Source organism: Mercenaria mercenaria, chromosome 12 (assembly GCF_021730395.1).
Source record: "Mercenaria mercenaria strain notata chromosome 12, MADL_Memer_1, whole genome shotgun sequence".
Classification (NCBI taxonomy): Eukaryota; Metazoa; Mollusca; class Bivalvia; order Venerida; family Veneridae; genus Mercenaria; species Mercenaria mercenaria.
Window position 1 is genome coordinate 20,537,674 of NC_069372.1, and position 70,505 is coordinate 20,608,178.

The 70,505-nt window shown below is 36.2% G+C and overlaps 1 protein-coding gene across 2 annotated transcripts; it reads left to right on the forward strand.

Annotated features, from left to right (window-relative positions):
- Nucleotides 1-385: 385 nt before the first annotated feature.
- On the forward strand, nucleotides 386-44,144 carry LOC123534085 (centlein-like). 2 transcript variants are annotated; one of them, XM_053519375.1, is made up of 21 exons: nucleotides 386-470; nucleotides 3,189-3,239; nucleotides 3,613-3,809; nucleotides 5,797-5,863; nucleotides 6,663-6,779; nucleotides 7,647-9,163; nucleotides 9,710-9,848; nucleotides 11,153-11,296; nucleotides 11,744-11,887; nucleotides 14,430-14,522; nucleotides 15,515-15,649; nucleotides 16,293-16,386; nucleotides 17,397-17,544; nucleotides 17,969-18,031; nucleotides 18,823-19,018; nucleotides 21,710-21,750; nucleotides 22,370-22,538; nucleotides 30,599-31,218; nucleotides 31,869-32,049; nucleotides 32,263-32,448; nucleotides 37,619-44,144. In XM_053519375.1, exons 2-21 carry the CDS (start codon nucleotides 3,192-3,194, stop codon nucleotides 37,916-37,918), a joined length of 4,599 nt encoding a protein of 1,532 aa, XP_053375350.1. In that variant the 5' UTR covers nucleotides 386-470; nucleotides 3,189-3,191; the 3' UTR covers nucleotides 37,919-44,144. The 2 variants fall into 2 exon arrangements, with proteins under 2 accessions (XP_053375350.1, XP_053375351.1); XM_053519376.1 differs by having other exon boundaries at nucleotides 409-436.
- The last annotated feature ends 26,361 nt before the right edge of the window (nucleotides 44,145-70,505 follow it).

Consider the following 70,505-nt stretch of genomic DNA (forward strand, 5'->3'; position numbering starts at 1 on the left):
AATGTGTGAAAGGCAAGCCAACTTTTTACGTTTTGTAACCTTTTTTCCAACAAGTTAGACATGACAGTAGCTCTATATAATTCCCAGCTGAGGAAAACTCTAACCAAAGTTAGAGAGAGCAAAAGTTACGTTTTTTCTTTTAGGTTTGTGATTTTATCATTTTACGTGTGTATTCTTAATGAATGCTTTTTATTCAGTAAAGATTTTTTTCGTGTATATAGCCCTTTTTCTCACTTTAAATAATGTGGACAGGCGTAGGAACAAATAATTCGATAATTTCCAAAAAAAACAACATATGGCAGGCTCTTTCCGATCATGTTAGGATCTTTCCGCGGAAAGAGCCTTTTCCGGTATCTAGTCCGGAGTAACAACCAGTCTAATGTCAGTGCTCTAAATCTGACCAATGAAATGCGTCTAAATACGCTCCTTGTTTAAAGTATGGAAACCTGAAATTTTCAAGAAATTTCCCTGTACGCATTATTTAATGCAAATTACAGCATGTCATTATTGTCCTATGTAAAATCGATTGCTTTCTTTATCTGTTTAAATGATTCTCTAGTATGTTGCTTTGCAGTTGTATTTCCTGCACCGTACTTCGTACCAATAATTTTCGTACTTGTTATTTTTATAAAATGTAATCAGTGAGAATCGTTTGATAAAAAAAGAGTTTAATCCCCACGTGTACATCATAAGTGATGTAGAATTGGAAAAGATATAAATTAAGGAGAGTTGCCAGTGTTTAGGCCATAAATTATTTGGCTCCAATACATTTTGCATATCTGTTAGTCGAATTCAGCTGTTCAGAACTGATTCTGAGATATTTTCATGATAGGGCAGAATCCCTCTCTTTATGTCAACACCAGGTTTTTCTGTGGTGAAAATAGATTTAGGTAAAACAGGCAGTAGATCTATACTTAAATGATGAAAACTTAAAAAACATTTAGCATCATAAACACTATTTTTCATTCAATAAATTATGGCTACCTCACTGTATTTATATGTTTTCCATTACACTCAGTACAGCTGACTGTGCTGTGGGTCATTATCCATCACGTGACATGAAAGCTGAGTAAACTTCAGGGTGTGCATTGTTTATTTAGGAAGTGTCTAGCCGACGTAGCTGTCCGGTAATCGGACACCTAGCCTGCAGTAGCCATACAGTAAAGATTTCCTAATGAATAAGTACTGATACCTGTTATTTACTAAAGGTATCGATACTTGTATGCAAACAAAATTTTGTGTGAATTCACTAAAGATTTACTTTTAATTGTCTCGAATAAATCGCTGCATTATTCACAGTGTTTGAACTTAGCTTTTTTTCCCACTAGCAATTTTTTACCAGTGCCATTATTTTCCACTAGCAAAATGGTGGGTTCCATTAGAAATTATTTATTGTTTATGTGCTAAATTTATTAAGTTGTTTTCTTGTACAAAAGATTAATATTCAGCTCCGTATTTTACTTTTTCACGGTTCAAACTGGCAGAGACTTTCTGGTTTCAGAAAAACGAATTAAAATACTCCATGATTCCTTGGACTTTTTCGCTGGACTCGGAAGTTTTAGGTTCTTTCAGGTCACTGCCTTTGGTATAGCTAGCATTTTCGGTCTCCGCGGGCCTTTTTTCACCTAAAGAAACCTTCTCCATTTTCGCAGCTGCGAATCACCAACTAAAACGAAAACAGTTATCGTCTAGACGCTAAATTATACTTAGATATCCGATAATTACATTTGTGTATAGCGACAAGCGTCTACAAGCAGTCACGTGATTATCGGTAAAATAGCTACCCGGCAAAGGAGTTTTTAAAAAGCAATGGATTCATCGATTTTCGAACTTGATCACAAAAATATTCGAGTGCCATGATTTCCTACTCGCATTTTTATGCCCCCGAAGGGAGGCATATAGTTTTTGAACCGTCTGTCAGTCTGTCCGCAATTTTTGTGTCCGGTCCATATCTTTGTCATCCATGGATGGATTTTCAAATATCTTGGCATGAATGTGTACCACAGTAAGACGACGTGTCACGCGCAAGACCCAGGTCCGTAGCTCAAAGGTCAAGGTCACACTTAGACGTTAAAGGTCATTTTTCATGATAGTGCATTCGTGTCCGATCCATATCTTTGTCATCCATGGATGGATTTTCAAATAACTTGGCATGAATGTGTACCACAGTAAGACGACATGTCGTGCGCAAGACCCAGGTCCGTAGCTCAAAGGTCAAGGTCACACTTAGACGTTAAAGGTCATTTTTCATGATAGTGCAATCGTGTCCGGTCCATATCTTTGTCATCCGTGGATGGATTTTCAAATAACTTGGCATGAATGTGTACCACAGTAAGACGACATGTCGCGTGCAAGACCCAGGTCCGTAGCTCATAGGTCAAGGTCACAGACATTAAAGGTCATATTTCATGATAGTGCATTGATGGGCGTGTCCGGTCCATATCTTTGTCATTCATGCATGGATTTTAAAATTATTGGGCATGAATGTGTACCACAGTAAGACGACGTGTCGCGTCCAAGACCCAGGTCCGTAGGTCAAAGGTCCTAAACTCTAACATCGGCCATAACTATTCATTCAAAGTGCCATCGGGGGCATGTGTCATCCTATGGAGACAGCTCTTGTTTTATTCTTACTCGAATTTTGCAAGTTAACGACTGCTAAATTCGATCCCTGTATTCAGCCGAATGTGGGCATTTTCTCAAACAGTTCAGGGGCTCAGCCCAAAATCTAGGGGCCATGGACTACTGGGCCTCTACTAATTTATATCCCTGGAAGGCATTTTACATCAATAAATAGATTGTTTTGTGATTTCCAGGGAAATAAAATGCTTTAAAAACGGGCTGGGCACATCATCAGATCGGGGTAAATTACATCTTTAGGGGTAATATACCCTGATTTGGGTAAAATAAGAACAAAATAAAGTAAAAACTATATAAAGCAAGCCAGAGTTGTTAACTTTAATTTTTGAAATGTAATCAAACAAGTTTTGATTTTCTATTCTGAAAGTAGGGAAAAGCCCATATGGATTTCCCAAATGGCTTCTGGCGATAGTTCTAATTTATTTTCATTAGAGGTTTCCATCGGCATCTGTGTACATAAACACAAAATTTTAAAACATAATATTTTGATTCTGAAAACATAGTATTTTGATTCTGTAATGATGTTAGATATTTTGCTTTCTTTTCAGAATATGGAGAAATTGAGCGTAAAGGAGAATTTGCCACAGCATGGAGATAATGTAAGGCTGTTGTAGATGAGAATTTCAGTTACGTTTGTGAAGTGTTACATTTACAATGTAGATAGTTGCCATATTTTAATCATTTGATTTTACAGTGCTCAGCTATTCATCATAAAACTTTTGATCAGAAATAATTGTTACTGGCCTTTAAAGAATTAGAACTTTATACTAGACATACATCTAACTACCTTTTGCTTCTCTACACTTCTTCTACGTCACAGATTCTTTTTGGAAGTACTTAGATAAACTTTAATTATTTGATACGTATGTACTCTCAAAATCAATAACAAAAAAAATCAATTTAACAGCATGTCGATTAAAAAAAAACTCTTTGCTTTTTGTTGGAGGATTTTTACCAGTGATATTATTTCAGGACGCTGTGAAGTTACTAAAATTGTCCACCACTACACCAAGAGAGCACCTTAAGTCCTTTAACATGAGCACATCAACTCCCAGACAGCCCCTGATGGACATCAAGCAGGTGGCAAGACCTGCTGATACTGCTTTAAGCAGCTTACCAATAAAATCAAATACACCAATAGGCACTCCAAGACCTTCAAAGTCTCAAAGGTATACATTCATTTAGCATATACTGTAAAATCAGTTAATTTCGTGGGCATGAAATTTCGTGGTTTTGGTCAAAACGGCAATTTCGTGGGGATATGAATTCATGGATTTCAACTTTTGAACATAAAATGAATGGGAATTTTTCTTCTTTGTTGGGATTAAATTTCATGGATTGACTCAACCACGAAATCCATGAAAATTAGTCCCCCACGAATATTAATGATTTCACAGTAGCATTTTTAGTTGGATTATATGAAGTATATGGAGAGCCTGTCCTACTACTCCCTGCGTAGACATCTTTGTCCACACTTTGGTTAAAATTTGATGCTTTTTCACTTTATCTCTGTTATTACTTGATGGACTTGCGTTAAAGTTATTCTTCATCGTCATGCACATCATATGACACAAAGTCAATAACTCTTGCACCTACTTTTCATGAATTATGCTCCCTTTTACTTAGATTTTTATGATAATTTTGATGCATTCTTATGACTTTTAGCCGTAACAGAAATTAAGGAGCATAGCATTTTATTACGTAAAAATCACAATGCCTGTGGGGAGATTCGAACATGGGTAGTTCAGGTGCTAGTCCAATGCTCTAACCTGAGCCAAAGAGTCAACTCCCTGATGCAGTTGTAAGAGAGTGTCTTTAAACGTACAGGCTATGTGTAAGCTACCGTAACACTTCCCCTCTTCAAAGAAGACATCATTTATGATGACGTACAAGCCATTTTGGCATGGAAAGTGCCATTTTCGGCACAAGATTAAGTCCTTTTCAGGCCGACACAGTCTGGCCCCCATCTTACAACTGTTAGCCATAACAAATCAATGAGCATAGCATTTTATGATGAAAAATTCCAACTACCTGTGGCGGGATTCAAATTCAGTGGTTAAGAGCACTGGACTAGCACCCAAGTGACCCAGATGTAGTTGGGATTTTCGTTAAAAAATGCTATGCTATAAATCAAAAGAGCATGTTCTCAATATATTTATTACAGAAGGGTTTATTTCAAAGATTCTTTCAAACTTAAAATCATAGTTCTACATTTTCTTCAATATCGTATGACACAAGGGTCATAACTCTTGCATCAACACTTTTGCTTAGAATTTCTGGTTAATTTTATAGGACTTTCACTACATCTTTATTATTATTTAGTGCATTTTAATTAGGACTGGGACGATTACTCGGTTAATTGGATCCGATTCGTTTACTAGGTGAAACGGGTTTCAATTTTGCAAAACCGCTAATCGCTCTCAAACAAAACACACGAATCATACTTTATCTTTTATACATTTCTTTGACCACCACATAGACCAGCAGTATATTTCCACTAAAACATATCAGCATAATCAATAGTATCTGATTTGCCTGTTGTGATATATTTAAAAATAAAATACACCAAAATATGACTTATTAATTATCACACTGTTTGCAAATGATAAAGTCCATAAGTTCCTAATGAAGTCAGCTGTTGGAAGTACCTTGATACGGTCGTCTGGAAAGAAAACAGCATTTTCAATATGGCGGCCAATTAACCGGTTCGATTCGATTTCATACATATGATTAACCGGTTTCAAAATTTTGAAATCTTCCCAGCCCTAATTTTAATTCAAATTTAACATAGTTCTTTCACACCATTACCCGCATGATAAGACACAAAGGCTATAACTCGTGCATCAATTTTTCATGAATCATGACCCCCATCATTGAACAATTTAGTGATAGCTCCAGCTTCCTCAGATGTGCCATATTTCACTATCAAGCATCAGATTAGTCAAATGCGCTGTCTCCTGTGACAACTCTTGTTTATTCCCTTTGCATGTCAATTAAGGGTTTAAATATAAGCTTGCATACTCAAGAAATGCACATGAAAAAACTTATTTGAACTGAAAATTTTAGGTCAAATTATCCGCAATTTTTACACAAAAAAAGTCTAAATATTGAAACAAATAGAATAAACAAAGCAATTTTTTTGTCTTCTTTATCCAGAAAAATGAAGCCATCTGCCTTACTGAACAATACAGATAAAGAGAACTTGAAGGCACAGAACAGTAAGGTAAGTACATGCTGTTAAAGCACATATGAGCCGTGCCATGAGAAAACCAACATAGTGGGTTTGCGACCAGCATGGATCCAGACCAGCCTGCGCATCTGCCCAGTCTGGTCAGGATCCATGCTGTTCGCTTTCAAAGCCTACTGCAATCAGAGAAACCATTAGTGAACAGCATGGATTCTGACCAGACTGTGCGGATGTGCAGGCTGGTCTGGATCCATGCTGGTCGCAAACCCACTATGTTGGTTTTCTCATGGCACGGCTCAATTATAAAATTTTCACTGGGTCAGATTTTCGCGGATTTGAGCATGTTAGCTAGGTTAAATATTTGCAAAATTGTAAAATTGGTATCCTGTTTGAATTTGAATAATACTAATGGTGAATGTTTACGCGAGGATTAATTTTTTGTGATATAACGAAATTTAAACCCTCAGAAAAATTTCTGCTTTTACAGTAGTCCTGTAAAATTTAATTCTTCACTAAAGTCTTGTAGATCTACTGGTAATTCTGCCTTCTCCTTAGATGCTGCATTGTACTTACTTAGAATTGTAGCTTAAAAAATTCTTGAAATTCAATAATTACAGTAGTTTGTATTTAGATCTGACAGCTATGGGTTGTCTGTTTTTGTCAAGAACTAATTTTTCATTTGTCCATATAATCATATAGTAAAATATGCAGAATTTACACTTTTCCATATGAGCTCAGAGACATACTAGGTTAGTCAGACAATTGATTTTGCCGCTTCTGGTCATGAAAACATCTAATTTGTATAGTTGACAGAAATTTTTGCTTTATCATTTAGATGAGGAACACAGACACTATCTTGATGACACGTAGAATGGATGAGATATTCGAAGAAAATGTGGAAGAGTTCGTGACAAAAGTTCTTGATCAGTGTGTACAAGATCTTAAAGAAGAGGTAAACTAAAACATAAGTTAAAAGTCTTTTTAGAGTTGTTTCTCATCCACACATTAATTTATCACATATAAGTTTGGTATGTAGCTTTCTGGTATCATCCAGCTTCAAATGACAATCGAAATGTTTTGTTCAAGGAAGTATTTTCTGTGTGCAATTTTCTGGCCTGTTTACATAGCCATGTGCTTGTTATAGCTACATTACTCTGGTATAAGAATGTCTCAAATAAGCATAAGAAGGAATTTAATTGCACGGAAATTGATGGTTCATGTCATTATCAGTTATTGGTCTGCACTGGTCGCAAAGGCAGAATTACTTGCCACTAGCAGGCTAAGGGTTAATTTAAGCGTTTTACCTACAGAATTTCAAATTGATTGGTTTAAAGTAGCAAGAAAAGTGAGTTTGACTCTTTGGTTATGTTAATCAGGCAAGTTGAGGCAACTAGATAAAACCAGATGGTTAAGGGTCATTAAATAGGAAAAAGCCCTACACTATGTATGTATGTATATACCCTTAAGGTTGACACTGTGACTCAAAATGTATTTTTTTCCTTCAAAGTGAAAATCAACAAACAACATTTGTTACAAAATACTGTGACACCATGTAAGATCAGATTTTGTGGCTTCAGAAAATATGACTGTTTTAGGGGTTCACCAATTCATGGGTTTTGAACCAGGTTAAAATAAATGCTTTTTCTTACGGATTTGAATTCACAAGATGTGAATCAAAATTTAAATTTGTTCTGTTTTTTCTTCAGATAAAAGTAAAACATAATTGAATAGCACACTGTAAAATTTGTAAATTCAGAAAATGCATTGATCAGTTTACTATCATCCAGTTTAGTATTACATCCCTAATTTGTATTTCAAGGAAAATGGCGCTTCAAACACAAAAGAATATGTAAAACAGTGTACTTTAAAAGAACCTCAACAAAATTCAAATGCTGGTTTGGAAAAGTCTGATCCACAGAGTATGTCTTTCACTGAACAACTTGAAGACGACACTTCAGACAAGAATGAAGAGCTAGAACCATCATCAGTTGAAGCTGTTTGTACAGTGGAGAGACATCAGTTAGTGTCACAGTTTGGAGATTTGTCTGTGAATGAGGACAGTTTGCTTGGTGACTCTCACTACAGTGACTGTAGCTTTACCGAGTCAACAAAGTCCGAGGAGGAACTGCTTGCTAGTTATGTACAATCTCCAAATTTGAGTAATGGGTCTGAAGGTGCCAGAAATGACAAAACGGATGAATTAAGTGAAGTAGAAGATCGCGAATCAAGGGAAATAGGACAGAAATACCAGACCCCGCGTCCAACATTTCTTGAGAAAGTAGCAGTCATGCAAAGAGTGAGGAATGCCACTTCTAGTCTTGCTAGCTGGGTGTTTCCAAAAGAAACAATGGAGCACCACATACAGAAAATACCGGCAGACGAAAAAGTTAAATTAGTGCATGATGTGGCATGCTCACCAATGCCTCAGAATCAGAAATTTTCATCTTTGATTAATAAGTTTGAAGATGATCATAATTTGGGTACATCAGTTGATGCAGATGCAGAGCCTAGCACAGGTTTTTCTGTGGACAGACTTGAAGTACACAGTCATGGTGATCATTTACACTTAAACACTTCAGCTTCTCTTTCAGAAGATGCTCTTGATAATGAAAACAATGAAAGTAAAGTAGAAAGTCAAGCTTCTGAAGGGAGACTCGAAGAGAAGGAAACTGTTAATGAAGTCACTGTAGATATTGAACTGGGTTTACCTAAAGAGGTTAGCTCATCTTTTGAATCTACTGTTTCAACACCACTGAAAGAGGAATTATTTAGAGATTTTTCTACCAATACTGATATGTTACCCTTAGAAGGGTATGCAGCCATGAGCTCAATTGCTTGTTCTCCAATAAGTATACCAGTCTGTGACTTTTCAGTTCAGAATGAGGTAGAAACCCAGTCTGTTTTGTGTTCACCAATCAGATTTGAGAATCATGATGTGTCTATCCAGAATGAGGCTGAAATGCACTCGATGAACTGTTCCCCTATACGTTTTCAAGGAAATGATGTTTCCATACAAAATGAGGCAGAAATGTGTTCAGTGATGTGTTCACCAATGCCGATACAAGTCCATGATGTGTCAGTTCAAAATCTGCTTGATACCCGTTCTACTATGTGTTCACCAATGGTTCCCTGCCCATCAGAAGATAAGAGTGTGCTGGTTACCGGTCCAGAGGTAACAGACATGGGAATTATGACAGACGAGAAAGAATCAAAAGAAATCGGAGTTCATGTTCAACCAGACATGAAAACAGTATGTACAGAGATGGAAGAAAACCCAATGACAAACACCTCAACATGTATGACACCTCTTAAATTAGACAAGAAGCAAGGGCGAAAGTAAGTGTAGCTTCATACTTGTTGGAGGTAAATATTTTAAAAAATTGAATAAAGAATTGAAGAATAACAACTTCAGGATAATATCTGATATTATATAGTGATATACATTATCATACAATTATTATAGTCAATTCTATGGACATAATTGTTTTTGTAAATGGACTAGTGTTTATTTAAAAAAAATCTATGGCACTGACTGAAATTTGATAGCTTTACTTGAATATAATTTTCAATTGGAAATCAGTGTGTTCATTGAAAAAGAAGTGAAAAAAGCAATGTATATGATTTCTGAACGAGACATTTTGTTTAGTGGACAAACGGCAGATTTTGATGGAAATTATTTAAAATTATTATGTCTAACAGGAAAAAGTTCATTGCATGTGATTTTAGTGAATTAAAATGTTACATCTAGAAATATATCAAGCAGTTTCACAGTGAGTGAAAAATATCAAATATCAAATATTGCATGGCCTCAAATAAAATGTAGTCAGCTTTTTCTTTACTGTGTCCTTTAAAACAGATTTCGTATTTTTGGTTATATACTAGGTTGACTGCAGAGGATGTTCGGAAACAGCACCCTAGAGTCCTAGCTAATGAATTGGAGACTCTACGCCTACAGAACTCCAGACTGGAAACTCAGAATCAACAATTAGAGAAAGACAGGAAAAAACTGGTTGCTCAGGAGGTGAATAAATATTTCCTTTAAGTGTTTGTTGTGTTTAACCCTTATGCTGAACACAACTAATTCTGCCTTTGCGACCAGTGCAGATCATGATCAGATTGCACAGATGTGCAGGCTGATCATGATCTGCACTGTTTGCCATTCAGTCAGTATCTTTTTGTAAGCACCCCTTTTAACAGTAAATGGTACTGTCCAAATTAAAAGATGGACAAGTTCATTATAGAAGTTTAGCAGGGTAAGGGTTAACCACTTATAGCTCACTTGGGCAAATTTTATTTTGTTGGGTTTAACATCGCACCGACACACGATAGGTCATATGGCGACTTTCCAGCTTTAATGGTGGAGGAAGGAAAACCCCAGGTGTCCCTCCGTGCATTATTTCATCACGAGCGGGCACCTGGGTAGAACCACCGATGTTCCGTAAGCCAGCTGGATGGCTTCCTCATATGAAGAATTCAATGCCCGGAGTGAGGCTCGATCCCACATCGATGAGGGGCAAGTGATTTGAAGTCAGCGACCTTAACCACTCGGCCACGGAGGCAAAAGGTTTCAGGCGGTCAAGGAGTCTTATTATGTTCGGGACAAAAATAAATCACATGATGATGAAGCAAAGGGTTCTTATTGAATGAAATAATTTTTCTTGCACACCAGACTGGCGTTTCTGGGGATTTTACCCATGCCGGCAAAACCCATCTGGCACCCCCCATGCCAGATGACTCTCGTGCTGGTAATGCATGCATTGATTATATATGGTTTATGTAGATTTTCTAAAATACGAAAAAATCAGGTACCTTGATTTTTTCTCTCCGTTCCTTACAGTATATTTCTCGATTCAAAATGCGTTATTTTACAGTAAGAACCTACCGTTATGCTACAAACGATAAAACTAAAGTGGAACTTTGTTATTGTGCGTCACTGAAATGTCATGACGTCACTTCTGCTTACTGACGTTAATTTCCCGTGCTTTGTGTAAATACTCTACTATAAGAAAGAGTGCTACAAAGAAAGTATTTCTATTTGCTTTGTGTATTATATCATTTGTTAACTACGGCATGCAAGAAAAATAATCTGTCAGAATAAAAAGATATGTATACGATATGCAAGAAAAAATATCAGTCGTGTTTACAAATCGGATGAAAAATATCCGTCCCTCAGCCACCTGCGCATGGGCGGTAATGAGGATGTGCAGATGCCCTCGGGACGGATATTTCTATCCGTTTTGTAAACACATGACAGATATAATATTAGTCTGTATGTGCAAATTCCTAAAAAGAATTACAAAACTGTATTTCATGTTTATATTTTAGGAATTGCAAGGAAAGCTTGAAGAAACAAGGGCAACTCTTCAGGAAGCAGAAACCAGATACAGTACAGACATGGAGGAATGGAAAACTAAATATAATACTCTAGAGACTGAAATCTCTGTCCTTAAACTAGAACATGATAACAAGGTAAGTGTCAGGGTAGTATTACAGCCTACTGGATTAAACTGTTTGCTTAACAATCATATTATTTTCTTTATTGAACTTAATTGAGATCACCACCCTTGGAAAAGTTTGTAAACGTTATGACACAGTCATGAGCAAGAAATCCTTGTGAAGTTAGTAGAAGATGCAGAATGACTAATATGAATGTAAAACTTTGTTCCTTAGTTCTGATCTTAATACACTAAAGAGACCTGCAGGCTGCCATTTGCAAAACCCATAGGTTGCTGGTTTGAACCACCACTGAGGTCATTGCTGCTTTTTCTCAATATGCCAGTAGTAGTTTCTCAAGGAAAATGACTAGTCTGATATAACAATTTTAAGTTTCTCCTTAACATGTGATGATGTGTAATTAAGTGATTCTTAGAAAAAAAGCAAATTTTTGATTACCAGTATGTCTGTTTTGATGTACAGATAAGCCAGGTGAGAGCGGAGTATGAGAGCAATGACTACAGGGAACATTTCTACGCCTCACAGAAACTTGTACAAGAACTACAGGCAGAGATAGACCAGTACTCGGCTCTAGTAGACGATATTGAAAGGGCCCAGGAGCTACAGGTAATTAAATGTACAGAGCCCGCCCGCTAAGTTCAGTAATAAGAGCACAGATCGCAGACTCGTGAGTTTGATCCTTTGGCATGGTGTATGTTCTCTGTAACAATTTGATAAAAGGCATTGTGTCTGAAATCATTCATCCTCCACCTCTGATTCATGTTGTGAAGTTGGAAGTTACCTGCGGAGAACAGGTTTGCACTGGTACAGAAATCTGAAACACTGGTTAGGTTAACTGCTCGCTGTTACATGGAAAACAACGTTAAACCCAAAACAGTCAAATTTACAGTGAAACATATCTTGCTGAAGCATTGATAGCTCGAACATGCGTAGATTGTGCCGCTTTCTTTCTATTGTCTGCATTTTTAGCTTGACTATACGAAGTATGGAGAGCTGTTCCACTTGACACAGCATCGGCGGCCTTCCGCGTCCGCACATTGGTTAAAGTTTTGATGCACTTTCTCTTTATCTCTGTAATTACTTGATGGATTTGTTTCAAACTTAAAATGCTAATTCCTGTTCATCACCCACATCATATGGCACTAGGGTCATAACTCTCACACAAATAATTCATTAATTATCCCCCCTTTTTACTTAGAAGTTAAGGTTAAAATTTTGATGCACTCTCACTATCTCAAATATTACTAAATGACTTTGATTCAAACTTGAAGTAGTTGTTCCACATCATCACCAACATCGTATGACACAAGGTGCACCAATATTTTATGAATTATGCCCCCTTTTTGCATAGAATGATACTTATATAGTGTTTTGATACACTTTATCTTTACCTCTCTTATTACTTAATATTTTTGACACAGACTCAAGCTATTGTGCAGCATCTTCATCCACCATTGGAGTCATTAAACACTCCAGTGACAGCTCCAGTTTCAAAAGTCTACACTAGGAGAAACAATCCCCATAACTCTGTTTGAATGTTGAAGTTTTTGATACAGTCAAATATCTCTGTTACTATCAAAGCTTTTGACTTGAAACTTGAAATATTTATTTACTATCACAGTCTTCACCAGGAGAAACAATCCCCATAACTCTGATTTGAATTTTGACAGATTTATGCCCCTTTTAAACTTGGAATTTTTCGGTTAAAAGTTTTGATAAAGCCAAAATATCTCTTTCGTTACTATCAAAGCTTTTGACTTGAAACTTGAAATAGTTATTTACTATCGAAGTCTAAACCAGTAGAAACAATCCCCATAACTTAGATTTCAGGCTTTCAGGTGGCCCTAAAATTCCTAAAAAAATCCTAATCTTTTTAGACCTCCCTAAAATTCCTAAAAAAAAAACACTCAAAAAGGGCCAGATTCCTAAAAAAGTCCTTATTTTTTCAAATTGTCCCTAATTTTTTGTAAAGTTGCACCCAGCCGTATATTTTCTCAAAATTTAGGCCCAAAAATGCACCAGAGGCCACCATTCCATAACTTTATTTCAAAATTTTCCAGGGTGAAAACCCCTGATCCCCTGCAAATGAGGTGAATACTCCTCCAGTACCTCAAAATTTAGGTAAAAAAATGCATCAGAGACCACCATTTCATATCTTTATTTAAAAAATTTTCACATGGAGAGTCCTCTTACCCCCCACCCCTAAATTTACAGGGATACCACACACCAAAATTTAGACCAAAAAATGTACTACAATCCAGCATTTCAATCCTGTATTTCAAAATTGTCCAGGAGGGGGGGGGGGGGATAGGTGAGGCAGCCCCCTGACCTCCCTAAAATTAGGGGACAGTGAGTACACCCTCCTATACCTCAAAATTTAGAACAAAAAATACACCAGTGCCCACCATTTCATACCTGTATATCATAACTTCCAGGGGAGAGCCCTCTGACCCGCTAAATTGAGAAGAGTACCCCTCCAGTACTTTAACATTTAGACCAGAAAATACACCAGTGGTCAGCATTTCATACCTGTATATAAAAAACTTTCAGGTGGAGACCCCACTGTTCCCAACACAGACAGAGGCCCCTCTCCCATACCAACCCCCTCTGGGTGCTATGCACCTTGTCATGACAATTTGGGTCTGGTGATGAGGAAAAGCAACACTATTATGGTCAAAGGGCGGGCTCAACATGTTGCCCGTGGGCATCTAGCCCTAATGTAGCCCTTATTTTACGCAAAAATAGCCCTAATTTTTTGCCAAGTAGTGCTTGAAGGCCTGAGATTTGAATTTTGACAGAGTTATGCCCCTTTTTAACTTAGAAATGTTTGGTTAAAGTTTTATATAACCTCCAATATCTCTGTTACTATCAAAGCTATTGACTTGAAACTTAAAATAGTTATTTACTATCAAAAGCTATCATAAGAAACAATCCCCATAACTCTGATTAGAATTTTGACAGATTTATGCCCCTTTTACTGGCAAAGCTCTAATTCAGAGTCAAGCACTGAGAACAGTCGAGCGTGCTGTCTTACGGACAGCTCTTGTTTAAATTTCCTTGTCTGTTTAAACTTACCTCTGATTCAAGTATTGCCTATGTTTGTATATCTGTATTAAAACTGTAAATGAACTTGTGTATTTATTGACAGGGTCAGTTAGAAAGTGCTGTATCAGATGGCTTCAATAAAATCCGCAGTAAAGCTGAATGGATCAGGACACAACAAAGAGACTTCCAGATCAAGGTACAGTTTAAACTGGAAAATATTAACTAGTGTATTATAATGCAGGGAATAGTGTGTCCATTGCTGCAACTCTGACATGTTGGACACAGTTATTAAACTCATTACTATATGTATATAAAGAACTGAATTACATTGACATGTATAAATAATCTTTAAAGACAATACAGATTTCATATATTAGTGGCTGTTGCCTCCATACCCCATGCTTTTGGACATGTACGCAGTGTGTTGTAATGTAAGTACACATTCTACTTTCTCATGATAAAGTATAGAGTACCTTGTATGTTTTGTTATAGTTTGACAAGTGATTAAACAAGTTTCCTTATGATCTACTGTATAATCATTTAATTTCATCACATGGGCATGAAATTTCGTGGTTTTGGTCAAAACAGCAATTTCATGGGGATATGAAATCGTGGATTTTAACTTTTGAACATAAAATGAATGGGAATTTTATTTCTTTGTCGGGATTAAATTCTGTGGATTGACTCAACCACGAAATCCATGAAAATTAGTCCCCCACGAATATTAATGATTTCACAGTATACTCTTCATGAACTAAAAAGACTAGAATGAAATTACTTTGCAACCTCACTAGAGCTTACACCACTGCAAAGACAGAAATATGTTTCCGTTACAGAGATTGTTTTTCTGCTGGAGGGATTAAATTGAGCCGTGCCATGAGAAAACCAACATAGTGGGTTTGCGACCAGCCAGGATCCATGCTGTTCGCTTTCAAAGCCTATTAGAATTACAGAAACTGTTAGCGAACAGCATGGATCCTGACCAGACTGCGCGGATGCCCAAGCTGGTCTGGATCCATGCTGGTCGCAAACCCACTATGTTGGTTTTCTCATGGCATGGCTCAATTACTTAAGAATTTTGTGTCTACATGGGAAAGAAAATACCTGCCTTTGAAGGGAAGTTGTTGGCTCTGCAAATATGCCTTTTACAGGTTTACAGTGTGAACTTTTTGTCTCTCTGTTTTGAAGAATGATGCCCTGCAGAAACAGTTAGAAGAGTTACAAGCTGACAAGCAGATTCTTGAAGAAGATAAAATATCCATACAGAAAGAACGTGAGCAAATGGCAGAGATTGTGCAATCATGTAAAGAGAATATGTTGGAAGTAAGAATGAACAAAATTTTTACCGTATAGAACTCTGCACGGAAATACATGTAGTTGCTAGAGTCAGAAGAAAATGAATTTTATTGAGAATAAATTGTTTGACAGTACATGAAAATTGTTTCAAAGTTCCCAATAGAAATTTAAAATCCAGCCATCTGTAAACAAAATTAGTGAAAGTTTTGATCCACATTGAATTTGTTCTTTCTATCTTTACTATGTTTCAGTGGAATTGCTACAGACTTAACTAGTTTGACCTCATGATCAGTACTAGAATGTGACAATGCACATAACTCGTGAACCATTAAATTAAATGCCATCTGAGTTTGAATAAATTATACAGTTTCTTTACCCATTGTAGATGTTGTTTATTACAGAGAGGCCATGACTATTTCAACAACCAGTTGATGTTACTACATTAGATATTTCACTATCCAACTTGGAAGCATATCTCTCTTCAGACAGTTGTAGTGTAAACAGACTTTACATGGATTTTATTTTCAGATTCTTGTGTCTGTAATTTTATGGACAACATTATTCATAAAATGTTTCGTATTACATTAAAATAGGGATGTGATATGAATTTTGAATTATTTACTCGCACATAATGAGATCTCTGATGTTCTTCATTATTTTATGTTTTAAGGTGAACTCACAGTTGGAGAAGACTAGTACAGAGCTGGGAGCTACTAAAGAAACAGTCCTGGTGATGAGAGAGGAAATAGATACTGTATCTAAAGGTATTATGTGTTTACAGTGTGCACATTTATAAGCATCAAAGTGTAACAGGATATACCCCTCCCGATCTAGGGGGAACATTTCCTAGGAAATAAACCACACCACTCCAAAAGTTTGTTTAACCAGCACATCCCCTGCCAAAAATAAAGGGATGTAGTGATTGTGTGTGTGTCAGTTAGAATTTTAAGAACATCATGTTGAATTTTTTTATAAAGGACGAAAATGATAACAAAAGTAATCAAAAATATACAATTACTGTATGAAAAGGGCTTCAAATGGTTTTAAAGACTGCTTACACGTATTATTTAGTTGCTGTTCATGGAAATTCCACTTTTATGAAACAAACATACTGTTGGAAAGGGTGGGGCAGGCAAATTTCCAAAGAAGGTAGTAATATCTTGTTAATACAGAAAGAGCAATAACTTTTTACTATAACAAAAAAATCATACAAAAGACATTCTGACTTGGAGATATACATAATTCTGCCACAGAATGAAACAATATCAATTTATTTGATATTGTGCATTAGAAGAAGTTGTTGGCAGTATTTGGTGAATCAGTATTTTTGGGATGAAATAAGTGTCCTTCCAAGTGAGTAATTTTCGTGAAATAGAAGTCTTTTTTGTTTAAAGTATTAAAGTATAATATTAAAGGAGAAAGAACAAGTATAGCATGTGCCTGTGGTTAGGGACAAAATTATCAAATGTTTATTTTCATACTTTGCTGCCTTTAGAAGACAAGTTTAACAATAAGTATATGAGCCGTGCCATGGGAAAACCAACATAGTGGCTTTGCGACCAGCATGGATCCAGACCAGCCTGTGCATCCGCGCAGTCTGGTCAGGATCCATGCTGTTCGCTAACAGTTTCTCTAATTGCAATAGGCTTTGAAAGCGAACAGCATGGATCCTGACCAGACTGCGTGGATGCGCAGGCTGGTCTGGATCCATGCTAGTCGCAAACCCACTATGTTGATTTTCCCATGGCATGGCTCGTATCATGATTATCTACAGAAAAGGAAGGAATTAGATCTCACAATGAAGAGCTTGCCAAGCAAAATGAGACACTTCAGAAAGAGGTGGACACATCGAGTGAGGAAATCAAGGGACTTAACTCTACCATCAAACAACAGGAAGAACAGATACAGTCACTAAATAAAAGGTTTTAAAAATTGTTCTTTAAATTCTTTGGTTGACCTCAGTGTTATGTTATTAAATTTTTGAAACGGTACAGCCAGCTTGATATAGTTTGTTCAGTTTGGAGACATTTAGACAGCAAATGTAAGGGTGGTAATTCATATCTTTGTGTTGTCGCGTTTTTTTCTCTGTGGTACACCAATTGTTATGGATGGGGAAACAAACTAAAAGGTATAAGTATAATGTTAGAAATGCAGTTTCATTTCATATATTGTCAAAGCATTTAATTAGAAACACATCAATGCAAAAAGAAGAAAAAAATTGTAAAATTTATTTTAAAATATTTAAGCTGAAGAATAATATTAACAATTTCTCTGTTCTTACGAACAAAGGTTTACACAAATTTTTACTAAATTTTCACCAGTTTTTGCATTTATATCAAATTTCAGTTTGACAGAGAGTGCAGAAAGACTTCAGAATGAGACAGCCTCACACATGAGTGAACTTAAAAAGTAGGTTTTATTCTAATATTTAGATTTCCAGTCAGTCTACTTTATTATGATTTCCATACATTTTATGATGACCAATGCTGTCATAGTGCTGAACGCATAAGGCGAGAGAGCTAAGACGCTTTACTACGGAGGTGAAGGCCCTGGGTTCTATTCCTGGCTGCTCCCATTGCGGTGTGTCCTTGGGCAAGGCACTTTATCACGATTGCCTCAGTCGACCCAGCTGTAAATGGGTACCAGCAAATTGCTGGGGGTAAGGTATAATTCGTTTTAACTGTTCTTAAAATAGGGTCGCTCAAAAGCTCTACAGAGCTTATGTTCATTGTTTCACAAAGTGACGGTAAATAAAATTTACCTTTACCTTTATAGTAAACATAGTGACAGTAAATTGCACACGTTTGGATAGTTGCTGCTTGATCTTCACTAACAGTCTGCAGATTTTTAGAAAATTAATACTTTCATGATTTTAGATTACACATGACTTTCATGTTCTGTCAGACTCTTTTCCTCTGCTGTGTACTGTGGTCAGTAGTGAGATTGGCTTACCATTCACTGGGTCAAGAGTTTGATCTCTTTTTGGGGTGTTTGATATCCATTGTTATTGAACTGGTAATGATAAATCTTTGAGTCAATGTACGTTTTGAGGAAAGTTCATTCATATATAGAGAAGTTGCCAGTTTGTTAATGTAATCAAATGTAACACTGACCAGAGTTGCATGCCGAAAAATATACATTTCAGTGACATTCGTTTTCAAAATTTTGATAATCTTAATTCTTATTCCAATTAATTTCAGGAAAACACTGCTAGTGAGGAACCTTGAGAGAACCCTGGAGAATCGTGAGAGTGAGATAGACCTGCTGGAGAAGGATTCGTTTGAGTGTCGAGAGATTATGTATACACAGATGGAGGCTTCAAAGACTAATGAAGCCAAGGAAAAGGAGCTGAAAATTGAATTAGTGTCACTAAGGGCAGAATGTGACAGGTTAAAGGTAGGCTTTATAGCGGTTTAGCTCTAAATTCATTAAATAGATATTTATAGTTATTAGATTTGTATAATGAAGTATGCACGAGTTCTGCAGCGGAAATATGTGCGACTTTAGGAGCGCAGTATTATTCCACTAAAGAACGAGTGCATATTTTCGATGCAAATCTAATAAATTTTTTATTAGTCCCCTACTGGTTGAAAACCAGTTTCGGGGACTATAGGAATGCACTTTTCCGTCATTCCGTCCGTCCGTCCGTCCGCAATTTCGTGTCCGGTCCATAACTCTGTCATCCATGAAGGGATTTTAATATTACTTTGCACAAATGTTCCCCATGATGAGACGACGTGTCATGCGCAAACCCGGACCCCTAGCTCAAAGGTCAAGGTCACAATTGGAGGTCAAAGGTCAACAGGGCTTTTTTCCTGTCCGGTCCATAACTCTCCCATCCATGAAGAGATTTTAATATTACTTGGCACAAATGTTCCCCATGAGGAGACGATGTGTTGTGCGCAAAACCTGGACCCCTAGCTTAAAGGTCAAGGTCACAATTGGAGGTCAAAGGTCAACAAGGCTTTTTTCCTGTCCGGTCCATAACTCTCCCATCTATGAAGGGATTTTAATATTACTTGGCACAAATGTACCTCATAATAAGACGATGTGTCATGCACAACTTTCAGACCCCTAGCTCAAAGGTCAAGGTCACCTTTAGCTGTCAAATGTTAACATAGCCTGAACAGGGTCTGTTTTGTGTCCGGTCCATAACTCTGACATTCATTAAGGAATTTTAATATCACTTAGCACAAATGTTCCCCATGATGAGACGACGTGTCATGCGCAAATCCCAGACCCCTAGCTCAAAGGTCAAGGTCACAATTGTGGGTCAAAGGTCAACAGAGTTTTTTTCCTGTCCCGTCCATAACTCTGCCATCCATGAAGGGATTTTAATATTACTTGGCACAAATGTTCCCCATGATGAGACAACATGTCCTGCGCAAAGCCCAGACCCTTAGCTCAAAGGTCAAGGTCACAATAGGAGGTCAAAGGTCAATAAGGTTTTTTTCCTGTCCGATCCAGAACTCTGTCATCTATCAAGGGATTACAGTATTACTTGGCATAAATGTTTCCCATGATGAGACGACGTGTCATGCGCAACACCCAGTACCCAAGCTTAAAGGTCAAGGTCACACTGAGATCAAAGGTCAAGAGGATTTTTTTCCTGTCCGGTCTATAACTTTGTCATGCAAAGCAGGATTTAGATATCAGTTGGCACAAATATTCCCCTGGATGAGACAACATGTCATGCGCAAGAACCAGGTCCCTAGGTCTAAGGTCAAGGTCATATTTAGAGGTCAAAGGTCAAATTCAAGAATGACTTTGTACGGAACATTTCTTCTTCATGCATGGAGGGATTTTGATGTAACTTGGATCAAATGTTCACCACCATGAGGCACCCTTGTTTTTAGAATTACGTCCCTTTGTTTTACTATAAATAGATTTTATTGTAACTTTTTTATTACTGGCGGTAGAGAAAAATCGAGACCACTTTTCTGTGGTACAGCATGCATGTTACATCCAATATTTAGGTGTATTTTGACCTATCTCTACCTGGTAAAGAGTTTCTTGTGGACTTATATTAAATAGATTTTTTTTTTTTTTTTTTTTTTTTTTTTTTTTTTTTAAAGATTAATTTCCCTTTGTTGTTACTATAAATAACTTACATGATAACATTTTTATAATCAGCCAAAAAAATTCAATATGAAAACAACTGTAGGCTTTTATATATATAAATTTTAATCCAAGTGTGTTGTTATAACATATTGTATATATAGTACAATATTGTTTATACATCATTGACAGATATCAGTTCATTATGTTATACTGCAGTAGAGAAAATTAGGTGCCTTCCAGTAGGGGACTTTGTATTGCATGGCAATACTTCATTCACTTGTTACATACATATATTACACCTTTACATATGAATAATTATTAGCTCATCTGATTTTTGGGGGGTGGGAAATGATGAGTTATTGTCATCACTTGATCGGCGTCGGCGTTGCCTGGTTAAGTTTTATGTTTTAGAAGACTTTTCTCCTAAACTATCAAAGCTTTTATTTTAAAACTTGCAACACTTGTTCACCATCAAAAGCTGACTCTGTACAGCAAGAATCATAACTCCATCCTGCTTTTTGCATGAATTATGGCCCCTTTTGGACTTAGAAAATATCATCATACACACAGGTAGGACAATATTTCTGTTATACAGAGACAAAAAAATCAGATAAGCGTCTGCACTCGCAAGGCGGTGCTTTTGTTATATAAATGATACAAATTTGTTATTTATGCTGAGTAAAACTGAACATTTCATTGTTAAAGAACTTCTAAAACACGATGATATGCATGAAACTGACGTTACACACCCGATATGAAATTTGAACATCAGTATAGAAAAATATTGATGTTTCGGGTTCCACTGTAATTTAACAAAATTTATAATTGCGTATAAAATAAATATGTTTCTATAGAAGGAAAGTGGGAACAACAGTGGTACAAATAATACAATAATTGTATATATTTTGTCCTTGGTTGTGTATGGTTATTTATGGAAAAAAGTTCCTTTGCAGTTCAGGTGCATTTGTCTCAAGAGGGTTGTAAATAATAATAAAAAAACACATATAACTATTGTTTATTTTACAGGATTGTTGTGCTAACCTTAGAGCCAAAGAACAGGATGCTAGGTAATATTCTTTCTTACAGAATAAACACTGAAATTTTGTTGTTTATAAGATCATAGACAGAAAAAAAAGAAATCAGATCTAATGTTAGTGCAGTTATATACATATTAGACAAGTAATTTTCAGTTTTTATCATCTTTTAAATAACTGGAGGTCATATTAATGATAAGTGTATGTATCTAACATTTATGAAAAAGTTAAACTGTCTTAAATTATATATACAGTCCAACTTCATTCCCTTGAGCGCGATTGGACCAACAAAATTTGAGTTATAGGTAGTTTGAGCCATTGAACAAAATAAATTTTATAGGGATTTTGCTCGGACCTGACGACTTCAAGCAAAGGGTGGGTCTTTGAATAATTCGAGTTCGAGCAAAGTATGTCTATGTTCAGGTTCTGATGCATATCTGTAAAAGTTACTAGGAAGGCATTTAATTACGAGGGCACAAAATTTAGGGCTTTTCCCAAAATCTGTTTTTTTTTCTGGGTAACATTTTATCATAAGCTGTTTTGAAATTTTGTTTGTTTGTATATAATTTTATGGATTGATAAAAGCATAAAGTCACAGAAAATTTCCCACATGAATAATAATGTTTTCATTGTAATTGCTGTATTTTTTTAGATCAACATTAAAGAGTACACAGGAAGAGCTTACTGGTACCCAGGAGTATGCTTCAGAAGTAATGAAGCAGCAGGGAACCGAGATAGCTGATTGTTCCTCTGCAGTGGATGAGCTTGTAGATCATATGACCAGTGTCTTGGCTAATCTAAGCAGGAGAGCTGGAATAGAGGTGAGCAGATGTTTTAGTCTACAAGTATTCACGAGACAAGTACTAAATAGCTTAGTTTCCATATAACAGTATTGCAAAAAAGGCTGCTTTAGGTTTCGAGTAACAAGCATTTAAGATTTCCTCTGATTCACATGTTTCTGATTTTTTAGCTCACCTGTCACAAAGTGACAAGGTGAGCTTTTGTGATCGCGCGTCGTCCGTCGTCCGTCCGTCCGTCCGTCCGTAAACTTTCGCTTGTGACCACTCTAGAGGTCACATTTTTCATGGGATCTTTATGAAAGTTGGTCAGAATGTTCACCTTGATGATATTTAGTTCAAGTTCGAAACTGGGTCACGTGCCATCAAAAACTAGGTCAGTAGATCTAAAAATAGAAAAACCTTGTGACCTCTCTAGAGGCCATAATTTTCAATGGATCTTCATGAAAATTGGTCAGAATGTTCATCTTGATGATATCTAGGTCAAGTTCGAAACTGGGTCACATGCGGTCAAAAACTAGGTCAGTAGGTCTAAAAATAGAAAAACCTTGTGACCTCTCTAGAGGCCATATATTTCACAAGATCTTCATGAAAGTTGGTCAGAACGTTCACCTTGATGATATCTAGGTCAAGTTCGAAACTGGGTCACGTGCCGTCAAAAACTAGGTCAGTAGGTCAAATAATAGAAAAACCTTGTGACCTCTCTAAAGGCCATATTTTTCATGGGATCTGTATGAAAGTTGGTCTGAATGTTCATCTTGATGATATCTAGGTCAAGTTCGAAACAGGGTCACGTGGGGTCAAAAACTAGGTCAGTAGGTCTAAAAATAGAAAAACCTTGTGACCTTTCTAGAGGCCATATATTTCACAAGATCTTCATGAAAATTGGTCAGAACGTTCACCTTGATGATATCTAGGTCAAGTTTGAAACTGGGTCACGTGCCGTCAAAAACTAGGTCAGTAGGTCAAATAATAGAAAAACCTTGTGACCTCTCTAGAGGCCATATTTTTCATGGGATCTGTGTGAATGTTGGTCTGAATGTTCATCTTGATGATATCTAAAAAACCTTGTGACCTCTCTAGAGGCCATAATTTTCAATGGATCTTCCTGAAAATTGGTCAGAATGTTCACCTTGATGATATCTAGGTCAAGTTCGAAACTGGGTCACGTGCCATCAAAAACTAGGTCAGTAGGTCTAAAAATAGAAAAACCTTGTGACCTCTCTAGAGGCCATAATTTTCAATGGATCTTCATGAAAATTGGTCAGAATGTTCATCTTGATGATATCTAGGTCAAGTTCGAAACTGGGTCACGTGCGGTCAAAAACTAGGTCAGTAGGTCTAAAAATAGAAAAACCTTGTGACCTTTCTAGAGGCCATATATTTCACAAGATCTTCATGAAAGTTGGTCAGAACGTTCACCTTGATGATATCTAGGTCAAGTTCGAAACTGGGTCACGTGCCGTCAAAAACTAGGTCAGTAGGTCAAATAATAGAAAAACCTTGTGACCTCTCTAAAGGCCATATTTTCATGGGATCTGTATGAAAGTTGGTCTGAATGTTCATCTTGATGATATCTAGGTCAAGTTCGAAACAGGGTCACGTGGGGTCAAAAACTAGGTCAGTAGGTCTAAAAATAGAAAAACCTTGTGACCTTTCTAGAGGCCATATATTTCACAAGATCTTCATGAAAATTGGTCAGAACGTTCACCTTGATGATATCTAGGTCAAGTTCGAAACTGGGTCATGTGCCATCAAAAACTAGGTCAGTAGGTCAAATAATAGAAAAACCTTGTGACCTCTCTAGAGGCCATATTTTTCATGGGATCTGTGTGAATGTTGGTCTGAATGTTCATCTTGATGATATCTAGGTCAAGTTCGAAACTGGGTCACGTGGGGTCAAAAACTAGGTCAGTAGGTCTAAAAATAGAAAAACCTTGTGACCTCTCTAGAGGCCATAATTTTCAAGGGATCTTCCTGAAAATTGGTCAGAATGTTCACCTTGATGATATCTAGGTCAAGTTCGAAACTGGGTCACGTGCCATCAAAAACTAGGTCAGTAGGTCTAAAAATAGAAAAACCTTGTGACCTCTCTAGAGGCCATAATTTTCAATGGATCTTCATGAAAATTGGTCAGAATGTTCATCTTGATGATATCTAGGTCAAGTTCGAAACTGGGTCACGTGCGGTCAAAAACTAGGTCAGTAGGTCTAAAAATAGAAAAACCTTGTGACCTTTCTAGAGGCCATATATTTCACAAGATCTTCATGAAAGTTGGTCAGAACGTTCACCTTGATGATATCTAGGTCAAGTTCGAAACTGGGTCACGTGCCATCAAAAACTAGGTCAGTAGGTCAAATAATAGAAAAACCTTGTGACCTCTCTAAAGGCCATATTTTTCATGGGATCTGTATGAAAGTTGGTCTGAATGTTCATCTTGATGATATCTAGGTCAAGTTCGAAACAGGGTCACGTGGGGTCAAAAACTAGGTCAGTAGGTCTAAAAATAGAAAAACCTTGTGACCTTTCTAGAGGCCATATATTTCACAAGATCTTCATGAAAATTGGTCAGAACGTTCACCTTGATGATATCTAAGTCAAGTTCGAAACTGGGTCACGTGCCATCAAAAACTAGGTCAGTAGGTCAAATAATAGAAAAACCTTGTGACCTCTCTAGAGGCCATATTTTTCATGGGATCTGTGTGAATGTTGGTCTGAATGTTCATCTTGATGATATCTAGGTCAAGTTCGAAACTGGGTCACGTGCGGTCAAAAACTAGGTCAGTAGGTCTAAAAATAGAAAAACTTTGTGACCTCTCTAGAGGCCATATATTTCATGAAATCTTCATGAAAATTGGTCAGAATGTTCACCTTGATGATATCTAAGTCAAGTTCGAAAGTGGGTCACGTGCCATCAAAAACTAGGTCAGTAGGTCAAATAATAGAAAAACCTTGTGACCTAACTAGAGGCCATATTTTCCATGGGATCTGTATGAAAGTTGGTCTGAATGTTTATCTTGATGATATCTAGGTCAAGTTTGAAAGTGGGTCACGTGCCGTCAGAAACTAGGTCAGTAGGTCAAATAATAGAAAAACCTTTTGACCTCTCTAAAGGCCATATTTTTCAATGGATCCTCATGAAAGTTGGTCTGAATGTTCATCTTGATGATATCTAGATCAGATTCGAAACAGGGTCATGTGCGGTCAAAAACTAGGTCAGTAGGTCTAAAAATAGAAAAACCTTGTGACCTCTCTAGAGGCCATACTTGTGAATGGATCTCCATAAAAATTGGTCAGAATGTTCACCTTGATGATATCTAAGTCAAGTTCGAAAGTGGGTCACGTGCCATCAAAAAGTAGGTCAGTAGATCAAATAATGAAAAAACGTTGTGACCTCTCTAGAGGCTATATTTTTCATGGGATCTGTATGAAAGTTGGTCTGAATGTTTATCTTGATGATATCTAGGTCAAGTTTGAAACTGGGTCAACTGCGATCAAAAACTAGGTTAGTAGGTCTTGAAATAGAAAAACCTTGTGACCTCTCTAGAGGCCATACCCTTGAATGGATCTTCATGAAAATTGGTCAGAATGTTCACCTTGATGATATCTAGGTCAAGTTTGAAACTGTGTCACGTGCCTTAAAAAACTAGGTCAATAGGTCAAATAATAGAAAAACCTTGTGACCTCTCTAGAGACCATATTTTTCAATGGATCTTCATGAAAGTTGGTCAGAATTTTTGTCTTTATAATGTTAAGGTCAAGTTCAAAACTGGGTCACATGAGCTCAAAAACTAGGTCACTATGTCAAATAATAGAAAAAAACGACGTCATACTCAAAACTGGATCATGTGGGAAGAGGTGAGCGATTCAGGACCATCATGGTCCTCTTGTTTTGACTTTGTGACAAGGTGAGCTTTTGTGATCGCGTGGCGTCCTTCGTCCAATCGTGCGTCCGTCCGTAAACTTTTGCTTGTGACCACTCTAGAGGTCACATTTTTCATGGGATCTTTATGAAAGTTGGTCAGAATGTTCATCTTGATGATATCTAGGTCAAGTTTGAAACTGGGTCACGTGCGGTCAAAAACTAGGTCAGTAGATCTAAAATTAGAAAAACCCTGTGACCTCTCTAGAGGCCATAATTTTCATGAGATCTTCATGAAAACTGGTCAGAATGTTCATCTTGATGATATCTAGGTCAAGTTCGAAACTGGGGCACGTGGGGTCAAAAACTAGGTCAGTAGGTCTAAAAATAGAAAGACCTTTTGACCTCTAGAGGCCATATTTCTCAATGTATCTTCATGAAAATTGGTCAGAATGTTCATCTTGATGATATCTAGGTCAAGTTCAAAACTGGGCCACGTGGGGTCAAAAACTAGGTCAGTAGATCTAAAAATAGAAAAACCTTGTGACCTCTCTAGAGGCCATATTTTTCAAGAGATCTTCATGAATATTGGTCAGAATGTTCACCTTGATGATATCTAGTTCAAGTTCGAAACTGGGTCAAAAACTAGGTCAGTAGGTCTAAAAATAGAAAAACCTTATGACCTCTCTAGAGGCCATATTTCTCAATGGATCTTCATAAAAATTGGTCAGAATGTTCATCTTGATGATATCTAGGTCAAGTTCGAAACTGGGTCACGTGGGATCAAAAACTAGGTCAGTAGATCTAAAAATAGAAAAACCTTGTGACCTCTCTAGAGGCCATATTTTTCAAGAGATCTTCATGGATATTGGTCAGAATGTTCACCTTGATGATATCTAGGTCAAGTTTGAAAGTGGGTCACGTGGGGTCAAAAACTAGGTCAGTAGGTCTAAAAATAGAAAAACCTTGTGACCTCTCTAGAGGCCATATTTCTCAATGGATCTTCATGAAAATTGGTCAGAATGTTCACCTTGATGATATCTAGGTCAAATTTGAAACTGGGTCACGTGCGTTCAAAAACTAGGTCAGTATGTCTGAAAATAGAAAAAATTTGTGACCTCTCTAGAGGCCATATTTTTCATGAGATCTTTATGAAAATTGGTCAGAATGTTCATCTTGATGATATCTAGGTCAGATTCGAAACTGGATCACGTGCGTTCAATAACTAGGTCAGTAGGTCTAAAAATAGAAAAACCTTGTGACCTCTTTAGAGGCCGTATTTTTTAAGAGATCTTCATGAAAATTGGTCAGAATGTTCAACTTGATGATATCTAGGTCAGGTTCGAAACTGGGTCACGTGCGTTGAATAACTAGGTCAGTAGATCTAAAAATAGAAAAACCTTGTAACCTCTTTAGAGGCCATATTTTTAAAGAGATCTTCATGAAAATTGGTCAGAATGTTCAACTTGATGATATCTAGGTCAAGTTCGAAACTGGGTCACGTGCGATCAAAAACTAGGTCAGTAGGTCTAAAAATAGAAAAACCTTGTGATGTCTCTAGAGGCCATATTTCTCAATGGATCTTCATGAAAATTAATGAGAATGTTCAGCTTGATGATATCTAGGTCAAGTTCGAAACTGGGTCATGTGCGGTCAAAAACTAGGTCAGTAGGTCAAAAAATAGAAAAACCTTGTGACCTCTCTAGAGGCCATAATTTTCACGAGATCTTCATGAAAATTGGTGAGAATGTTCACCTTGATGATATCTAGGTCAAGTTTAAAAGTGGGTCACGTGTCTTCAAAAACTAGGTCATTAGGTCAAATAATAGAAAAACCTTGTGACCTGTCTAGAGGTCATATTTTTCAATGGATCTGTATGAAAATTGGTCAGAATGTTTTATCTTGATGATATCTAGGTCACATGTGCTCAAAAACTAGGTCAAATAATAGAAATAACGACGTCATACTCAGTTCAACACTGGGTCATGTGGGGATAGGTGAGCGATTCAGGACCATCATGGTCCTCTTGTTAACTGAATGCCATGCAGTACTGTGACCGCATTTTGCAAATGTATCTATCACTTCAAGCTTTTAGTTTAGAGAGAAAGATGATAACTGAAATACAAAAAAAGAATCATACGTGTAGTAGAACATGGACATTTTCAAGTCTCATCCTGCCCAACTCAGTCTGAAGAAAATTTATATTATTTAATATCAGCTTAATTTCAGTGGCACATGAACGAAAGAAAATGGAGCCATGTAATGTAAAATTTTGTTTTCAACTAGATACTGTATAAGTGGATATTTCCTCGGGTTGAAAAGTTAGCGAATTCGGAATTACAGACATTTGGCATGCGGAAATATTAGCAAATTCCCAATTTCCAACTTGCGTAAAAATAGCACGTCATAAGAATCACTAATGTGTCTGGCGTAATAATTGCATTTTTGCTGCATGACAGCATTATTATCCCTTATATGGAACTTGTGAGGGAAAATCATCCAGTTGAAAGATGTGGTTTTTTATGCCCCCGAAGGGAGGCATATAGTTTTTGAACCGTCTGTCAGTCTGTCGGTCTGTCTGTCCGCCATTTTCGTGTCCGGTCCATATCTTTGTCATCGATGGATGGATTTTCAAATAACTTGGCATGAATGTGTACCACAGTAAGACGACGTGTTGCGCGCAAGACCCAGGTCCGTAGCTCAAAGGTCAAGGTCACACTTAGACGTTAAAGGATAGTGCATTGATGGGCGTGTCCGGTCCATATCTTTGTCATCGATGGATGGATTTTCAAATAACTTGGCATGAATGTGTACCATAGTAAGACGACGTGTCGCGCGCAAGACCCAGGTCCGTAGCTCAAAGGTCAAGGTCACACTTAGACGTTAAAGGATAGTGCATTGATGGGCGTGTCCGGACCATATCTTTGTCATTGATGGATGGATTTTCAAATAACTTGGCATGAACGTGTACCACAGTAAGACGACGTGTCGTGCGCAAGACCCAGGTCCGTAGCTCAAAGGTCAAGGTCACACTTAGACGTTAAAGGATAGTGCATTGATGGGCGTGTCCGGTCCATATCTTTGTCATCGATGGATGGATTTTCAAATAACTTGGCATGAATGTGTACCACAGTAAGACGACGTGTCGCACGCAAGACCCAGGTCCGTAGCTCAAAGGTCAAGGTCACACTTAGACATTAAAGGTCACTTTTCATGATAGTGCATTGATGGGCATGTCCGGTCCATATCATTGTCATTCATGCATGGATTTTAAAATAACTACGCATGAATGTGTGACACAGTAAGACGACTTGTCGTGCGCAAGACCCAGCTCCGTAGGTCAAAGGTCCTAAACTCTAACATCAGCCATAACTATTCATTCAAAGTGCCATCGGGGGCATGTGTCATCCTATGGAGACAGCTCTTGTTATCTTCTTTTTTCTTTCGAAAATCATAAAATTAATATCTCAGTATTCATACACGTTCAAAAGTTATAAGTAAAAATAAGATATCTTAAGGTATAAATATTACACATGATTGTAGTTTAAGTTATTCGCGAACGTTCATATATAAAAGAACGTGCTACACATTACTAAAATTGTTGTTTGTCTTTTCTTTATAAAACATAATTACTTTAAAACATTCTAGTATTTATTAAGGAAAGCATCAAACTGAAAAAGTCTAACAATATGTTTTGAAGTAAATCCTTTTGTTACATTTTGTAAAGGTGTGAAATGCATTTTTAAAAGTCAGTATGTTTTCTCACTTCCATAGTCGCCTATGTCAGTTTATGGTAATTAGCTTTGCTAGTTTTGTATCTGACAAGAAATGGAAATTTAATCAAATTATGATAATCTTTACCTTTTTGAAGTGTAACCAAAAAACGCGGGCTTTTTTGATGTAAGGTAGTTCAGACAGAGACAGAGGGTCAATTTCTCTTGTTTACTACCGGTGTTTTTATGATGGAATGGCTGATATTTATGCCAGAGAAAATGTTAGCGAATTTTGTCATTTCGCAATATTCGCCAATATTTCCACCTCGCAAACTTAACCACTTATACAGTATGTAATATTTGTGTTTAATTCTGAATGAATTATGTCAAATTATAGAGCAGGCTTATTAGTGAACTTAATTGTATCGATATCAAATTGAATATGTAAAAATTAGCAGAATACTCTGCATGTTACAATATATCTATTTTGGGAATATGTATATTTTTAGACCACAGATGGTGAGAGCAGCATAGGGACAATGAACAGTTTGACAATGAACTCTGAATTGACAAAAGGCAGCAAAAATACTCAGATGTCACTTGTCTCACAGGTCCTTAATGCTGCTAAAGGTTTTGGAGAAAGTGTTGAAAGTGACATGCAGAACAGTGAAAACCAAGAGATTCAGACTGGTTGTGAAAATATTGATGAAAGTAGTAAACAGTCTGTTCCTGATCGTGTAGATGCTCTTTCAGGTGAACAGATAGTGGTAGACAGTCCAGGAGCTCTGAGTAGAAAGAAGCTTGGTTTTTCAGGAAATAGTGCTTTTGCGCCAGTAAAATCTTCTAAATCGTTACAAACTCAACAAGTGGAAAACGGTGTAACCAGTTATAATTCAGGAGAAAAGAAGGAAAATACATTGCATACAAAATCTTTTGAACATGAGGGTTTGAATACAGGAATTTGTCATAAGGTGGAGTCAAAGTTTAAGGGTGTGTGTCCTGTTGGTCAGGAGGGAGGTCTGACCAATCAGATGGCTCGAGTGACAGAATTATTCACAGAGATAACAAGAGTGGCACACCTAATTGAAAAAGCTTTGAGATCATCACTGAATGATGTTACTTTTGAAAAGTAAGTGGTAAATTAGATCAACTTTTTGTAAAAAAGGTAACGGTTTCTTATTTAACATTCGAAGTCAATGATATTCCTCATCTAGAATGGATGGAACAATCTGTTTCCAGTGGAGCCCACGACTTGTGTCATACTTATAATTTACTACTCCAGCATCCAGCCTAGGCCAGTACTTCTGGAAACAGTACTAATTTATCACCAAGCACTGAACATTTATTGTGATAAGTCGCTTTGGGGAATTGAACCAGTCTGCTAGCACCATAGTCAAACCTGCTAACCACTTCCTTTTGGTAAATTAGAGTTACTAAAACACTGCTTCTCCCTGATAATAACCCGTTGTTCTCATCTACACGTGTCAGAAATAAATTAAACATAATAAAGCTTATATAAATAGGGAAAGGTATGCACTTTGTACTGAATTCACAAGAACATGAAACAGGTGATGAAATATCCAAACTCACAACAGTGAAATTAACAGTAAGTCATGAAATCATTCTAGATAGGACAAATGCTGGAAATGTAAATGCACGCATAAGCTTAAATTTCTGACTACCGCATTACTTTGCATTGACTATGATGTATGTAAATGTAGAAATTGACAAATCTGCTTCTGTTGCAGTACATGCATTATTCACTGTTGTTTGTTTCAGTGAGGACTTGAGCAGTCGCATGAGTCAGTGTGAGTATTCTGAACGTCGGCTACAAGCGGAGTTGCAGGTGACACAGAGTGAACTGAAGAAGAGTAAGAACATGGTAGACCAGCTGAATGGTAAACTGCAGGAGATGAGTGAGAAATTTGAGTCTATGCTCGACCAAGGATTGGAAATTAAGGTAAGAATTCACACTGAGAATTTTTCTTTGGGTCACAGTTTTTTATCAAACATGCTAATTAATTAGTCACACAATTTGGAAAAATACATATCAAGAACTGTAAAAGATAACATTTTGAACTTAAGGGAAAAAGAGAAGAGCATAAAGTATTCAAATTTCACGGTTTGGTATTTAACTGTTGTGTTTCATTGAAGCATTGTTTTCCTCTCACAGCGCCTTCAGGAAGAAATCAGTCGAATGAGAGGGAAATATCAAGCTTTAGAAGCAGAGAATGAGTTACTAAATGAGCAGATCACTGAGCTGCTGCAGAGGATGGAGACAGTGGCAGCTTCTGGTGGTCAGCAAGAGTCAGCAGTGGATGTAGAGTCGCAGAGGCAGGTTATAGCTCTCAAGAAAAAGGTAAGTAATTTGTTGATGTAAAATTAAGTGATGTTAAAAAACATTAAAACAGGCCTAGCTATGGATAATTGTATGGATTCCTATCAATCTTTACAAGTTCTGGAATGTTAATGCTGGGACTGGAATTTGAAGTGTATTGGCAAATGATTCTGCCTTGCTATCACATATACAACACATCTTTTTTTATGCAGTGGTATGTAATATGTGAAGGTGCAGTTGTCTGTCTATCTGTACATCTGTCTGTTAACAATTTTGTTTTTGTACCCCCTGACAACAAAGTTGTAAGGGGGTGTATACTGGTTTCAGGTTGTCTGTCTGTCCGTCCGTCTGTCTGTCTGTAGACACAATCTTGTGCGCACCATCTCTCCTCATCCCCTTGACACAATTTAATGAAACTTCACACAAGTGATCAGTAACAACAGTAGTTGTGCATGGGGCATGTTAGGTTCTTTCAGAAAAAAAAATTGCAGAGTTATGGGACTTTGTTTTTTGTTACTTTACTATATACATAAACACAATCTTGTGCGCACCATCTCTCCTCATCCACTTGACACAATTTAATGAAACTTCACACAAGTGATCAGTAACAACAGTAGTCATGCATGGTGCATGTTAGGTCCTTTCAGAAAATTTTTTTGCAGAGTTACGGGACTTTGTTTTTTGTTACTTTACTATATACATAGACACAATCTTGTGCGCACCATCTCTCCTCATCCCCTTGACACAATTTAATGAAACTTCACACAAGTGATCAGTAACAACAGTAGTTGTGCATGGGGCATGTTAGGTTCTTTCAACAACAAAAATTGCAGAGTTATGGGACTTTGTTTTTTGTTACTATACTATATACATAGACACAATCTTGTGTGCACCATCTCTCCTCATCCCCTTGACACAACTTAATGAAACTTCACACAAGTGATCAGTAACAACAGTAGTTGTGCATGGGGCATGTTAGATTTTTTCAGAAAAATTTTTTGCAGAGTTACGGGACTTTGTTTTTGTTACTTTACTATATACATAGACACAATCTTGTGCGCACCATCTCTCCTCATCCACTTGACACAATTTAATGAAACTTCACACAAGGGATCAGTACCAACCCTAGTTGTGCATGGTGCATGTTACGTTCTTTTAGATAAATATTCTGCATAGTTATGGGACTTTGTTTTTATGCCCCCCGGCATCTACTGATGCGGGAGGCATATAGTGATTGACCTGTTCGTCCGTCCGTACGAGGTTAACCAAATGGGACCGTTTTGTTTAGCATCAATACCCCTTACTAGAATGACGTGATACTAATGCAGATGTAACCTGTGACCATTCCTCATCTTCAGACATCACCTGACCTCAGTTTGACCTTGACCTAATTTTGGACTTAGGTTGCTTTATATGGGCCATCTCTTGGTTAACCAAATGGGACCGTTTCGTCTAGCATCAATACCCCTAACTAGAATGATTTGATACTAATGCAGATGTAACCTGTGACCATTCCTCATCTTCAGACATCACCTGACCTCAGTTTTACCTTGACCTCATTTTGTACTTAGGTTGCTTTATATGGGCCATCTCTTGGTTAACCAAATGGGACCTTTTCGTCTAGCATCAATACCCCTTACTAGAATGACTTGATACTAATGCAGATGTAACCTGTGACCATTCCTCATCTTCAGAAATCACATGACCTAAGTTTGACCTTGACCTCATTTTGGACTTGGGTTGCTTTATATGGGTGGTTTTCAAAATAATGAAGCAAAAGTGTGACATAGGGGTTAAAAATTCAAACTCATTTTTTATGGTGGTCACCTATTTTTTGCGATAGCAAATACTTCAAAGTTGAAGGAAATAACTTTAGGAAAGTGTTGAGAAATGCCAATCAGAAAATATTTCAGCCTTTAATTCGAAAGTTCAGTGAATTTCCAGTAAGATGGATGAAAAATGTTGCATGGTTTTATGACAAGGAAATATGTATAACAGTATTTTTTTTCAACATAAATGATAAGTAATTGGTGTATATGTATGGTTTGAAACTTATTTAATCATATGTTTGTGAACATTGGTTTTTAAAATCACCCTTTCTGCACAAATCTGACATGAAAATAAAACTTTACCTAGAAAAGTTGTTGCTGAATGCAATATAACTAACATATAATTATAAAACCTATTTGTTTCTCACATTTTGCGTGTTTATAAACCACATGCAAAATTTCAAGAATGTCCAGTAATTCTAATTTCTAGAATTGTCAACTCAAAATTGAGTTATTGTACAGATGCACAGGGGACACATACTGAAGATCAGTGTAATATTCATCCATTATTAGTTTTCTATTCATAAAAAGACTAATGGTAATCAACTTTAGACAAATGCTATTAAAAAATTAGTTTATTCCACAAAATAACTACAAAATTGAAAATTTTCACTACAAAAACATGAAAATTCAACAGAATGTAATGCTTTGAATGAAAAATAAGTGACTTTAAACATAACTAACACACTGAAATCATTTAGTTTACATGAACTGCTTATTCAGAGTAGCAAAATGACAAAATGCCATGCATGATAAAATGGAATAGTAAAATTCATACATACTTTTTAATTTTACTAAAAAGGGTGCACAGGGGACAAATTGTGTCAAAATATTTATTCATAGAATATGTTAATGGTAAGTAAAATGCTTTTAACTACACAATATTTACTACTGAACATTTACATATGTAGGTAAACTTAAGAGCTTAAGAAGCAATAAAATTGATGTTTCCACTTTTAAACTTGAAAATTGGCAACTTCAGAAAAAAATGCAAACAATGAATTTTAAATTGTCCAGGGTTTCTTATATAATGCTATATTATCAAGTAATGCCTAAATTTTGCATTCACACTGTTAAGAATATAGAACTGCCACCACAAATTACAGTAATGCTATGATAATTGATATTTGTAAAAAAAAGGGTGCACAGGGGACATCACTTTTGGCTTTGTGAATATTTAACAGTCTGTAATATGTGAAGTTGAACCCTGCTTTTGTATCTATTGTAACTCCCTTTCAAGGAAAATAAAGTAAAATCCCATTTTATTTAAAGAATAAAAGAAATCTGACACTTAACAACTGAAAAGGTGCACAGGGGACATTTTTAGGTGTATAGAAATTCATCAAGTTTCTGAGAAAGTAGATTTATTAAAGAAAAAAATCATACTGTGTCTTCACAGCTGAAAGGATAAAGATCTTAGAAAAACATTAAGACTTTAGAAAAGTAATAAGGTTATGAAATTGTAGTGTTCAACATTTTAATTTAGTATTTTTTTCACTATTTTTTGTGAAGGGGGTTCCATCACAAGATGTGAAATCTTGGTAACAATAAGATGTATGTAATGAAAAAGAAGTATTTTATTTAAATGTGCAGAGTTTAAGTTACATAAAAAAGTCAAAGCTGTAACAATAAAGCATGATTTTAAAAAGTAAACCACTGTTGAAAACTATACTTCATGTAAAATGTCACACTTTTTTGGGTGCACGGGGGACAAAATTGGCTATATAATTTAATATAACTTTAAAACTGCTTGAGCCATCAAGATAAAATTGCACACACTTATTGATTACATTGATTTGGATATAATTTGCTCCAAAACACATTCTAAAACTGAACTGAATTAAAGTAAGGTGAGAGAGAAGAAAAAGCTTCATTATTTTGAAAACCACCCATATGTGCCATCTCTTGGTTAACCAAATGGGACCGTTTCGTCTAGCATCAATACCCCTTACTCGAATGACTTGATACTAATGCAGATGTAACCTGTGACCATTCCTCATCTTCAGACGTCACCTGACCTCAGTTTGACCTTGAACTTGACCTCGCTTTGGACTTATGTTGCTATGTATCGACAAGGATGCCACCGGGGGCATCAAGCGTTTATTGAACGCAGCTTCTTGTTTGTTACTATACTGTATACATACAGTCTATATACATACAGTCCACATAATTATGCAATCTTGTGTGCGTCAAATTGCAATGTACTGTGTACATTCATCACCTTCAGTGATAGCTCTAGTTGATAAATAACTTAAGAGTACTTTGACCTATGATCCCCAAACTTGATGTGCACATTGCTCATTGGCAAACCCCAACTAATTTTGAGTCAGTGGTTCAAAGGTTAAGGTCAGTGTCTCAGTGATAAATACAAAAACAGTTTCCACTCACTGGTTAAGTTAGCTGCCCGCTGTTACGTAACTGAAGTACTATTAAGAAATGGCGCTAAAACTAACACAAACAAAATGGTATTTTAAGAATGCCTCAACCTACAACCCTCGGACTTGATAGGCTTATGGGTAGTGAACAACACATACTGCTTTTGAGGTTGGTGGATCCAAGATATGATAAATTTGCAGTTTTTAAAGACCAAACAGCAGGAACCCCTTTTGATTTTAAGGTTTCTTGGTCAAAGGTCATAGTCAATGTTATTAGGATTGATTACTTAGATGGATGTATTATCTGATAGTACTGGTCAACTATCTGTCTGTTTGCAATTTAGTTTCTGCACAGTCACTCCAGAATTCAGGTTCTTAAGCTTAACAGGCACACTGTTTCAGGCATACTATACTCTGCACAGCTGTGCTTTTTATGTGTCCAAATGTTATGACGCTGGTGTCTGTCTGTCTGTTAGCAATTTCGTGTCCATTCTGTAACTCTTGAAGGATTTTTGAAGAAACTTGACACAAATGTTCACCATATTGAGACGATATGGTTAGTGCATGTTTTGGATGGCTCACTTCAAGGTCAAGGTCACACTTAGGGGTCAAAGGTCATATGACTTTGTTTTGTGTCCGCTCTGTAAGTCTTGAACTGCTTGAAGGATTTTAAAGAAACTTTGCACAAATGTTCACCACATCAAGACGACGTGTAGAGTGCATGTTTTTGGATGGCTCTCTACAAGGTTAAGGTCACACTTAGAGGTCAGAGGTCATACATTGCTCCGCATTGCGGTGCTCTTGTGTTAAATTAATGTATACAGAAAGAAATTTTCATTTTGTCCTCATTTGTTCCAGTGGAAAATTTCGATTTACTTTCTCTGAAATTTTCCAGCTGTAGTTACAAGTATATTCTGTTTTTTGCAAGTACCATCTGGTTATGATTAAAATCATATTTTTGATATTACATAATGATTTTTTCTTCAGGTTGAGAAGTACAGGGCAATGCTGAATGAAAAAGACGCAATGGTTGAACAGATTAGTGCTAAAGCTTCAAGTCGGATACACAAACTGGAAACCAACTGGAAAAAGGCTGATGCTGAAGTGTGTAGATTTGATGAACTTGTAGACACTGTCAGGGCAGTATTGGTTGAAAACAAGACTGCTATGGAGGATAAGCAGTTAGCTAAGTTGATAGAATTGATCGATGGACGTGAGCAATTATCAGCATTTGATAAGGAGAGAAAACAGGCTGCCCTGAAACCAGTAAAAACAGCAAGATGGTGAACACAGCAACTGTTCATTTCTACAAGTGTTTATTTACAGGGAATACTTACTCCAAAACATTGTTCTGCATTAGAATTACTTCTAAAACTTCATATATGTAGATAGATTATTGAGTAATATAGAGATATTCAGACACAAGTGATATCTTGTGTTAAGAATGTCATGTACACTATAGCTAATTAAATGGTATGCCTAGAAAACCCTGAGTAGGTTTTGACCATATTCATGGTATCAGCCAGAGCTCCAGATAAGCTGCTTTTTGCGTATTTACGCAATTAAAATTGCAGAAAACCCAACTGAATTCATACAGTGTGTGTACTGAAACGCAAGTTAAATTCCTAATACCCAATTCGTAAAAAATCGCCTGCGTATTGCATTTTCCTTATTACTAGAACGGGTACGAGACTTTTAATTATTGCTAGATTTAACTGACTGCTTATACCTTACCGCAGAACAGGTTGCAATTTATTGGAAAAATCACAGGACCATTGAATCGGCTGATCAGTGTTATTTGGACGCTTTGTTAACAATTTTACGCCGATAAAATGTAAAAGAGGTCGCAGAAAAAAACATTGTTGCAGCACAAACAAACAAATTAGTGGGGTATTTTGCTGTGTAACAATGACAGTTATCTGTTTGTGATGATGTAGTGTCACCAATACTGGATGACATCTTTTGGGAGAATGCATATTGCGGTGACCACATCGTTAAGGATACTGTGGATGAACTGATCTCCGACTGCATTAAAAGTGAAAAAGATATCAACAGTATGGAACATTCATTACAGTTTTAAATACATTTTTGTATTAAATATTGAAGGGCGCGATTAAAGTACTTAGGTACTTGGTCAATCCTGTCTAATGATATATACGATGTATACAGCTTTAAGCAAAAATACTCAATTGTTAGTGCGAGATTGGTAAAATACCCAATTGGTTTTAGCAAATACCCACTTACTTCTGAAAAGGCTGGGTAATGATATTATTTTTACCCAATTCAAATTTCCAATACCCAATTCTGACAAAAAGTGATGGGTAAATACCCAATTGCACCAAAAGCTTATCTGGAGCTCTGTATCAGCTTTAAATAACTGTAAAATAAATGTTCTTAGAATGTTACTGAGCAATACAATTTTAAAAGTAAAATTGTTCCACTGTTCAAGTTTAGTTTATGACCTAGTTTTTGTTCATCCTAAAGTTATTTCTTTGGAAATGGTAGGATTGGTGTTAACAGCTGTGACTGGTTCTAATTGTTTATTTAAAAGAATATTGATACATATAATTTTGCATCTGCTAAACCGTGAAAGAGTACAGAAAATATACATTAATTCAGCTGTAAAGCTTCATTAATTAAAGTTCTGGATATTATCATCAATACCATATTTGGTCATGATCATTGATAACATGTGGAAAAAATTGTCATGTCATTTAACCAAATAAAAAAAAAATAAAAACAATTGCCATTCCATTTCTTGATCATAGTTCAATGGCTTTGGATGTTTTGTTTTTGGTCCTATTTTCATACTTTCTTCACAAGTTTTTGTGCTTTACCATTATCTGCTTTAAAATGCTGCATATTTCTGTTTGATATGGAACTACAGTCATTTAGGATAAGGGGTCTCTGTGGCCAAATGGTTATGGTCGTTTACTTCAGTCACATTCTCTTCATCGATGAGGTCAAGCCTCACCTAGGGCGTTGAATTCTTCATGTGAGTAAGCCATCCAGCTGGCTTACAGGTCGGTGGTCCTACCCAGGTGCCTGCTATTGTTGAAAGAATGCATGGAGTGTCACCTTGGGTCTGCTTCGACCATCAAAGCTGGAAAGTCGCCATATGACCTATGACTTGTCGATGCGACGTTAAACCAAACCAGTAAATTCAGGATAAACATGTACATGCGTGGTTTGCTGTAAGGGAAGAAAAAGGGTTAATATGCCTGTGTGATGTTTCTCCAGTTGGTACACTTATCTTAAAATAAATATAGTTGTTTATATATAAAAATTAAGAATAACCACACCATTGGCTTGAAACTGTTGAGTTCTGTAAATTAAATGTTGGGTGAATTTCTGAATAATAATTGATACCCTTTGTATTTTATATTGACTACATGACAGAAAAGGTAAATTCATAACTGAAAAGTTAAAAATTTTGATCGATGATAGTTAACTAAATGCATGCAAGTCTGTTTTTCTCTCGGTCTGTCACCTGATAAAAGGTCTGATGTATTGTGATTGATCAAAAAACACGAATGCCATACCTAGAAATAGAAAAAGCTGTTCACCAAACTCTGCATTGTTTAATCATAGCATACATTCTTGCATGCCTGGCAGGGTCTTCCTGTGCTTTTGCCAGTGCTGGAAAAACTCGTCTTACAGCCGAGAGTGTAAGATGACTTACATGCTGTAATTTATTAATGAATGCATATGTTTCTATAATAAACTAGTGCTTAAAGGAAAAATGGTCATTTTATTTTCAATCTTTTGTTATTTGAAGGATACAGTTTGCAAAGAAAAGAATCAGTCACTTGTAGAAGGTGCGGATGGAAATATCTGGCTCTCCAATAACTGTTTTTGCAGTATCTTGGCAGAGCCTCGTTAAGGCCTAAACATTTATCCACAAGCCAGATATTTCAGCCCCACTTGCAACCATTGAAAGCTTCTTACACTCTACTACTTTAAACTGCTTACCAATACTACTGTATTATGTTTCTATTTTAAGTCCAGATTGTACTTCTCATGGTTTACATAAAGAGACAGTGTTTAGGTGCACGGGTTCTGCAACACTGTTCTCATGTGTTTGATTCATATCTCAGATTTATAAGTAAGCTTGATACCTTTTGGAACTTTACCCAGTATAAGGTTCAGTTTTGTTCTTTTTAGCTCACCTGTCACAAAGTGACAAGGTGAGCTTTTGTGATCGCGCAGCGTCTGTCGTCCGTCCGTCAGTCCGTAAACTTTTGCTTGTGACCACTCTAGAGGTTACATTTTTCATGGGATCTTTATGAAAGTTGGTCAGAATGTTCACCTTGATGATATCTAGGTCAAGTTCGAAACTAGGTCACGTGCCTTCAAAAACTAGGTCAGTAGGTCTAAAAATAGAAAAACCTTGTGACCTCTCTAGAGGCCATATATTTCATGAGATCTTCATGAAAATTGGTCAGAATGTTCACCTTGATGATATCTAGGTCAGATTCGAAACTGGGTCACGTGCCTTCAAAAACTAGGTCAGTAGGTCTAAAAATAGAAAAACCTTGTGACCTCTCTAGAGGCCATATATATTTCAAAGATCTTCATGAAAATTGGTCAGAATGTTCACCTTGATGATATCTAGGTCAAGTTCGAAACTGGGTCACATACCCTTAAAAACTAGGTCAGTAGGTCAAATAATAGAAAAACCTTGTGACCTCTGTAAAGGCCATATTTTTCATGGGATCTGTATGAAAGTTGGTCTGAATGTTCATCTTGATGATATCTAGGTCAAGTTCGAAACAGGGTCATGTGCGGTCAAAAACTAGGTCAGTAGGTCTAAAAATAGAAAAACCTTGTGACCTCTCTAGAGGCCATACTTGTGAATGGATCTCCATAAAAATTGGTCAGAATGTTCATCTTGATGATATCTAGGTCAAGTTCGAAAGTGGGTCACGTGCCATCAAAAAGTAAGTCAGTAGGTCTAAAAATAGAAAAACCTTGTGACCTCTCTAGAGGCCATATACTTCATGAGATCTTCATGAAAATTGGTCAGAATGTTTATCTTGAAGATATCTAGGTCAAGTTCGAAAGTGGGTCACGTGCCTTCAAAAACTAGGTCAGTAGGTCAAATAATAGAAAAGCCTTGTGACCTCTCTAGAGGCCATATTTTTCATGGGATCTGTATGAAAGTTGGTCTGAATGTTCATCTTGATGATATCTAGGTCAAGATTGAAAGTGGGTCACGTGCCTTCAAAAACTAGGTCAGTAGGTCAAATAATAGAAAAACCTTGTGACCTCTCTAAAGGCCATATTTTTCATGGGATCTGTATGAAAGTTGGTCTCGATGTTCATCTTGATGATATCTAGGTCAGGTTCGAAACAGGGTCATGTGCGGTCAAAAACTAGGTCAGTAGGTCTAAAAATAGGAAAACCTTGTGACCTCTCTAGAGGCCATACTTGTGAATGGATCTCCATAAAAATTGGTCAGAATGTTCATCTTGATGATATCTAGGTCAAGTTCGAAAATGGGTCACGTGCCCTCAAAAAGTAAGTCAGTAGGTCAAATAATGAAAAAACGTTGTGACCTCTGTAGAGGCCATATTTTTCATGGGATCTGTATGAAAGTTGGTCTGAATGTTTATCTTGATGATATATAGGTCAAGTTTGAAACTGGGTCAACTGCGATCAAAAACTAGGTCAGTAGGTCTTGAAATTGAAAAACCTTGTGACCTCTCTAGAGGCCATACCCTTGAATGGATCTTCATGAAAATTGGTCAGAATGTTCACCTTGATGATATCTAGGTCAAGTTTGAAACTGGGTCACGTGCCCTAAGAAACTAGGTCAGTAGGTCAAATAATAAAAAAACCTTGTGACCTCTCTAGAGGCCATACTTTTCATGGGATCTGTATGAAAGTTGGTCTGAATGTTCATCTTGATGATATCTAGGTCAAGTTTGAAACTGGGTCAACTGCGGTCAAAAACTAGGTCAGTAGGTCTAAAATTAGAAAAATCTTTTGACCTCTCTAGAGGCCATATTTTTCAATGGATCTTCATGAAAATTGTTCAGAATTTTTATCTTGATAATATCTAGGTCAAGTTCAAAACTGGGTCACATGAGCTCAAAAACTAGGTCACTATGTCAAATAATAGAAAAAACGATGTCATACTCAAAACTGGGTCATGTGGGAAGAGGTGAGCGATTCAGGACCATCATGGTCCTCTTGTTTAAATACCTATTAAATATTACTTAGTGATTTACATTTTTATCTTAAAAAGAAATCTCAGTAATCCTTTTGTAAATTTTGCTTTGAAAGGTAGGTGTATGGCTGAAAATTATGTACTATTTTCCATTCTAGCATGAAATTGCTGTTCTTGTCACTTTTCTAGGGTATTTTAATGGGAGAGAAAACGTGTGTTAACAGAGATTCTCGCTCTCATGTGCTGTTATAACACCTTTTTATATATGCTCATTCTGTGGCAAAGCGTAAACATCATTCGGCCCCATAATGGAAAATTCAAAACGGAATGACGTCAACATAAAAAAACAACCCGGACATTCCCGCGCATTTCGGGGAAATTTAATGACCTTGAGTGACATTATATTCAGCTATCAGTTTTTACATGTTTTATGCTAGAACATAGTAGCGCATGTTCATTTCAGATGTTATAACATGAAAAGCATGCGTTATCCCTACATAAACATTGATTTTGAATCTATATCTTTTACATTTTACTTCTGTTGCTTTCATGCCAATAAACTGCTTTAGAAAATTTAATATACCTAATTAATGGCTTAAGATGTCAGAAATTCAATAGAACATCCTTATCAAAAATTTTGTATTATTAATCGTAGCCCAGATTTGCAGATTTTTTAACATTGAGTTTGAAAATGGTGATATTTAACTTTATCATTTCACAGTGGAAGAAAATTCCATTAAATTTTCTATTTTAAATTAATTTCATTAAAGCCTGTTTATTTTATATAACAAATTGGTCTGATTTTCATTTTTCAAATGGACTATATGAAATATGCTGCATTTTCAGCAATAGTCTGAACAACTATTAATTGATATTTATATAAATTATTACATTGTTCTTTAATTAATTCAGTCATATATTTCAACATTGTTTAAATTATCTTTATTTAGCCAAAGTTTTCAGTTATTTGACTGAACATGTGCTTCCTACCGGTAAACACTGAAGCTCTGTTTTACACTTTTTATTCAAGAAAAAATGTTACCTTACTTGTAAACAATAAACTGAATGTCCTATACAGTAGATTGTTATTGTTAATATCTGCGACAAGACTACATGAGCCGCACTATGATAAAACCAACATAGTGCGTTTGCAACCAGCATGGATCTGGACCAGCCTGCGCGGATAAATTCTGGATATGCAGGCTGGTCTGGATCCATGCTGGTCGCAAATACTCTATGTTTAGCTATTTCAATGACATTTTATAAAAAAAAACATTTCCTATTTTTAGCTCACCAGAGCACAAAGTGCTCAAGGTGAGCTATTGTGACCGGTCATTGTCTGGCGTGCGTCGTCCGGCGTCAGTCGTCCGTCAACATTTGCCTTGTGAACACTAGAGGCCACAGTTGTGACCCAATCTTTATGAAACTTGGTCAGAATGTTTATCTTGATGATCTCTAGGTCTAGTTCGAAACTGCGTCATGTGGGCTCAAAAACTAGGTCACTAGGCCAAATCAAAGGAAAAGCTTGTGAACACTCTAGAGGCCACAGTTGTGACCCAATCTGAATGAAACTTGGTCAGAATGTTTGTCTTGATGATCTCTAGGTCAAGTTCGAAACTGGGTCATGTGGGGTCAAAAACTAGGTCACTAGGCCAGATCTTAGGAAAAGCTTGTGAACACTCTAGAGGCCACATATGTAACCCAGTCTTTATGAAACTTGGTCAAAATGTTTGTCTTGATGATCTCTAGGTCAAGTTCGAAACTGGGTTATGTTGGGTCAAAAACTAGGTCACTAGGCCAGATCACAGGAAAAGCTTTTGAACACTCTAGAGGCCACAGTTGTGACCCAGTCTTTATGAAACTTGGTCAGAATGTTTGTCTTGATGATCTCTAGGTCAAGTTAGAAACTGTCATGTTGGTTTAAAAACTAGGTCATTAGGCCAGATCAAAGGAAAAGCTTTTGAACACTCTAGAGGCTACAGTTATGACCCAATCTTTATGAAACTTGGTCAGAATGTTTGTCTTGATGACCTCTAGGTCAAGTTCGAAACTGGGTCATGTGGGATCAAAAACTAGGACACTAGGCCAGATCACAGGAAAAGCTTGTGAACACTAGAGGCCACAGTTGTGACCCAATCTTTATGAAACTTGATCAGAATGTTTGCCTTGATGATCTCTTGGTCAAGTTCAAAACTGGGTCATGTTGGGTCAAAAACTAGGTCACTAGACCAGATCACAGGAAAAGCTTTTGAACACTCTAGAGGCCACAGTTGTGACCCAATCTTTATGAAACGTGGTCAGAATGTTTGTGTTGATGATCTCTAGGTCAGGTTAGAAACTGGGTTAAAAAACTAGGTCATTAGGCCAGATCAAAGGAAAAGCTTATGAACACTCTAGAGGCTACAGTTATGACCCAATCTTTATGAAACTTTGTCAGAATGTTTGACTTGATGATGTCTAAGCCGAGTTTGAAACTTGGTCATGTTGGGTCAAAAACTAGGTCAGTAGTCCATATTAAAGGAAAAGCTTGTGAACATCCTAGAGGCCACAGTTATGACCAAATCTTTATGAAATTTGGTCAGAATGTTTATCTTGGTGATTTCTAGGTCAAGTTTGAAACTGGGTCATGTGAGGTCAAAAACTAGGTCACTAGGCCAGATCATATGAAAAGCTTGTGAACACTCTAGAGACCACAATTTAAGTTTGAAACTCCTGCAAATTAGTCAGAACGTTTGTCTTGATGATCTTTAGTTCAATTTTGAATCTGTGTCATGTTGGATAAAAAACTAGGTCACCTGGTCAAATCAAAGGAAAAGCTTGTGAACATTCTGGAGGCCACAGTCGTGACCCAATCTTTATGAAACTTGGTCAGTGTGTTTGCCTTGATGATCTCCAAGTCAAATTCGAAACTGGGTCATGTGGGGTCAAAAACTAGGTCAGTAGGCCAGATCAACTCTGGTGAGCAATATAGGGCCATCATGACCCTCTTGTTCAAATTATTACTTCATTTCTTAAGGCAGTATCTTTCTAAAAATGTTAAGAAATCAGTTGAATTTATTGCAAAAAAGATTCTGCCCGATAAAATTGTTTCTCCTACTTTTTCTCTCTTGATGCAAGATAAAATGTAAACAAAAGGGAGACCACTACATCCAACAAAGGGATAAGTTCCAAAATGCATAATTAGTAATGTTTTAGTTACTTCCCCTTTAGTGGTGATAGAACATAAAAAATACAGGAAGTTAATAATTGCTTTCTCCCTTAAAATTTCATAACTTCCGTTGCGCATGGGCAGTGAGCACTTTACGATTGGAAGTTTTGGAGGCAGATCGCTTGTAAATGCGAGTTGATAATGATTTTATTTCTGCAATAATAAAATACTTGTGAGGTAATCTATCATCTGTAAGAATTTCTTTTTGTTTGCTGCTGTATTTATGAAAATTGAAAATCATTTCCAACTTTCTATGTTACTAAATAAAAGCAAAGTTTCACCGCCGAATTTGTTCTAAAAGAACATGTCTTTTCCACCGAAAAAATCACGAGGGTATTTATGAATTTTCAAGCGAATGGCACTTTCTACTTTCAATCGACGGCCGCCATATTTGTTAGCTCACCTGTCACGAAGTGACAAGGTGAGCTTTTGTGATCGCGCAGTGTCCGTCGTCCGTCCGTCCGTGCGTAAACTTTTCCTTGTGACATCTCTAGAGGTCACATTTTTCATGGGATCTTTATGAAAATGGGTCAGAGTGTTCATCTTGGTAAATTCTAGGTCAAGTTCGAAACTGGGTCACGTGCCTTCAAAAACTAGGTCAGTAGGTCTAAAAATAGAAAAACCTTGTGACCTCTCTAGAGGCCATAATTTTCAATGGATCTTCATGAAAATTGGTCAGAATGTTCATCTTGATGATATCTAGGTCAATTTCGAAACTGGGTCACGTGCCTTCCAAAACTAGGTCAGTAGGTCTAAAAATAGAAAAACCTTGTGACCTCTCTAGAGGCCATATATTTGACAAGATCTTCATGAAGGTTGGTCAGAACGTTCACCTTGATGATATCTAGGTCAAGTTCGAAACTGGGTCACGTGCCGTCAAAAACTAGGTCAGTAGGTCAAATAATAGAAAAACCTTGTGACCTCTCTAAAGGCCATATTTTTCATGGGATCTGTATGAAAGTTGGTCTGAATGTTCATCTTGATGATATCTAGATCAGATTCGAAACTGGGTCACGTGCGGTCAAAAACTAGGTCAGTAGATCTTGAAATCGAAAAACCTTGTGACCTTTCTAGAGGCCATATATTTCACAAGATCTTCATGAAAATTGGTCAGAACGTTCACCTTGATGATATCTAGATCAAGTTCGAAACTGGGTGACGTGCCGTCAAAAACTAGGTCAGTAGGTCAAATAATATAAAAACCTTGTGACCTCTCTAAAGGCCATATTTTTCATGGGATCTGTATGAAAGTTGGTCTGAATGTTCATTTTGATGATATCTAGGTCAAGTTTGAAAGTGGGTCACGTGCCGTCAAAAACTAGGTCAGTAGGTCAAATAATAGAAAAACCTTGTGACCTCTCTAAAGGCCATATTTTTCAATGGATCTTCATGAAAGTTGGTCTGAATGTTCATCTTGATGACATCTAGGTCAAGTTCGAAACAGGGTCATGTGCGGTCAAAAACTAGGTCAGTAGGTCTAAAAATAGAAAAACCTTGTGACCTCTCTAGAGGCCATACTTGTGAATGGATCTCCATAAAAATTGGTCAGAATGTTCATCTTGATGATATCTAGGTCAAGTTCGAAAGTGGGTCACGTGCCATCAAAAAGTAAGTCAGTAGGTCAAATAATGAAAAAACGTTGTGACCTCTCTAGAGGCCATATTTTTCATGGGATATGATGAAAGTTGGTCTGAGTGTTTATCTTGATGATATCTAGGTCAAGTTTGAAACTGGGTCAACTGCGATCAAAAACTAGGTCAGTAGGTCTTGAAATAGAAAAACCTTGTGACCTGTCTAGAGGCCATACCCTTGAATGGATCTTCATGAAAATTGGTCAGAATGTTCACCTTGATGATATCTAGGTCAAGTTTGAAACTTGGTCACGTGCCTTAAAAAACTAGGTCAATAGGTCAAATAATAGAAAAACCTTGTGACCTCTCTAGAGACAATATTTTCCATGGGATCTGTATGAAAATTGGTCTGAATGTTCATCTTGATGATATCTAGGTCAAGTTTGAAAGTGGGTCACGTGCCATCAAAAACTAGGTCAGTAGGTCAAATAATAGAAAAACCTTGTGACCTCTCTAAAGGCCATATTTTTCAATGGATCTTCATGAAAGTTGGTCTGAATGTTCATCTTGATGATATCTAGGTCAAGTTCGAAACAGGGTCGTGAGCGGTCAAAAACTAGGTCAGTAGGTCTAAAAATAGAAAAACCTTGTGACCTCTCTAGAGGCCATACTTGTGAATGGATCTCCATAAAAATTGGTCTGAATGTTCATCTTGATGATATCTAGGTCAAATTCGAAAGTGGGTCACGTGCCGTCAAAAAGTAAGTCAGTAGGTCAAATAATGAAAAAACGTTGTGACCTCTCTAGAGGCCATATTTTTCATGGGATCTGTATGAAAGTTGGTCTGAGTGTTTATCTTGATGATATCTAGGTCAAGTTTGAAACTGGGTCAACATCAAAAACTAGGTCAGTAGGTCTTGAAATAGAAAAACCTTGTGACCTCTCTAGAGGCCATACCCTTGAATGGATCTTCATGAAAATTGGTCAGAATGTTCACCTTGATGATATCTAGGTCAAGTTTGAAACTGGGTCACGTGCCTTAAAAAACTAGGTCAATAGGTCAAATAATAGAAAAACCTTGTGACCTCTCTAGAGACCATATATTTCAATGGATCTTCATGAAAGTTGGTCAGAATTTTTATCTTGATAATATCTAGGTTTAATTCAAAACTGGGTCACATGAGCTCAAAAACTAGGTCACTATGTCAAATAATAGAAAAAACGACGTCATACTCAAAACTGGATCATGTGGGAAGAGGTGAGCGATTCAGGACCATCATGGTCCTCTTGTTTACATTAAAGGTCAAGGTCATTGAAATACCTGCTTTGTTGGTTTTCTCATGGCGCTGCTCACTTGTGAAGATGTTTTGCAACCAGTGCAAATCATATTCTTTACATACATTGCTTTCAATAAATAGTTGGTGACAGTCTTAATTATAACCTTTGAAGCTGTAGAAATATTGGCATCACTAATACCTGTCCTTGCAATATTTTAGCCAAAATATTGGCATCATTTAGACATGTCCTTGAGATATTGCTGCCAAATATTAGCATCACTAACACCTGTCCTAGGATTATTTCCGTGGAATTGGTGAAATGTTGGCATCACTTACCACTACACCTGTCCTTGGAATATTTCCGTGGAAATGGTGTCATCACTTAGACGTCACTGGAATATTTCAGCCAAATATTAGCATCCCATAGACCTGTCCGTAGATCATTTCAGTGAAAATGGTGGCATCACCGAAACCAGTCCTTGGAATATTTCAGTCAATATGTTGGCATCACTTGTCCTTGGAATATTGCAGCTAAAATATTGGCATCACTTAAACCTGTCCTGTCAAAATGTTGGCATTACCTAGACCTGTCTTGAATATTTCAGCCAAAATATTGGCATCACTTGTCCTTGGAATATTGCAGCTAAAATAGTGGCAATACTTAAACCTTTCCTGTCAAAATGTTGGCATTACCTAGACCTGTCTTTTGAATATTTCAGCTAAAATATTAGCATTACTTAGACATGTACTTCGAATATTTCAGTCAAAATCTTGATATCACTTATATCTTTCCTGATAAAGTTTGCATAACTTAGACCTGGCCTTGGAATCTTGCAGTACAGTTGTATTGGCATCACTCAGTTCTGGCATAATAATATATTTCTTGGATATTTCAGTCAAAATGCTGGCATCACTTAAACATGTCCTTAGAAATTCTTTAGCTGAAATATTTGCATCATTTAGAATGTCCTTGGAATATTGCTGTCAAAATGTTAGAATCTATTTATAATATTTATAATACCAATTTAGAAAGTTATCGAACATGACAGAAGACTTATGGACAAACGGATTTTGTTCAAGTTTGGTGATGATCGGATGAGAAATGTTCGACTAAGAGTACGGCCAAGAGTAAAAAGGCCGATTTTCTGTAATTCAAGAGGAAGAACTCCAAAATGCCCAGACCGATTTGGCTCGTTATTGATATTGGCCGAGGTCTTATAGTTAAACACACTTTGTTCAAGTTTGGTGAAGATCGGATGAGAAATGTTGTGCGGACAGGAGTAAAAGGCCGATTTTTCGGTAATTCAAGGGCCTACATCCAAAATGCCTGGATCGTTTTGGCTGGTTATCGAACTTGGCCGAGGTCTTATGGTCAAACACATTTTGTTCAAGTTTGGTGAAGATCGGATGAAAAATGTTCGACTTAGAGTGTAATTCTATATAAACGAAAGAAAGAAAGAAAATGTATCAGTCGGACATTCTACTTTTTTACATATTAGGTTACACAAGTAGTTTTTCAATATGCTTTTCGGTTAAAGCTTGTTCTTAGTATTAGCTCGCATTGAGTACAGCATTCTAAACAAAACAACAGGACAAATATTGTAGCTACATGTATTCACTACAAGTAATACATAGACGGAACTAATGATGGACTGTTTCTACAGTATTAGATAGTTATTCCTCTATATTCTTTAAAGCCCTGCTCCGCGTCTATTCAAATTCTTTTGTGTTTATGCAACCCATGATTACAATAGGTAACAGTTAACGGCCAAGTGCCACACTTTAGCACGCAAATTCACAGGTATTTCATATAGAATTTTATATAAAATAGGCTCTAATTTGACAGGCGTCACTGTTCATAGTCGGGATTTTCATGCTTTTTAAGTGACAATTCAAGGTTAAGGAAGGACGGGAGCAGGGCTTTAAACTATGCTGAAAAAAAAATGACTGAAGAAGTTTGCAGATGAAGTTTTGAAAACACATTCATTCAGGAAAAGCCTAAATTGACCACCTGAAAACTTGAAGTATAGCTGTATATTACCTGTATTACAAGAATGATTTTCATGAAGTTTTTGTAGGTGAAAAAAAGTAGGTCACTAGGTCGTGGTGGGAATGACATATAATTTTAAAAGCGGCGTAGTGATGTTCAAAACACTTAAGTTAAGCGTTCATAATTAATCCATTTTATTTCTAAATAACAATTAAAAGTAATTACATGTGTAATAAATCGCTTGTTTCAAAACGTTTCCATTGATCAAAAAAATATTGATATAATTTGTGTTTAAAGAAAGTTTAGGCCGTTAGAAAAACATCACTGTTTACAAAACAGAATGGATGTTCGGCGTCTGCCCACACCCAATGACTGTCTTATCAGTTCTAAAAATAGAAAATACAATCATTACGGATTTGTGTACAAACATGACCGTTTCCTTAAGATTGCACGCGTAATCTGAAGTCATTCAAAACAAACAAATTGGCGTACCTAGTTCAAAAAGTTGTTTTAAAACTTGATATAAACACGGTGAGGATGCGTACACCGGATATTGCCATTAAGTGATGTTATTTTCCGAAAACGTGATTATTTTTCGTCAACAAGGTATTTAAAATTCTCATTTACTATTGTATTATACTACTACAGAAGAAAAGAGCATTAATTTTCATAACTAAATACTGTGTATATGCTCTTACAAGCGTAAAATGAGTCAATCTTCAGTAGAAATGATAAAATTTGTGATAAAATGACAAGTTTATCATTTGATAAATGCATGCTGTAAACACATTTGTCTCGATACCATAATATATTTGCGTTATGGGGAAAATCTGAATCGAACGATTTATTTAGTTACATACAAAGAAAAACTGTGCAAAATTTCAGCTTTGTACATGTTCAAATCACGGAGAAATCGGTGATAAATGAGCGCCGGTGGTGTACTGTGTATTGAGTTTTCAAAGTAATATTTGTACTGTGTATTGCAGTTTGGTGTACTGAGTATTGATAATGAAAAACGTGCATATTTTCAGTATTTATGGTCATTAGATAGACAAAGCATGTAGATCCATTGGCCCAAATGATGGAATTTCTTTTTCTGTTTGCAGATGGCATTAGACTTCACAGCGAAATTAACAAGCACCAGTTTGATCACTGATATTACAACTTACAATTACAGCGACATGCCAATAGTCACTCCGAGAAACTGTCTAAAGACTAGCCATTGCAGATAAAAGGCACAGCCACACATTCAGCCGTGATGTTTTATAATAATGTAACACAGGATATGATGACGATAAGAGTGGAAAAGGTCTCTCCGTATAAGAAGAGCAAACATGAAAATATGTTATCCTTTCACCTTCATACTACAAAGAGACATAAATCTTGGTCAATAGAAGACCTTTATCGCTTATGGTGTCAATAGTTCAAAGGTCAAGGCCGTAAGGGCTTTGAGTTTTTAAAGTGGTTTCTCCTCAATAACCTTAGACTCATTTGACGTAGAACCCTCGAACTAGTTTCACTTGAAATTTTCTTAAAATAATGTAGTCAAAGCTATTTTTATTGTTCTAAATGCATTGTTCTGAAAGGTAATTAGCTCACCACTTTCTTCATACAAAACAAAATGGGTGCCATATGCACTGAGCAATTTGTTTTAGAAGTAGGGGGAAACAGTGCCATGTGTTATCTTGCACACTTCATTTGCAAGATATATGTCATTTCTATGCAAACAGTTCGTTATCATTATTATGTGATCAACTTCCCCGTTAACCAAAATAGTATAGTTGTTGTGAAGGTCAATTTCAAACTATAACAAACGATCGGGAACTGACTTGAAAATCAGTCCGACTTTTTTCATGTATTTCAACTGTTGAATGTAAAATGTTTATGACCTTTGGTTTTAACATATTTATTCCCAACAATATACTTAGCTATATTTATATACTGACATTACAAGTACAGTTGGTGGAAAGGATTAGAAAGAAAGACAAATCTTATAGAGTTCTTCTACTATCTTATTATGACCTTTGTTATTTTATGAATTTGTGTTTAGGTTTCAAGTTTGTTTAATAAATATTACAATGTACATGACTATTTGTTCTTTATCAAAGTAAAACGTCTTTTACAATATTGCTTGTCAAATAATGTTTGGTAAAATAAATATGTCACAACCGAATCTATTTCAGTATCAATGCCCACTCTTATGTGAACTCTTATGTACACTCATCACATTTATGCAGTAACTGGCTACTTCTTATAATTTCAATAAGTATTTGTCTGTTTGCTTTTCTCTTTCCTCTTAATTTAGCGTCAGAAATGCGGTCTCTGTTATGCAAGCAGTTGTATAATTGTAAAATCATTGGAAGAGTTATAAGCCTGCTCTTCAAAACAACTTGCAGTCTTCACTATACCTCATATTAACCAAGTTGTCGATGAAAACATTTTGCGACGTCAAAAAATAAAGGAAACTATAAAATCACTTAAAGAAAACGTTTCTTGGCAAACAAACTAATTAAAGCTATTTATTCATTCATCTATTTTGTTATTCTTTCATCGACTGTATAACAATAGTCTCCAAAAACCTTGTCTGTCCATGGAATTGCACTCTGTGTAACATTGAAAGTTCCAAGTACACCGCCGTGCATGTGTCTCTAGATTATATTTTTGTACTGGTATCATTGTGTAAATGTTAAGCTACATGGCGTGGTAGGTAGCATACATTTCCACTACCGTCAGTGAACAGGCTCCTCACCATTTGCCCAAATCAAAGGTTTCTTTCTGTTCTGTTGCAAATTGGCCCCTTTTGTAATCGGGTTCCTTTTTAAAACATGCATGTTAATATTTTCTGAATCGACAGTATTTTTTCTGGGGTTTTTTTCTGCATGATTTATGTCTGATACTATTCTGAATTTACTTTTTTGCGGTTTTGGTCATTAGCACAAGAAAATATTCTCGTCATGTTGGTGGTGTTCAACAAAGTGACATACAATGGCCTTAAATTCGTTCGTCGAGCCAGTCATAAACACACATACACAAGTTGAATCTGCAACGAAAAAAAAATCACAATATAATATTTATTAGTAGGGCCGGGCTGTCTGCAAGATATTGAGAGTAAGTCTAAGTGGCATCCCAATACAAAATTTTAATTGATACATGTACCTTTAACTGTTTCTGAGATAATTCATTTAATATCAACTTAAACAAAATGCTCAATGGAAGAACAGAATTTATCTATACATTTAAAACTGGTAAGCATAACAAAAAATATTGCCCACTGTTTCACTATGGTGACTGTGAGTTACGTTTAGAGCTTATTACATGAATTACAACCGAGTAAACGCTATAAATATCAATGTAAAACATCACGTATCTTCAGGACTAAAGAAAATACAGTTTTGTACTTTGAAAAGAAAATGATAATGTACATTATGTAAGATTCATTCTGCAAAACTCAGCGATAATGTTAACAATACACAGTACAGTAAAATGTGATGCAGGTCAATACACAGTACATATATTTGCAATACACAGTACACCACCGACGCTCATTTATCATCGATTTCTCTGTCATTTGAACATGTACAAAGCTGAAATTTTGCATATGTTTTCTTTGTATGTAACTAAATTAATCATACGATTCAGAATTTTTATCATAAGTCAATAAGTGACGATATCGGGAGAGATGCGTCCCCGACCTGCAATTATCAGATGATAAAGTTGCCATTTTATCACAAATTTTAGCGTTCCTTCATAAGATTGACTCATTTTACGCTTGTGAGAGCATATACACAGCATCTAGTTATTAAAAGTAATGCTCTTTTCTTTCATATTAGTATAATACAATAGTAAATTAGGGTTTTACTTACCTTGTTGGCGAAAAATAAACACGTTTTCGGAAAATACCTTATCACTAAATGGCAATATCCGGTGTACGCATCCTCACCGTGATAAAAATTCCAAAACGTCATACTGTAGCTTAACGTCATATTTTTTTTCTGACGGTAATGATCAACACTGAATTTACACTACTGTATGATTTTCACTGGATTTAACGATATTTTACATAAAACCAGCCTGAACTGTATTTTTGTCGGATGGCGAATTACAATTGATAATTTTGATTTTCTTATACTCATGGAATGCAAACAGCTTGTTTTTGTAGCAATCTACCTTAATGTTCAATGTAATTACAAGAACTGAATGCTATTTCAGTGCGTTTAAACGGGTATAAACCACATTGGGACTTCATGCAAATTATCCAAGAATCGCGCTAGCGTTTATACGGGTATAAACCACATTGGGACTTCTTGCGAATCATCCAAGATTCGCGCTAGCGTTTATACGGGTACAAACCACATTGGGACTTCTTGCGAATGATCCAAGAATCGCGCTAGCGTTTATACGGGTACAAACCACATTGGGACTTCATGCGAATTATCCAAGAATCGCGCTAGAGTTTATACGGGTATAAACCACATTGGGACTTCTTGTGAATTATCCAAGAATCGCGCTAGCGTTTATACGGGTATAAACCACATTGGGACTTCTTGCAAACCATCCAAGAATCGCGCTAGCGTTTATACGGGTATAAACCACATTGGGACTTCATGCAAATCATCCAAGAATCGCGCTAGCGTTTATACGGGTATAAACCACATTGGGACTTCTTGCAAATCATCCAAGAATCGCGCTAGCGTTTATACGGGTATATTATATACCCTTCTCAAATGCACTCATTTGATTGGTTGAAAGGGGTGCACACGCGGGTCCACAAAAAGCGATATTGACCCGCAAAAGTGATAATGACTCTTGTGATACAACTTTTTGTCATATGTATGAAATATGGGCCAGTCATATGAGTGCATTTTAGAAGGACATATAATATAACAATTATAGACTTATGTTGAGGTCGATATGTGTTTTTACGGACCTGTTAAAATATTGACCGAGCGTCCTCGGTCATTATCGTTTTTACAGGTCCGTGAAACACATATTGACCTCAACATAAGTCAATACCTGTATAATAAACCACATTGGGACTTCATGCAAATCATCTCCAAGAATCGCGCTAGTGTTTATACGGGTATATTATATACCCTTCTCAAATGCGCTAATTTGATTGGTCGAAATTAGTGCACAAGCGGGTCCGCAAAAAGCGATATTGACCTGCAAAAGTGATAATGACTTTTGTGATATCACTTTTTCTTATATGTATGAACTATGGACCAGTCAAAAGAATGCATTGAGAAGGGCATATAATATAACAATTATAGACTTATGTTTCGGCCAATATATGTTTTTACGGACCTGTAAAAATGATATTGACCTCGGACTGCGTCCGAGGTCAATATCGTTTTTATGCGTCCGAGGTCAATATCATTTTTACAGGTCCATAAAAACACATATTGACCACAACATAAGTCAATAACTGTATAATATACCACATTGGGACTTCATGCAAATTATCTCAAAGAATCGCGCTAGTGTTTATACAGGTATATTGGGACTTCATGCAAAGCGCGATTCATTGATTTGCATTGAAGTCCCAATGTAGTTTATACCCGTATAAACGCACTAAAATAACAAATAGCCAAAGCCAAAGTCGTCTACAGACAAATCCTTAACTGGATCTGTTGCCCGCAAACCTCGGGACATTATCGTTAAATTTACCAGTTACCGCGCCCGGAACAAACTTCTGAAGCCAAAGTCCAAACTAAAAGGTTCTGGGTATGCTGGAGTGTATCTAAATGAGGATCTGACACATACACGCAGTGATCTACTCTTCCAAACACGGGGCATGCTGAGAAACGGACGTATCAGTGGTACCTGGACATCGGACGGGGTGATCATCATTAAGGGTAAATACGATCGCAAGCATCGCATCGAAACCCAAAAAGATCTTGACACCTTCAAATTGAAGAATGGCATTATTGACTAAATCAAATAGCGTTATTTCATTCGCACAGTATAGTTTTGACAGTGACTGTGGATTATCGTTTTCTTTGATAATCATAATAATCTATTTACACCTGTTGGCGACAGGTCAACGTAAACTCATGTTGTTTTCCATGGGCGATTACCTTGTAAAACTGGCTTATATTGTTTATAATTAAATAGAATTGACATAATACTAATATCATTATAGCGCTCAAAATGCACTAAATTTGTCAATGTTTTGTATATGTTGTTTATTTTAGAGTATATATGTGTTTTGTACAAAACCTGCCGCTTACTAAGATGACATACAATTTGAGAATAACCTGGCCCCGTGTTCACAAAACATTTTTCGGTCTCAACTGAGTTTGAGTTTGAAATTCTAATATCAATTTTACTAAAACTTCAATACTTAATTCCAACTGAAACTGACCATCACTACTGAAAAGTCATTTGAAAATTTTTATTAACTTGAAATTTAGTTTTAAACGCGCTATTTAGATATAAATGACAAATAAAGTTTCATTATCAAGCTCAGCTGAAACTGAAAATGTTTTGTGAACACGGGGCCTGGCCTTATAAAAATCGGTACGTGTACAAATGTTGTAGTCAGTTTCTAGTATATAGGTTAATTTCGTGCAAATTAAAATTGAGAGCGACTTGAACAATCTAGAAATTGCTCTTATCAAATCTAATACTACCATTGTTGTAGCAATACATTATTTAATTCGTCTGTTATAAATAGCGTTTTAGCTATTTAATACTAAGAAGTTATTTAAATCTATTATAAAACCTAGGCTGCCATATATCGTTATTTTTTTCAAAGGATATATTCATATACTAAGTAGTAGATGCGTGTTGAATATTATAATTGAACAAGAATTGCAGTGTGTTGTACACGGCAGAGAGTTTTATATTAGTCAACATTGTATCATACATAGACGACATATGCACTTTTAGTCAATATAATGTCTAAAATATATGAACTTAGGACAGGTACTGATGCCCGTGGTTTATACAATTGTATAATCACGGTACTTTATAATGATATTTTTTTGTATATTGATCATGCAGTGCGGACTTGTTTTAAAATGTTATCTGTGTATGCAGTTTGCATACTGCAATGATATACTTTTAGTATGCAGATTAAGAGTTCTAGTTAGACCATGGGTAAAAACCATTTAATTGGTTTTAACTGGTAAGATTGGTTTGTAATTGATACCATTTTCTTTTGAGCTTTTGTTCGGTGTAAATGTGCTGCGTATTACTGTGTTTATACTAATGGTGTAGATGATTATTTTCATGTCCTATTTAATCCAAATGGTCAACAATATTAATAAACTAGAATTTATATTGTAGCTGTTTAGTATTAACAAAAGCAGACTCAGCTTTCATTTCTATTTTTCCATGACTATCCATCACTAGTGAAATTTCTGTTAATCATGAATACACAGAAACAATATTCAAAAAGTACATCTATTTTTTTGTAACTGTATCATTACAACCTACTGGTTTGATATAAATTTTGTGTTTTTTATTTCATATAACATTTATAAAGCGTTGCCGATATATGCAGTGTTTGCATACTGCAGTGATTATATATATATATATAGACCGAGAGTTCTAGCTAGATGTTGAGGGGTTTTAAAAATGAAACTATTTGTTTGAACTTTTATTTAGGCATGATATTCAATTAGCTTCGAAATCGTAACAGAAAAAAATAACTGATTTACTTCACAATGCATGTATATATACAGATCGAGAGTTCGAGCTAGACCATTTAAAAGGTATAAAATTGGCGCAAAAAAACGAGACCTTTTGTTTGAACTTTTATGTTTGCTCTAAAACTAGACTATTCGCTTGAACTTATATGTCGGCTCTAAAACGACACCATTTGCTTGAACTTTTTATTTCGGCTCTAAATGAGACCATTTGCTTGAACTTTTATGTCGGTTCTAAAATGAGACCATTTGCTTGAACTTTTATGTTGGCTCTAAAATGAGATCATTTGTTTGAACTTTTATGTCGACTCTAATATGAGACAATCTTTTTGACATTTTATGTCGGCATTTACGCAATTAGTTTCAAATTTGTAACTGGAGCACAAGAAGGACTTATTTCACAATGTAGATATTTGCTGAATTATTTTAATTAAAATACTGTTTGTTAATACCCGTTACTGTTCTGCGAAATTCATTGTGATATTATATCCTGGTCGAGCTTGAGCTTTTTTCGGTATTAATGTGTTGCGTATTGCGCTTTGTTGTTGAAGGTTATTTTCATGCCATATTCATTCCAAACTTTCAACACTATTTATAACCTAGAATTTGTATTGTAAAGTAAGCCGCTGTTTAGTATAAACAAAAGCAGATTCAGCTCTTACTCATCTTCTGTTTCATCAATATCCATTAGAAGTGAACTTTCTGTAAATCATGCATTTTTGTAATGTTATCATTATTATGTTTATGTTTATTTTTTATATCTGCATGACACGTTATGTGTTAGCATGCACGCAATTTGAATTTATCATACCGTACTCTAGGTTTCTAACAAACCATGATAATAAGAAATGTATTACTTTGTAAAACATACGGTATCAAACATTATTTCGTTACGCTTAGTTACTAATCTTTCAAAATCATATACAAGTTCATTAAGTCTCTATTTCTTATTTTTTAATGCACGATGAAATTAAAAACAGTTCATTCTAATTATTCTAATTATCATTAATCGCTACATATCTTATTCTCAAAACATTAGTCCGATTTCAAATACTGATTAGTTTTATCATTCAAATTATGTTTTGTTTTATTTCTTTTTTCGTTTGTTTTCTTTGTATTATTCACGGTATTGGCGGGGTGTTAGAACCGACAAGCATGATTTCCCTTCTAGGTAGTCCTGTTGTCTATTACTGTCTGGCGGCGCAGCACATAACAGTATGTATGATATCCGATCCGCCTTGATTATGTGTATGTCCTTTAACCATTGTGCGCGCCGTCCATTGATTTTGAAGTCCTATTACCTGTTACCGTATCTTGTAATAATCAGCGATTTCTTACTGATATTAACTTCGGTATATATATACTATGTACTTCTTTTAATCTCTGGAGATGTTCAACCCAATCCTGGCCCTGACACTACAGTGTCAGATACATCATCTATTTCTGGATACTGTGAGGTGTTGAACAGTGGTCTTAGTGTTTTGCATCTAAATATCCAGAGCTTGAAACCCAAGATCGAGAGTCTCAATCATATGACATTTTAGTTTTCACGGAGACTTGGCTGAATATGTCTGTTGTATCTGATGACAACTTTCAACCACCTTTTCGATGTGATAGAATGAACCGTATTGGTGGTGGTGTCGCATTTATGTCCGAGAGGGTATCATTGCTTCAGAAAGAGTAGATCTTGCTATTACTGGTCTTGAGGCGCTTTGGTTAGAACTTATTGTTAACAAACGTAAAATTATCTTGGGAGGTATCTATCGACCACCTGACTCAAACAATAACCATTGGCTTCTCTTAGAACAAAGCATAGATCAAGCTTTCAACCAGTCGTGTAATAACATACTTGTTACAGGAGACTTTAACATCAATGTTCTTAACACCACTTCAAATAAAATAACAAACCTAATGGCATCGTACAATGCAGAACAACTCATAACACTCCCTACCCACTTCACTGAACACTCTAATTCTCTAACTGACCTTATGTTTGTGAAGAACACGAACCAAGTCATTTCTAGCTTTGTTGCTGACCCTTTCATTCCTAACCTCACTCGTTTTCACTGTCCAGTCGTTGCTGTTCTAAAATTAGACAAACCTAAACATACTTCATATAAGCGCAAGATTTGGCTGTACGACAGAGGTAACTATGATGACTACAGAGCAAAACTCCAAGCAACTAATTGGGAGACTCTGATGGACAGTAATGACCTCGAAAAGGTTACTCAAGACATTACAGAGAGTATCTTATCAGCTGCATCAGAATCTATACCAAATAAAGTAGTAACCATTCGACCAAATAACATCCCATGGCTAAACACTAAATTACGTAAACTCATTAGAAAACGCAATAAGATACATAAAAGGGCAAAAAAGTCTAACACAGTTGAATCATGGGCTACATTTAGGCAAGTACGTTACGAGGTCACAAATCAGATACCCAAAGCAAAACTAGATTATCAAAATAAATTAATTGAAAAAGTTAACTCATCCAATATTTCAGCCAAATTATGGTTCAAAACAGCAAAACAACTTACACACAAATGAACATCCAAAACTATCCCAACCTTATACGAAGGCAACATGGAAGCATCCACAGACCAGAGAAAAGTAGAACTTCTTAACCAGTATTTCTGCTCACAATCTACCATTGACGACCAAAATCGTCCCTTACCACATAGCCAGATGTTAACAAACTCATCTTTATCTAATATTACTGTCACTCCCCTGGATGTAAAAGATGCTCTTACTCTTATAGACCCATCAAAAGCCAGTGGTCCAGACCTTGTCAGTCCAAAACTTCTCCGCGAAGGCGCATCAGCTCTATCCGAACCACTTTCCAAATTTTTTAACAAACTATTGATAGAATCTTACTTTCCAAATTCTTGGAAACTTGCAAATGTCACACCGTTATTCAAAAAGTCAGATCCGTGAAAACCATCTAACTACCGTCCAATATCCCTACTCAGCTGTCTTGGCAAGCTCATGGAGCGCTGTGTCACAACAACCTCCTTACAACTTTTCAATCTGGTTTTATTAAGGGCAACTCCACCGTCAACCAACTTACATTTATCTACAATGATATTTGCCGAGCCCTTGATAAAGGAAAGGAAGTGAGTGCAGTATTCTGCGATATTTCTAAAGCCTTTGACCGCGTGTGGCATCGTGGACTTTTACAGAAACTGTCTTCACTGGGTGTAAAGGGTTCACTTATTCAGTGGATTTCTTCCTATCTGTCATCCCGTAAACAACGTGTCGTCTATGCAAACGCTTCTTCTAGTTGGTCTCAGATTAATGCTGGCGTTCCTCAAGGGTCCATACTCGGACCTCTTCTGTTTTTGACCTATATCAACGACATTGTCTCTATTACCAATTCTAACATTCGTCTTTTTGCTGACGACACCAGTCTGTACATAGTAGTCGAAAATCCCAATCAGGCATCAACTGCTTTAAATTCAGATCTCCAAAGTATTCATTCTTGGTCTGAGTCCTGGTTAGTATCTTTCAATCCAAAAAAGACTGAATCAATGGTCTTCTCACGCAAACACTCCAAACCACATCATCCAATGTTATCTATGAACAATGCAGCAATCAAAGAGGTATCTACTCATAAACATCTTGGACTAACTTTCTCAAACGACCTGAAGTGGTCAACCCATATTTCCATCATACTGAAAAAGGCATGGCAGAGGATTGGAATAATGAGGTCGCTGAAATTTGTGCTTAACCGCTCTAGCCTTGAACGAATGCATTTTTCATTCATTCGCCCTCTTCTTGAATACTCAGATGTTGTCTGGGACAACTGTAGTGAAGCTCTGAAAAATGATATTGAGGCAGTTCATAACGAAGCAGCTCGTATAGTAACCGGTGCAACAAAATTATGCAATATCCAGAAGCTATTACATGATTTGAAGTGGGAGACCCTCGCAGAGCGGAGGAAAAAACATCGTCTCATCTTATTCTACAAAATGCTTTATGGTCTATCTCCATCTTACATGTCTGATCTCATTCCAGGTCGTGATCAAATTAACGATGAAAGCTACAATCTAAGAAACATAAGAAGTGTAAACTCTAGGACACAGTCTTACAATTCTTCATTTCTGCCCAAAACAATCCGTGACTGGAATGCATTATCACAAACGACAAAAGAAGCAGCTACCCTAACAGCTTTCAAATCAGCACTAAACAAAAACTTATCTAAATCTTCTCCTCTGTTTAACTGCGGCTCTAGAAAGGGACAAATTCTACATACTCGATTGCGTCTTGGGTGCAGTTCTCTGAATTATGACATCCAAAGAAGATCTTTCACTGAATCCGCTCTTTGCACCTGTGGAAACACTGAGACTGTCGATCACTACCTGCTTCGTTGTCGTAAATATCAAACAATTCGTGAAAGGTTTTTCTTAAATACTCCATGTCCATTGTCAGTAAACAATCTTCTCAATGGCAACGATAGGCGTTCTTTCGAGCAGAATAAATCTCTAGTCGTTGATGTTCAGCGTTACATTCTCGCAACAAAAAAGGTTTACTACCTAATTCGGCCCTGCTCTGTCGATTTGCACCCCGGTACCGTGAGTATATATTTGGTTCAAGCAACACTCCTTTATATTTTACAAAATTCAGTAGAAACAGATAGCATTACAACTATGTTATACAATCCTTATTTGTCATATAAAATTAATTATCACTAGCCATGATTCCTGACAATGTGGTATTTGATGATTTGTAGTTATTTCATATATGGAGAGGAATTTATATAAGTTTTAAATAACTTGTTTTCCGATCCATTAATTTCATGTATTTATTGTTGTATACCATGTATGTCAAACTTGCTGAAATAAAGTTTAAACCAAAATAACAAATAATTCTTAACCTCAAAGCGCTGAGTAGGTAGGAATAATGATATGTATACTAAAGTATCCTTAACGAATCAACAGAAATCACTCCAAGGATAACTGAAAGTGATAAATCTACCTGTACTGCTGGAAAAAGTTTGCATGTTTTACGAACATGTGTAAAGAATGAGTAAAAAAATAAATATACTACATGCAGAGAAATACCATAGATAAGGTCATGAAGTACAAAAATTTTAGCAAACGGCTGTTACATACACGCACACAAGAACAATGTCAAACACTGTTTATGTGATCGATGGTATAAAATCTATAAAAACGTCTTTACAAAAACAACATTTTTACATCATATATTATTTTTTGGTATATGCTAGTAATCTTATTTTGTAAGATGTCACATGCTGTTTCTCATTTTTCACAAATATAGTATATGTTACTGAAGAAATCACATGGAGGGTTAACCCATTGGTAAACCCACCCTTCGCCCATATATGACCAAAGGGCCACACAGTGGTGTATCTCCATATCCAGCGGCCAGCCAGGAGCCCAGAAGTGGTGAGTTGTCGGCAATGGTTCACCGTCGGATGTCGTCCACTGTGTTATGTCATACACGTCCGTGGCGTTTATATTACTACCGTCAATCCAGTAGTTACCTGAATGATTGTACCCTGAAAAAAAAGAAGTAAGAAGAACAACATATTTATGTGACGTGGTCAGCGTACAGGTTACCTACATAAACCTTCAACACATTTATTGATATTCCCGATCGTGAGGTAATCAAAAATGGCATTGCCCCATAAGATCAGTTCATCTTCAACGCTAAACGATGTGCTGTATTGTGTTGCAGCAAACAACAGCCAAAGAAAGCCGTTTGCATGCGGCAAATATGGAAAAAATTTACTGCTTTGTCAGTAACAATACTCTTTTTTGAGATACGGAATATCAGGGTTAACGTAATGCAACCAACACCTATTTACCGGAAAACTTACGTAGTAATGAAATATTTTCAGTCTTATTTCATGAACAATTGTAGACATTCTATAACTTTCAGAAAATTATTAGAATTTACCAAATGCTTGAGTATCACAAATCTGCTAAGTAACAACTGAAATCGGAACATCAATATTTACCATATTGACGTCTTAATTTCATATCGCCGGCGTGCGTGACGTCATTTTTTAAGGTGGAATGCGCCCCAATTGTTTTTATTAGCCGAATTTTGTCCTGAAATTTATTCTTCACAAAATTCAGGATATATGCGATTGCGTTCCGATTTTACTTTGTCGCCATATTGTTTGAGTGTTTTATTATTGTGTTTGAAACATGGCCCCTGACGTCACGTTTCGTGCAACGTTTAGTTCCGAGTGCTATCGGCATTTTTCCTTTCCTGTGCTCTGAATGTCATATTAATGTGATATATTACAGACTCCGGTATATACCGGATTAACTAAATTTGAACGAAAATATCTTAAATGTATATATTTTGTAACCATGATGATACTAACCCTAACCTTTAGTCAGTATATTATGCATACTATACACTAAATGCGTATGGACATGCAAAAAAAAAAAGAGTAATTTTGTGTGCGCTGCAATTGATAATGATTCCGGGCATGCGCAGAAACGGCTGCACCAACTATGCAATGAGAAACATTCAATGAAAAAATACAAATTAATTGTCACTTTGCATACAAAAAATGCTACTCAATGGTACAAAATTCAGCGAATTTGCTAAGAAAGTGTTAAAGAAAAAGTCAGATTTTTAAAACATGTAATAAATTAAAACATTCAGGTGATTACGGACATGTTCCGAAAAGAAGAAGTTTAGATATGAAATATCTTGGTGAGATATTTGATAAAGGGTGTATAATCATGTAAACGACATTTCGTATCTAAGTATATTATCGAAAAAAAGCAAATCCTCATGTCATAAAATTACTTTCTAAATGTTTAAAACATGTTAGAGTACATATTTTCACGAAATTAACTTGACAACGGGCCGCATACAAAGCTAAGTTAGCATTACAAACAATGGATAGTAAATATTGTCCGTAAGTATTGACCTGGCAATCATGAATATTCCGTATATTTTCGTAAATTAATGTTCGGTGTCCGAACATAAATAGCGGTATAACTATTACATACATAATTCTTATTTGTGCAGGTAGCTGTGCGGACAAAGCGTTTGGCTGCCAATATCAGTGTTGTGGATTCGAGTCCCCTAATTTTATATGCAAACTTACCACTAAAGTTATCAAACGTATCGTGATATTTATGGTTCATTTATTAAAAGTTATCATATTTACCCGTTTTAAAAAAGTGGAATAAAATTGTTTTAAAAGTATCTTTGATAAAAAGACAAATTTCCTGTCACCATCGTTCCAGAAAATAAATACTAAAGAGAAAACAATTAAAATTCATGAAATAATGATAGATAGAATAAAGTAAAATTGAAACAGGTATCGATAATATTACATTACATATAAAATGATCTAAGTGATTTCGAACCTGTGGTAACGTGCGTTGAAGTCAGACACCTTATCAGTACGTCACCGGGTCACTGAATAACTGTATATAGACATTTTCAGGATACAAATATTGCGAAAATCAACGAAACCGCCCGAAAATATTGGCGAAGATTAACGAGTGCCAGGTCAATATTTACGGAAGTAGTGGATATTGTTCGTAAGTATTGACCCCTTATGAATATTCCGTATATTTCCGTAATTTAATTCACGGTGTCCGAACCTAAATAACGATATAACTATAGCGTAAATATTTCTCGATGATTTACAAAATATCGCATGTGCAGTTAGCTGCGGGGACAAACGATTAGCCATCAATTTCGGGGTTGTGGGTCCGATTCCTCAGTCTGATCATCTTTTTTTTTTCAAATTTCATCTCTAAATTTTACAGGCAGGAAAATTGATTCACTTATCTCATCAAATTTTATATTCATTTATTGAAAAAAATACACTTGTATTCAAGATATTTTGTAGAAAGTAAGGAATAAAAATCTTTAAAGGTATCTTAGATAAAGACAAATTACTCCCGAAATTTTATACTATAAGAGAAAACAATTAAAATTCGTGAAAATCGGTGCCAAAAAAAATACCGTAAGAATAAAAGCAGATACGATAACACTACATTACACTGAATTAAAAAAAAAAACTGGTCTGAGGTAATTTCGAACCCGTGGTAACGTGACTGGAAGTCAGACGGTTAACTATAAAGGTTATTTGTGTAGTAATAGATCTTTTCAAGATACAATATTACGTAAAGTAACGAAAATGCCCGAAAATATTAGCGAAGAATGAGTGCCAGGTCAATACTTACGGACAATAGTATAAAATATACATTTTGTCAAAGGTGTTTTCTTTTCACCAGTACATGGTATCTGCAGTTCAGATCAAACATAATAAATTATCTTGAAAATGTCTTATAATAAATACATCTCGTTTTTAACAAGAACGTGAGTTATGTAAGTTGAAAACACATTCTCTTTAACTTTAACGTTATATAGCTTCAAACCGTGTAGGGTGGGGGTAAAGTTGTACTATATTGCGAAAAAAAGAAGTCGGTGACCCCTAAGTATTTATGTGTCTGCTAGACCTACACATACTGTGAAACAACATTCTAAACTTATACATATTTTTATCGAGCCGATTTTTTATAAACTGCATTTTAAGGCAAAATTTGTAGCAAAACTTGATGTGAGTTTTTCCATTCCGACGTCACAATATCGTCTCTCACGTCTTAAGCGTCAATCTCATTTCACTGAATTTTGTACCATTGAGTAGCATTTTCTGAATGCAAAGTGACGATTAATTTGTATTTTTCATTAATATGACATTCAGAGCGCAGGAAAGGAAAAATGCCGAGAGCATTCGGTACTGGGCGCTGCACGAAAAGTAACGTCAGGAACCTAGTCTGTTACACTGATCTGTCTTAGTGAATACAGTTAATATGTAGTATTAAACGCGTGGAAGAGTCTAGTCAGGGGCCATATTTCTGACACAATAGCAAAAAACTCGAACAATATGGCGACAAAGTAAACTCGGAACTCAATCGCATAGGTAGCAGATGCCTGTTTTGCGGTTTTTCGCAAGCCAGCCGGAGACCGTCTTCGCTCGATTAAGCAGAAATCAGCTAAACAATGGGCTTTGAAAGAAAGAAAGCATATAGCTATCATGTATTTGTATGCTTTCTTAAAATCCGATAGAAATATTTGCCATTTATAAGACTCTGTAGTAGGTAGCTAATAGTGAAACATAGGTACGCGAAAATATGGACAATTTTTCCATATTGCCATATTTGGCCTTGTGGCAAAAAGTTAGGGGAAAAGCAGGAGTCCAACAATGCACAGTGCCTTGAACACAAGCCTCTCCTGTACCTATTCTGCATAACAAAAATATCTGTCAACCAATTACTTTTTTCAGTACTCCTTCTTGAATTAGGCCTCTGATGTTTTGACATTTGCACATAGAGCCAGCAATCAGTATTCGCAGTTTCGCATCTGACCAACTTCAGGACACTAATTCCATTCAGGTCGGCTGAATACTTGTCAGAAGGTTTTTAAATGTCCATTTCACAGCACCAAAGCACAAAATCTGCATTGAATATTATTTTGAATGAAAACGGGGCCTTCAGTTTTGACACTTACCTTTATTTTAGGATTTTGACCCTGGCCAATTCGCATCTAAGGCTGGAAACTACCAACTGCTACCATATATCCTGAATTTTGTGCAGTATAAATTTCAGGACGAAATTCGGCAAAAAAATTGGGGCGCATTCCACCTTAATGTGTGTCGTTGCAGCATTCTTTTAATATTTATAGGTTATTAGCTTTGTATCGGGAAATATGCACCAGTTTTGCAGCGGAAATATTTCGCGACTTTAGGAGCGCGGTATTCTTCCGCTAAAGAAAAAAAATGCATATTTCCCGATGCAAATGTAGTAACCTTTTTGTTACATACATATATACATGTATGTAATATTGATGTATGAATTTGTTAAAAAGCCTGAATAAAATTGACAATATCGAACTTAATAAAAGAATTTATGCAACGTACGACACATACTGAATTACGTCACGCACCAAATGTGAAAATCAGGCGTCAGTTAACCTGTACTATTATGACGGGTATGTAATAAAAACTATGTCCGACTGTTAATATTTATAATGTTTATATAATTGTTATAGAAGAAATGTATAAAACAGAAAAAAAAATGTTAGCTTTAGAAATATGTGCTCGCTTTAGCAGTAAATATATTGTGTTCTTAAAGTCGCGAAGAACTGGTGCATATTTCTCGATACAAAGTTAACGACCTATATATATGATTATACATATATGATGCTTTTACACACATATTTTCAATCACCGTTTACTTTTTTATTTTTACGTTCATTTTATTTTCATATCGGGTGCGTGACGTCATTATAATGTGTGACGTCGCGTTATTACAAAGTTCATTAACGGAGATATTTTCAATATTACTTTGTTTATACCAGATTTTTTTACTGTTTATGTAATATAAATGAGAGTCGATGCGCAAGTAATAAAGCATTGCATTAATTAACCAATAATGCACTACTTTTAGCGGAATAGAAATGTTGCTGCGCGATATTTCCGCCGAAGAACTCGTCCATATTTCTCGACCTATAACCGCGTTTTCTTTTCTAAAAAATCTTGTATTTACTCTGTGTCTAAAGCCCATTTTGGAGTGAAACACACACACCCACACACACACAAACAAACAAACAACAAAAAAACATCATTTACGAACTTTACAATCAGACTGCAGAGAATTATCATATTTGGTAAGAGTTGAGAACACTTCAAAGCCGCTAACTGTTTGTTTCTTGAACGAGATTTCAGAGGAAAAAAAGAAGCAATGCTTTAAATCTTAAAAGGTAGATTAACAATAAAATTTTTCGAAAATTAAACATTATTAAGTCTAACAGCAATTTACCTTTTTCCGAGAATTCTATATCTATTAATGAATCATTCAATACGTCACAGTTTAAAGTATTCATTCTCACCTGGACATGTGGTAAAGAGAGTCACTAGTGCTTGCATTTTAGCTAATGTCAGCACTTTAACCAGTCTCGCACCATCAGCCATACAGGCAGCATCCGCAGCGAATCGGGTCTCATTTTCCCACACTACTCTGAATAAAAGTCAAATTCAGAAACAATCAAATTATTTAAAATATCTGAAAGCAGTAATATTTTGTCAGCTTTTGAGTCAATGCCTCACCATTTCAGCTACATATCATTTCTCAAATATATCAAAATCTTTGACAGACTTTGTTCTGTTTAGGGAACAATTAAGGGACAGTAAATTTGAAAATTCCACAAATCTGTGTTGAGACCACTCGCGAAAAAATCATAGAAAATCAAATTTTGAGAAATAACAGGGAAATTTTGAGCGAATATATTGCATATTCTTAGCACTTCATCGTGTGACAATTTCAGCCAACCCATTCCGTTGTATCTATGATAAAAACGAGTAAAACTCTGGTGTAAGGACACTAAATTTTTAGGCAAAATGGCATAAAATGACACACTTGCGCATCCTGTACCGTATATTATCTGCAAATGACTGACCTACCTAAAATATATGATTATTCTTAAAGCATGTGACCAGATAAAAATAATGATGGGAAGAAAAGTGTCTTATAACCAATGGATGGATGGATGCATGGCCGTTTCCATTTCGTCTGAGGTAAGATTTAAGACACGGCCGTCTACACAGATGTAGGAAAATTACGGAATCCTTTTTCCGCTATCATACGCAACTTTTTTCTTCTTAGACGTCTTATCAAGCCATCCGCAGCGGGGTGCGAGAACAGCCGAAAATGATTTTTATGATTTTAATTTATATGACTATATTTACATCATAGCTGTGTTTTCATGAGGTTGGTTATTGATTCTGTTCATATTTGAGGTGATCATCAAAATATTTTATCCAAAATTCTTGCATTAAATATACGGACTCCCATTTCGTCCTTCCTATTCTTTTATAGATGATAATGACAACACTGTTTATTGGTGATCATTCTCGCATACCAGAGCTCTACCATGGTTCCCCGGTTCGTCTCGGGTACCATGTCGAACATCTGATGAATGAGAATGATTGGTGATA

What these genes read in the sequence shown, in the direction of transcription:
- LOC123534085 (XM_053519375.1), top strand. Translation starts at nt 3,192, where the DNA reads ATGGAGAAATTGAGCGTAAAGGAGAATTTGCCACAGCATGGAGATAAT. An exon ending in TACAAGATCTTAAAGAAGAG is followed by an intron (nt 6,780 to 7,646) that starts GTAAACTAAAAC and finishes TTGTATTTCAAG; the next exon opens with GAAAATGGCGCTTCAAACAC. An exon ending in ACCAAGGATTGGAAATTAAG is followed by an intron (nt 32,050 to 32,262) that starts GTAAGAATTCAC and finishes TTCCTCTCACAG; the next exon opens with CGCCTTCAGGAAGAAATCAG.